General features: G+C 35.3%; 5 protein-coding genes and 1 non-coding gene across 16 annotated transcripts; 2 read left to right on the plus strand and 4 right to left on the minus strand.

Annotated features, from left to right (window-relative positions):
* Window positions 1-301: 301 nt before the first annotated feature.
* LOC122274694 lies at window positions 302-907 on the minus strand. The gene has a single exon (XM_043083711.1). It carries the CDS (start codon window positions 905-907, stop codon window positions 302-304), a length of 606 nt encoding a protein of 201 aa, XP_042939645.1.
* A 5,607-nt stretch (window positions 908-6,514) lies between these two features.
* Window positions 6,515-7,783, plus strand: LOC122274695. Its single transcript, XM_043083712.1, has 2 exons — window positions 6,515-6,603; window positions 7,585-7,783. The coding sequence occupies exons 1-2, from the start codon at window positions 6,515-6,517 to the stop codon at window positions 7,781-7,783; spliced, it is 288 nt and encodes a 95-aa protein (XP_042939646.1).
* A 2,840-nt stretch (window positions 7,784-10,623) lies between these two features.
* LOC122318129 (putative receptor protein kinase ZmPK1) lies at window positions 10,624-11,911 on the minus strand. The gene has a single exon (XM_043135298.1). It carries the CDS (start codon window positions 11,600-11,602, stop codon window positions 10,640-10,642), a length of 963 nt encoding a protein of 320 aa, XP_042991232.1. The 5' UTR covers window positions 11,603-11,911; the 3' UTR covers window positions 10,624-10,639.
* LOC122274696 (putative receptor protein kinase ZmPK1) lies at window positions 11,732-13,093 on the minus strand. Its single transcript, XM_043083713.1, has 2 exons — window positions 12,218-13,093; window positions 11,732-12,106 (listed from the first exon to the last, which is right to left on the minus strand). The coding sequence occupies exons 1-2, from the start codon at window positions 13,091-13,093 to the stop codon at window positions 11,732-11,734; spliced, it is 1,251 nt and encodes a 416-aa protein (XP_042939647.1).
* Window positions 13,094-36,759: 23,666 nt separating this feature from the next.
* On the plus strand, window positions 36,760-36,866 carry LOC122274801. The gene has a single exon (XR_006228345.1). It is a non-coding gene; the product is annotated as a small nucleolar RNA R71 (small nucleolar RNA).
* A 3,772-nt stretch (window positions 36,867-40,638) lies between these two features.
* On the minus strand, window positions 40,639-68,102 carry LOC122318833. Of its 11 annotated transcripts, XM_043136504.1 has the most exons (17): window positions 67,876-68,100; window positions 63,523-63,682; window positions 56,289-60,186; window positions 54,778-55,269; window positions 53,839-54,072; window positions 51,417-51,905; window positions 50,479-50,640; window positions 48,875-49,372; window positions 47,991-48,152; window positions 47,134-47,628; window positions 46,505-46,666; window positions 45,353-45,583; window positions 44,430-44,591; window positions 43,577-44,071; window positions 42,648-42,809; window positions 41,195-41,918; window positions 40,639-40,971 (listed from the first exon to the last, which is right to left on the minus strand). In XM_043136504.1, exons 3-16 carry the CDS (start codon window positions 59,865-59,867, stop codon window positions 41,313-41,315), a joined length of 7,929 nt encoding a protein of 2,642 aa, XP_042992438.1. In that variant the 5' UTR covers window positions 59,868-60,186; window positions 63,523-63,682; window positions 67,876-68,100; the 3' UTR covers window positions 40,639-40,971; window positions 41,195-41,312. The 11 variants fall into 11 exon arrangements, with proteins under 11 accessions (XP_042992438.1, XP_042992440.1, XP_042992439.1 ...); XM_043136506.1 differs by lacking the exon at window positions 46,505-46,666 and having other exon boundaries at window positions 45,353-45,516; window positions 47,298-47,628; window positions 67,876-68,101; XM_043136505.1 differs by lacking the exon at window positions 45,353-45,583 and having other exon boundaries at window positions 67,876-68,101.
* Window positions 68,103-72,089: the final 3,987 nt, after the last annotated feature.

A 72,089-nucleotide genomic window follows, 5' to 3' on the forward strand; every position in this document is an offset into this window, starting at 1 on the left:
CACCCAATGTTGATCAAAGCCAAGCTGTTTCAGAACAGACCTCAAAAAAGGCCTTTCTATCATGTCGTAGGCCTTACTCATATCGAGTTTAAGTGCCATAAATCCATCCCTTCCTTTAAGTCTGGCCTTCATTGTATGGAGAGACTCGCACGCCACTATGATGTTATCTGTTATTAGCCTATTAGGGACAAATGCTGTTTGTGTGGGGGATATTAAGGCTAGTGGGACTAGCTTTAACCTGTTGGTCATAGTTTTAGTAATGACTTTGTAGAAAACATTACACAAACTAATGGACCTGAAGTTAGTCATCTGCAAGGGGAGTTGTTTTCTTGGGAATTGAAGTAATAAATGTCTCATTCACTCCATTTGACCACTTGCCACCATTGAGAATTGAGAGTACTGCTCTGGTGACTCTTCTGTCCACCGTGGACCAATGATCCAGGAAGCACACAGCTGGGAATCCATCTGGGCCAGGGGATCCCAGTGGATTCATGCTAATCAAAGCCTTCTTCACTTCTGTTTTAGAGAAAGGTTGGGAGAGCATTGCCCTCATTTCTGTTGTGAGTTTACTGGGCAAGGCTGTGAGACACTCAGCTATGCCAATGGGGTTGAATGAGGTAAACAGATTCTGGAAGTATTGTTGGAACTCATGACTGATTTCCTGTTGACTTCTTAACTCCTGACCTACCTCATTGAAAATCTTAGAGATGGTATTTTGCTTTCTTCTTTGGCTGGCACATTTATGGAAGAAGGCAATGTTCCTATCCCCCTCCCTAAGCCAGTTTTTCTTAACTCTTTGTTGCCAATTAGAGTTTTCCTCTTCAAGCAGAATGTCCACTTCCATCTGAAGGTCTATGATTTCAGCAAGCAGATGTCCTTCATTTTGTTCTTTGAGACGGTATAACATGTCAAATTTTGACTATACGGATTCCCTGTTGCACTTGTGAAGATCTCTACACCATAGCTTCAGGCCTTCTTGATAGTTCCATAGTCCTGAAAGAGTATTCTGCAACCCTCTCTACACCATAGCTTGGACCTGTGGTATTTTCCCAGGTTCTATTGATCAAGGTCTCACAACTCTCTCTTTTGCTCCACTTTGCTTCGAATCTAAAGATTCTTCCTTTCCTTGTCATACCCAACTTGTGATGGGTGGAAATGAGAAGGGGCCTGTGGTCTGATGATGCTGCTGCTAAGTGATGAACTAAGTGGTCCTTGAACTTTGCTATCCAGGTGGAGTTTCCTAGCACCCTGTCAATCCTCTCTTTGGTGAACTGCCCATCCAATCTTTTATTTGCCCATGTGAATCTGTCCCCCTCATAACCAAGGTCATTAGATCACAAAAGTCTAAAGTCTTCCTGAAATCTAGGATCTATTTTTAGGGTCTTGATGCAGCTCCAAGTTTTTCATCTATGCTAGTAATCTCGTTGAAATCCCCAAAGCACAACCAAGGGACTTGTGGTGTAGGAGTTAAGGCTTTAAGAAGGTGCCATGTTTCATTCCCCTTTGCAGTGTTGGGGTGGCCATAGAACCCTATTAGTAGCCAAGGGTTCTCATCTCTAGGTAGTTTGACATAAGCTGATATGTGCCAAATAGTGCAAGTGTCCACTTACACATCCACAATGGAGTTCCACGAAAGGGCCAAACCACCACTTCTTCCCCTACTTTTTACGTTAAAACAGTTTTCAAAACCCAATTTCACACCAATTTTCTCCATTTTGTCATTAAAGCACTTGGTTTCAATGAGGAAAACTAGGTGTGGGATCTTGGACTTCACCAACAGGAGAAGTTCATGAATTGTTCGATCCCAATCCCTCGACAATTCCAGCTTATGCAATTCATTTGGCTGGGTGGGGTTGCTGAGTAGCCTCCACCTTAGGTACCTAAGTTGAGCTCCTTATAGGTATAAGCATAGTTTTCTGTTTCTTAGGCCATTTAGAACTAGACCTGGTTTCTATAACAAAAGCTGATCTTTTTGTCTTGGAAAGTTGGGTAGGGGCACTTGGGAGGTTGGTTATGTCTAAGAGAGTGAGGGACAGTTCCCAAGCTTTCCTTTTCCATTTGGTGCATACAGTGGTTGCAAATGGAGTGGCTCGAGAGTCACTAATGAGAAGTGCTGGTTGCGGGCTAGTTGACTTGTTTGGGAAAATAAACTTAATGGGAATGTTATTGTCAGTAAGCATGTCACTATTTGTCAAAGAAAAACACAAGACTTGTCTTATGTTGCTTACATGTGACATTAGGCCTGCTAAGAGAGGCGAGAACCCTTTTCTTGGTTTAGCATGGGTCCCGTGATTCTAGGGAACCTCGTACAGGCTCATTGGACAACAGTCCTGTTCCACTGGCACATTCCTGTCTTGGTTTCTCTGCCCTGCAAAGTGATGGACCATGATTGGCTCCGGGAAGACAGTTGTAGTATCTTGACTCGTGGCCTCATCCTTAGTTGCTGAGTGGGACTTCCCGGAATCACCCTTCTGGTCACCTGCTACCTCAAGTTGCTCTCGAAAGGAAGGTCCCTGTGATGACAATTCTGGTGAGCCTCCATATTTCTTCACAGAGGAAGAATGCGTAGTATAGATGACACACGTAGCCACTACCCATATTGGTCCTAAGACTGCGGAGTTAAGCTGAAGCTAGAGCACTTCCTATGAACGTGCTTCAGAAGTCCACATTTGAAACAAAATTTGGGAAGTCATTCATATTTAAAATAGGTCCAGTATTGTTTGCCACCAAGGTTGATCATCCTCCATCGTAACGAAGGCTTAGTGATGTTAACCTCCACCCTGGTCATCAACTTCAACTTTATTGACCTTTCCGATGGCTGCACCGATCTTTTCCCCTTGCAGTTCATTCATGCCTGCAAAAGGTAGGTTATGGGCTTGAACCCAAAAGGGTTCTGAGGTGAAGAGTACCTCATTGGGGGATAGTTCTCCTTCGAAGTTCTTGAGGCAAATGAGGTGGCAGTCGAAAGACCAAGGCCGCCACTGAAGCACCTTCCTCTTTTCTGAGAGGAGTTGAAACTCCATCAAGAACTTGTTCGTGCCAAGCTCTTTAAAAGTGATCTAGCCTTCTGAGTTCCACACCTTGGCCATGGTGGACTTGAAAGCTTTGTGTTTCGCATTCCCATCGTTCAAAATGAGAGCAAATAGGCAATGGCTGCGTCTGAGCTTAGTAGATAAGGCAGCTTCCTTTGGTAAAACCAGTTCTTGTTGTTCTTCCTCAATGAGCTTCAGAGCTTTGCCTCGTCCTACTTATACTATGATTGGAAGAGATCAATTATGGTCAATTTTTATTACATATATACTTAGTTAATTTAGTACAATTTTATGTGATTTTTTATATGAATCCAAAACAATATTCTATGTTGCATTTTTCATAGAATTTAAAGTCACAAACGTTTATACATGAACAACAGTACTATTGTGCGTATGAGAAAAGAATTCGCAATTAAGGGCATCCGAGATCTGCTAATACATACATAACCCAATTTCTTCCTTAATCTTTTCTACCATTGAAATATTAGATTCTAAAATTTCATTATCCTTAATGTGGTAGCTACAGCATAGCAAATTAGGCTACTTCCAAATGAAAAACCAGCTTACTGGTTGATGGAGATGTATATATGTGGCTAGGTCCTTCGAGATTGCATATATCTGCCCAGTTGCATGTCGAAAGTAAATGATATATACTTGACATCTCTAGAGAACATAGGGAACTTAAAATGTTAATATAGCACTGCAGATATGGAGCAGAAATATCAGCAACATCAAGTTTATTCAAATATTAGCCCAAGCTATTTCCCAAATCAACAGCTTTAGCCTATCAAAAAACTTGGCAACCCATATATATTTAATACTTTCCTATCTTTGAATTCAAGGGCCAGGTTGTTGATTTGGAGACAGTCCTGTTGATAAATGGAATAGGCTAACTTTATTGACAAGGTAAATTTTGAGGATGTTGCTGCGATTTTCTTCATTAAAGGTTTATGGTTTCATCCCAACAGCTTACACTCTAGTTATATACATGGCATCTTCAAACTATTAGAAACTTCTTGCCTGTACCTTAAGTGCTAAATTAATTTGATATATTATTGTACGGACCCTCTAGTTACAAAAGGCTTACACTTAGCGGTTAGATCTTAATTAAGAAGAATTAACAATGTTTTTTTCAATTTTAGCGTATGTAAATCGTAAGCGCTCACTTTGAAAAAATAGGTAAATCTAGGACCTATATTTAATGTTGAGTAATTCTATTAGGGGTGTGCATGTGACCCAAGCACCCACTAGACCCAATTAGGCTGACCCGAACCGACTTATATTTTATCAGATATTACTTGAGCGAGTCTCCAACCCGACTAAATAACGGGTTTATTAATTGGTGTCAACCTGTCCGAAATTCCTCAAACCCTAGCCAATAGCCGCCCACTCAGCCTTCTTTGCTCACTCGGCCTCAAGCCCTCTGGCGACCAGCTCCACGTCCTTCTGGCCAATATGGACACCAATGGCAATGGCACTGTCGAGTTCGACAAACTTGTCCAGGCCATCTTGCTCGATATGAACACCAAATTCACTATTTGGCAAATAACTAGCGCGTGACATCAGCAAGCATGAACAAAAGGAAGAAATTCACAAAAAGGAAAATGCAATGAAATAGAAAATGGTGGACAAAAAATTTTGGGTTTGCTATGCAGAGAAGAGAAGAGAAGAGAAGAGAAAAAGGGAAAAAGGGAAAATAGCCTTTATATACTGCATGCAGAGAATTCTTTCATTAAGTTTTTCCATCACCTCTTCCTACCCAAATCATCTTGCAACAACCACCATAAATTAAATTCCTTAGCAGTTGTCCACCATTAGTATAGCCACCCTCCTTTCCAAAATCAAAGCCGGATCTGAGCCCCAAAGCTGAGAGAGAAGACAAAAAGCAAAGCTTTTTTGCCGCCGTTAGACGCCTTCGTTTACATATCTGCTTCTCTTCCTTTAGCGTAGTGTTGTTCAAGCTAGGCGCCGCTGTTTACAGATCTGCTGCCGCCGCCACTGCTACTGGTGCTGGGCAGGTCGAGGCTTGGGGATGCCTCACATTTTCAGCTCGAGATCTTCTCCTCCTTTGATCCCAAGACAACTTCTCTCTCTTCCTCTCCCATTGTCTGTAAATCTTTGAATGATTTGAATCAACTTATGTTCCTGGAAGCATGGATAACGACTATGGTTTTAAAGTCGGGTCATACGGGTTCGACCCAGTTTGCTTTTGTTTGGGTTGAGTCGATTCATGTTGGCTCCTTGAATAAGATCCATCGGGGTCAAGTCGGGTTCAAAACTGGCTTTACAATGCTGGGTTGCAGGCCTAAATTCTATATACAGTCATACGAAGTGCAAGTTTCATACGCTTGTTTCAAAAAATGTGGAATGCACTATTAGAAAATAAATTTCTTTTACGAAGATCTAAATTTACCATTTTCTTAAAAAGAGTGGACCAACATATAATTGCAGACATCATCACATATTAACGTTGACACTAAATGTCCTTATCAATGTATGCCACATCAAAGACCAACTAACTCTGAACGTCAATGAGACTCACTACTGTTTGGGTGTTGAGCTCATTTAAGTCTATCTCAAACCAATCAATTATGTGACTCCTTAATTTTTCAACTTTTTACAAAAATTTAAAACATATTTTAACCTATTTCATTCATTCAAGCACATCTCAATAGACTCACAAAACTCACTATTATTCACAGATTAACTCATATCATCTAAAATCACCTTAAAATCCAATCGCAAGCTAAAAGGGCAAAGCGTGCTTTAAGAGTTGCAAGTCACGTCACTCTGTACAAAATATTTTTAAATTACTTACCTTATTGGGGTCTTGGTATTGTCTAATAAAAAAAAATCTATATTATTCTTTTTCCCCCACTGCGGTAAAAAATTATTTTTACACCTTTTTTGTTCCAATATTTTTTAATTCGAATTTTCCAAAAATATAAAATATTATCAAATATCCTAAGTTTATTCTTTCTCATATTTATTTTATTCAAAATCTTCTAATTAAATTGGAAAATTTATCATCAATATTTTCGGATATTTATAAGTAAAAAATTATTGATAATTGAAGAAGAGAGACTCTGGAACTGGGTAGCATGTAAAACTCATTTTTACACCATACAATACAAAACTACCACGTCATAAGTTTGTGAACAAAAATTTGTGTCTGCCTCACACAATCTTAGTCTTACCTCCCCTCCTATCCTACCAACCCCCCCAACCTTGCGTACTTTATAATTTTTTTCTCCCCTCTCTCTCTTGCTTTCTCTGCCCCTTCTCTCTCTCTCTCTCTCTCTCTCTCTCTCTCTCTCTCTCTCTCTCTCTCTCTCTCTCTCTCTCTCTCTCTCTCTCTCTCTCTCTCTCTCTCTCGCTCTCTCACAAGCCTCAGTCTCTCTCTCCTCGAGTAGATCCGCATGTATGCAAATGGAAGTGGATCCCACAACACGATGTTCTTGGTCACAGTCATGATGGCGACGATGACGTTTCGTGCTAGAGCTCGAGCCTTTAGGGCCTCCGTATCTAGCCCCGTTTACATCACCAAGAGCATATGTGGGTCTACCACACCTTACCATTCTATCTAGGGCTGTACAAAACAACTGCATACCCGACCCAGCTGAGTTTTCAAACTAACCCGACCCGAAAACTCCTACCGATCATATGTTAAAAACGGAACCGGAATTACCCGTAGCCGTTATGTTTTTGATCGGGCAATACCCCCGATACTTGTTTATTAACCGAAAGCGAGATAAGAGACGAGGTTCAGGTGGTCGACAACTAAGGCCAGACCGCGTTTGACGATGAACTCAGAGAGGGTCAGATATGGATCTCACGTCGCAACCTCTCCCATGCATGCCCATGCCCCTACGCAGAGAAATCAACCCAGCCCGCACACTGGGGCTCCTCGCCGCACAACACGTTTTTGCACCACCTCAGGAAAAGCAATCCACGGCAGCCCAGCCAACACCCGATGCCAAACACCATGGAAACCGCCTCCAATAGCCATATTCTGAGCCCCTGTTTTGCACTCACAAAAATAGAGCACTCCGCCAACGCCATGCATGAGAAACGAGCAATTCGGCCACCACCAAGAGAGGTAAGCTCTGACCTAAACCACCCCTATAGCGCCACCATTGGTACCCCAGAGGCCACTATACCAAGCGCCTCTCCAATCACGCGACTCAAGCAACGAAGGGCTAGACCCTAGCGCAGAAGCTTCCCGTGAGATTTCAGGCGTACCCAACCACCGGGAAGATTCACTCAACCACAAAGTCAACCTCAAGCGTGAGAAGGGTTTTAATTTTTTAAGAATTTGGTTTGGTTAATGGCGTTGGCGAGGTCCGAGGTATGAAAATATCTTAACAAAAACTCTAGAAACTGACTAGACTCGGGAGAAGGGTATGTAGCTGTAATGTGACTTCTGTCCTAAATAGTAATCATAAGTAAAAACGGGTCGGGTATAAATAACCGAGTTCCGAAAACTTTTTCGGGTCGGGTATCGGTTAATTCTTCAATCGGTTAAAACGGAATAAGTGTTGTCTCGGGTCAGGTCGGAAGGTTGGATTTCGAGTTGGATGAACAGCCCTAATTCTACCAGCGATCGGCACTCCTCTAGTCCTCTCGCCAGAATGTTGACTCTGTTGAGGAAGGATGATTTGGACATACCTTATTTGAGCCTCATGGAGTCTAATATGGAGCAACAGCAAAAGGTCTCTACCTCCTCATTGCCCATATATCTGGTCACTTGAAAAAGACCAATGTTGATGTTTACATTTTTTTTCGTTTGTTTTTCTGTGGAACCATATCCATATGTATCTCTTTTCTTTTAATCCATTTTATGTACTCTTCTTCAAAGTGGGTGTTAATGGGGATTACTTTTTATCTCTTCGAGCTTGTCCCCATTTGTCTTTGCGTGCTGAAAAGGGTGTTTGATCCATTCGAGGAAGGGTTGGATCCTCTGATTTGTGTTTACAGAGTAAGTACGCGGTGGGGGGAAAGGGAAGGGGAGGTAACATTGTGTGAGGCAGGCATGTAAATTTTTTTTCATGAACTTATGATGTGGCATTTTTGTATTGGACAGTGTAAAAAGGAGTTTTACACTCTACCCTGTTTGAAGTTTATCTCATTGAAAAATTTAAAAATTATTTATAATTGGAGGACAGCTTCGTATCAATGGAGGTAGAGCTTGTTCAAGTGGCTTAGGCACGGGGTAGAAATAGTTTCATTTCATCTTTTTTTTTTTCAAATATCACTGAAATATAAATATTTTTCAATTTGAAATCTTCAATTTTTTTCATCTAATTATTATTTAATCATTATAATTTTTTTCAAATTTCTATGTTGGAGGTATTTTTGTAGGGGACCTGAGGCCCACGGGGGCCAGCTCAAGCCCAACAACAGGCAGGTTCCCTGTATTTCAGATAACCCGAAGGGGTCTGACCCAAATTCGCAGGAGCCTCCCAGCGGCTCAGGAAGAACTTGTAACCCATATAAATTGGGTATAACTATCTGAGCCAAGATGGGAAGTTACAACGGAAGCCCGGGAATCCAAGTCGGAGGAAGGAGAATGAAGCATGCCACAAAAAAGGACTGGACTCAAGGCAACATCAAGAGATCATGCTACATTAAATGAGTTTACCAGATAATCATGCCGCATTAATGACTGAACTATGAGGGCCATGCGGTATTAAAGATGGTATGGCGGAGGGAGTTCTGGGAGGATTTCCCTTCCCCCCAACCTGCAGGGTATGGCTATCTGACCCTCTGGGTAGGGTATATAAGATCCCTGGACCTTCAGGTAAAAGGATCGGCTTACTCTCTAATCAAATCTTCCTGTTAAAAACTCTGCATTCACCCTCTTCTCTTACTCTTTAGTAAGCCATTACTGACTTAAGCGTCAGAGGCTACCTAAGCCGCCTCAGGCCACTCCTCCCGATCCTTTCTTTGTTGCTACAGGTCGTAAGCAAAAGACCTAAACTGCTAAGAGTCTGATCCAAAGATATACGAAACACGTTGTTAGCATTCTAAATAAAACATGAAAAAGAATTCAACTTTTGAGTTCTAAAACGAAAATTATATTCTAACAATATTTTAATTTTATAATATTTTTATTCAACTTTTTCTTTCTTATTTTACAAAACTCCATAAAAACATCTTAATTCAAATCATTTCACTACAATTCACAAACCATTTCACAATTACTATTTATAAACTATTTTATTACTATTTACAAATTTCTCATATCATTTCATTCCACCAAGCATCTCCTTAGAGCTTGTCCGTACGACTTGGGCATTGCGCATCAATGATTTTTACTGACTCCTCTACCATGCAACAATATCAAATTGTTCAATCACATAACAATGAAGAAATATGATGAGTTCAAGTAAAAATGTTTGGATGCGGAGTATAACCTATCGTATGAAAATATTTGAGGTAGGTTCATATCAAAACTTCGTCACTTTATGTGTAGTACTCAAAGTTAAAACTCAATGATGGACGACTTGTTTTATATTTAGAGGTATAATCGGTTTGGTTTGGTCTGATTTTGGACATATTTTAGAACCGAACCGGTATATACTAGTTTTAAAATCGGTACTTCTGGTTTTACCGTTTCGGTCCGATTCAGTCTAATTTTTTCTATGTTTTATATTGTATATATAATATAGTTATTATAGTATGTAATAATATATTAATAATATATAGTAGTATATGATAATATATATTATAATTATATTATAGACTATATAGTGATATATTATAATATATAGTACTGATATATATAAGATTTTAAAATTTAATATTATATTAATTAGTAATTTATCATATAATGCAAAATTATTTTATATAATTATGTATAATATAAAAAATATATTGTATAGAATATAAGAAATTAAAAAAACAAATATATATATATATATATATATATATATATATGAACCAATTCATTAGGGTGTTAGAAAAGTAAAACTGAAACTAGACCGATTTTAATTAATTTTAAGAAAAATAATACTAGTACTAGACCAAACCAAACTCAGTACCAGACTAAACCTAGCGATCCAGTATACCGTTTTTTTTTTTTCTTTCTTTTCAACCCTAGATATATGAGTACTGCAAGTTCGTGTTGATTCTGTCTAGGCAGTTTATATTTTAATACAAAATATTTATAAGACTTTTTTTTTTTTTAAACAAACAAAATATTGATAAGACTTGTCTTTCTAAGCAGGATGCATATATATATATATATATATATATATGTATGTATGTATGTATGTATGTATGTATATCTTAAAGAACGTGTTTTCCAACCAAATACCTTATCGGTTTCGAGTGAATTAGTATAGCACAAAAAGAGAAAAAAAAAAAAAAGAAAAAAAAAGATACCTAGAACCTACTCGACCTGCATAAAGGAAGATATTTCTATAACAAGATTTGCAAAAAAATATAAAATAAAAAAGTTCTTATTAATAAGTTACATTATTGGGGTCTCGTCGTCTCGTTTTTTTTTTTTTTTTAATAAAATAAAAAAAATAAAAAATAAAAAGCCTTATAAATTATTGTTCTTACGGTTAACTTAGATATCTATATATATATATATATATATATCAGTTGACCTCGTCGCAGCAAAGCATCTCTACAACCTGGGTCATGGTGGGCCTATCATCCTTATCTTCTGCAACGCATTGCCAAGCCACCTTGAGCAGAAGTTCCATCTTAGCCGAGTCATATCTGCCGCCCATGCTTGGATCTACAATCTCCTCAATATTCCACGACTCCCTTGAAGCTTCACCATCAGCATGCATCATGATCTTCTCCCTCACCAGCGAGTCCAATCTATTATACTCTTTCGCCCCTCCGCCACCAGGGCTATGCTGCGTACCTGTGGGGCTCTTTCCCGTAACCATTTCCAGCACCACAATCCCATAGCTATAGACATCAACTTTAGAGGTGATGGGACGATTATAAACCCATTCAGGAGCCATATAACCTCTAGTTCCTCTCATCTTTGAGAAGTTTGAATGATCACGCTCACCTCTATTCAGTAGTTTAGACAGACCAAAATCTGCTACCTTTGGTTGATAGTTGGAGTCCAAGAGTATGTTATGAGGCTTTACATCACAATGTAAAACCCACTCTAGGCACTCTTCATGCAAATAAGCTAGGCCTTTCGCTGTGCCCACTGCAATGTCAAATTTTTCCCAATCAAGTTCGTTAGAAGTAAGTTTATCTGCTAAGGATCCATGTTCCATGTTCTCGTACAACAGAAGCCTATGCTTTCCCTCTACGCAGTATCCCAACATATCTATCAAGTTCATGTGGTTAAGCCTCCCAATGGTATTTACTTCTGTTAGGAATTCGGCTTCTCCTTGGTTAGCTTCGTCGAGTCTTTCGATTGCTGCAACTCGCTTATCGGGCAGTATACCTTTGTATACTACACCACCCCCTCCTCGTCCAATCACTTCAACGAATCCCCGTGTGCCCTTTTTCAGCTCAGAAAACTTGAATCGCTTGAATCTAGACATCAGGAGGTATCCTTCTGCAACTGGGTCGGAATTCTTACTGCTCATGAACAAGGAAAATAACACCAGGAAAATGCAGGTTACCTCTAGGCCTCCCACTGCGGTAGTAAACCAAAGCAAAAGCTTCAGTGTCTTATTTTCATACGTTCCTCTAACTTGCCTGCTAAGTTCGGCTGTTCAATTCAACCTTGATTCGGCGGCATCAAGCGTCTTGTTATAGACGAAACCAGCTTTGGGTACTCTTAAATACAAGTCTCCCTCAAAATTTGGTGTAAGTTGTCCATTGTATAACTTATACTTGGGGTAACATAAATAGCCACCGTAATCTGCTTTAAATACAAATTGGAAACCTTTGCAACTACACGTCGTTAGGCATTCGTTTTCACAGTGTTGTAAGGTCACATTCGGCAGGAACTCTAAATCGTAGCCATAGAAATGAAAATGAGAAAGTTGGACAAAACTAGACAGCTTTCCATGACTCTGATTGCAAGGGATATTGAATTCTGCTTCACACCCAAAAGACCAATCAGGTGGATCTTTCATCTTGAATCCCTGCAAGCAAGAGCATCTCCTGCCGGAAGCATGATCATAACTACAAAAACTATTGGGCCCACATATGCCATGAATGGTGCATGGATCCGACACCGCTTAACATGTGACAACCCAATCCCACCCTTCATTCATTGCTTCCAGGCCGTATAATCGAAGGTTACCATCACGATCAATAGTTAATCTTCTGTGAGTTTTCACACCAAAATCTGTAGCTTGGATCACCAAATGATCAGACGACCAGAAATAGCCCGACTCGTTCAGTACTGCAGCTCTACTAGAGTTGTACATAGACCTTCCGGCTAGTCCAGGATCACTAAGCTCTGGATCAGGCCAGTAGAGACTGGATACAACAGGACCTTGGTATAACAGACGAAGGACATTATCGTTGTCAAAAAATAGCTTATAGTAGCCAGAAGAACAGTCTACTTCGCTTGATTTTGATACGAGGGTTGAAATCCTGGTTAGCGTTTGTTGTGGAAGAAGAGTATCTGTTGGTGAATCAAAGCTCTGCCAGATGACACCACTCTCAGAATGATTTAGAACAAGATTTCCGGTGTTTTGGAGCTGTAGTTGCAATTTCGAGGACTCTAAAGGGGTCGAGGCTGCTGTTCTGGTGGCCCAAACGGTTATACCGGCGGAGTTTGTTAGGCGAAGCTTGCCATCTTTCGAAAGCGAAAGCTGTGAACCTGTTCCATCAACCGGATCATCTCGGTTTGCCATCCAAACAACGGTCGGAGCTGAGGACCTTGTCAACCATATGGCAAAGCAGAAAGCGTTTTCACCGACCGGGAAAAATCCCGCAGAGAAATCACCATTGAGAGAAACCAGTTTGTCGCTTGGGTCCTCAACAGATAAAGATGAACCTCTGAGAACGTCAAATGTTTTTGGTGATGAAGATAGGAGAGGAGTTTGGATGAGCATAAGAAGAAGGAAGAAAATTGAGATATCCATGGTGAGAATGGAAATGTTTGCAGACGGCCCCGCCATTCGTTTTCCCAGCCCACTGGTTAATAAACTAAAATCACTTGTCAAATGAACGTCCATTGTTTTATTATTGTACGTCAGTGTTGATTTTTCGAACTCAAGATCGTTGATGTGTTCTTTTATAACGTCATTATTTAGACAATAACGAAGTCGATTGAAATCTTAATTCTTAATTTGTTTTATATACCAAACTTGATGGAAGATTTTCTGATTAATGGAGGTGTAACTCAGCGATGGACATCATGTCATCATGCATGTAGTCAAAGTACAGCTTAAAACCTCAATTATGGCCGCCTTGCTTGATGGTGCAAGCTTATGTTGACTCTCGCTTAGGGTTATTGATTAATGTTAATGTTATGGACAAGTACTTTTAAATGTATAATTATGGTGGAGGAGACGTCATTAGGGACCATAGGGGAAACTTAAAATGAGCCTTCTCTTCTTATTTTGAATACAGAACGAATATGTTATTACTGACCTTGACTAAATTATTTTCTTCACAAGATGCTAAATACAAAAATTCCTTATAATAAATAAAGTCATCTTGTATTAAAACATTAAAATCATACAACAGAGCATTGAAGCATTGATTAAAAGATTTTTGAACTTTGTACTGTAAAAACAATGACTTAAAATCTTTGTATATAATTTAAGCCTTTCATGTCTTGTCTCCCTGGCCAAGTCCTGTGTTACAGTTTTATCTTTATAAATATTCTTACATGTGATTGTTTAAAAACATAAAACAAACTAAAATGAGTAGACACAGTAAGAAACTCATCATAATGTAAACACACAATATAATTTTTTTATAAAATATTTCATGGGTGAGATCGAGTAAAATCATAATCATTTATACATATGCTTATGACATGCATGACTTGTCTTACTTATCTTGCTAGCCCATACATTTAACCTTGTATGCAAGGTTGTACACCGACCCCACATTCTGTAGCCACAAGAGGAGTCACTAATAGTATCCTAGCATACTATGGTGGACCACACTTAGATCTGTGGTTTGCACATCCACCTATAAAATTGAATTTGTACTATGCATCTAAATGAAAATTTTATTAATTGTTCTGGGCTTATCTTACACTTGATTTAATGAAAACTTACACATAAAATAAATGAGATGCATATATAATACATACATAACTATAATATGTGGAATGAAACATGATCATGAATTATGAAGAATAACGTGCTTACAAATTTCAAGACATGTATCGTACATAAATTTTGACTTCCAAACTAACTTTAATTGTAATATATATAACTAGCTAACGTGTGTTAATTCTAATTTATGATCAAATTACTTATCTTAGAGCATTGACATTGAATTAGTCATCTCAATTTTCAAAATTTGACTAATATATAACTTTTTTGCCTTTAGTTAATAACTCAAAACTTAAAGTCTACATTGAATTAGCCATCACATTCTCTACAAAAATAAAATATTATTATTTTTTATTATCTATATTTCTTTATTTATTTTTTATTTTTATTTTCATAATCTACAATAGCCTCCAACAATCATATTAATTTCCATCAATTGGATCCAACAATTTATAAAATTAGCATCTCTAGTTGATAGTTTTTGTAGATGTTAACAAAAACATTATTATGCACATTCACAATCCCATATGTAGTCAACTAGAGAAATAGTTTTTGATGCACACTCATTTTGTATGCATCCAAAAACCACATGATCACACCAAATAACCTCAGCATATAGACAAGCCTAGATAGTATACAAAAAAAAGAAAAGAAAAGGAATTCCACCAACATATAATGGCCCAAAAAGATCAACAGACTCCAATATATGCAATCCCAACAACAGCATATAGTTTTGACAAACATGTGGCAGTCTTAATAGAACAAGTGCAGTCCCTATAGCAGCATCCCAACTCTAATTTTTACTCTAGTATTTCCTAATCTAGTTTTTGCTACACACACCTACAGTAGCATGTAGTTGTTGACCACAGTCATAAACACCCATATTTAAAGCCCAAAATAACAAAAAACCACAAAATACCATAAAGAATAGTCGTCGACAGCAACTCGTTTGTGATACCGCACAGGTGGCTGGGCTACTCTATGGTGGTTCTCGATTTCGGTTGGGGTTGAGTCATTCTTGCTCGAGGGACAGTGAGGCCTAGTGATTTACACCTGAGAGGTGAGAGACAAAGGGTTGTAGGCATGGAGACGGGAAGGAACCCATCTATGGGGCTCAGTGTTGTCGTGACAGAGGGTCTTGTGAGAGAGATCAAGAACTGATGCATGGGATTAGAGGGAGAGGGAGAGGGGGACATGGGGCTTATTTTGTGGTGGTTGATGGCTGAGATGTGGAGACTAGGTACTGGTTTCATTGTGCAGTGGCCTAGGTCTTTATGGAGGCTGCCAGACTTCGCATACAGGAGGTTCATGGCGAACAAGCTTGTGCAACTACACATATGTGTGATGTATATATATGTAGTACTAAATACCCTAGGGCAGCGAAACAAAAACGGCATGCATGCTACGTGGTTATAGCAATTGGTAGCGGTTAGGAAATTTAATAGGAAGAGGACCCTAAAATTATAATCCGAGTGGAAAGAGGCATGTATGACTTAGGGTTATAGAGAAATGGGTAGTTGTGTCTTCACTGGAGGGGGCTAAGGTTGTAAGGAAGAAACTACTGTGAAGTGTGATCTTTATCTATATATATGCACAGAGCTAGAAACCTTAAGGAAAGAAAAGAAAGAAATCAACATGCATGCAGTTATGCGCAAGTCACGCAGTGTTTTTGGGCTTTAGCTCATGAGCTTTGAATTTTGGGTCCATTTCCAAAATGTTAGGGGTCCCACATCTTGGTTAGTGAATGGTCTTAACAAGGCTGGTTAGAGCAGTCCAAACAATCTCTTTGGTTTGTTCATATTTTCATGGGTCAAGTATTAAATAAATTATTGATGGGCCTAGTATTAGATAAATTTTCCATGTGCCTCATCTCAAATTCTAAAATAACCCAACTCGCCCTATAAGTTTTTGGGGCTAATTACCAAGCAAACATATTCCACTTGACCCATAAAATATTAAATGGCTTTAACCTAATTATCAAACCCAATAAAAATTCATATTTCATCATAATAAGATTTTGGGCCTATGGCCTATTAAAATTACCCAATAGATCTCAAATAGGCTTCCTATAAATATTGATCTAAAAGAAATTATAGTTCACTGGCTTGGGCCTGGATGTTACAAATGTGTTTAAATTGTTCCAAGTTTATAGTTTTTGGTTCCTTTGTTCCTTATAATTACGTTTTTATTTTAATTCTAGAATTTGATCTTGATTTTTTGTTTGTTTACTAGGATTTCCTAGGCTCCTTGAATGGGTTTCAATTGTTTCTTCCTAAATCATTATGTTCTTATAGTATTTTATTTCATCCACATTTTAAATTGTTGGAACGAAGAATTATTCTATTTTTTGCACCATCTCTCAAGCTATGAACATTATGGCTCTAATTTAAAGGTCCAGTTTGCCGTAGGGCTGAGTGGCAACTAAGCTCAACTCGGTATTCGAAAATCTAACTCCAAGTACGACATTGTTGGAGTTCAAATCAGAACTTCGACTCCGACTTAGACTTACATAGGCTCTAATTCAATTTCGACTCTAATCTATTGGATTGGAGTTGGAGCGAAGTTGGATATGGAGTTTCTTTTTCGCTTCATATTTAATCTATTTTTAAACAAAACTTTACATATAATTGATTACTTTTTTTGTGGGCTTTCAAGTTTCATGTTTACTAAAAACATTACAAAAAGAAAAGAAACAGATTTTAGATATGAAAAATATATATAACTACAAATATTTCATATGCTAAGCAAACTTGAAAACAAAACTAGGCTATCTTAATATGCTATTATTCATAATTTGATATTAGAGTCTCACACTTCCAAATCAATTAAAAACAATAAAGTGATTGTTCAACCATCTAGCCAAGGTCATAGCTAACACTCAAGGCCCTAAATAAATACTAAAAGGTAAGAGCAACCATGAGCCATCATAGTCCAATGACAATGTCCATCATCTAATCATTCATTGTTGAATAAATCATAAATAGGAAACACAACCAACCACTCAAATACAAGTAAAATATTTGATTAAAATCTAGTTACAATGTTATATACTACTATATTAGAATCTAAATAATAAATTAATAGTCTTACAATATATAGTTACACGACTCACTATTAGCAAGTCAAGTTTCATCTACCCTAATATATCTAATATATATGATAGTGATACATGATGTGTAATGTGCACATATAATTAATTATCGAAAAGCTATGCCCACAAAAAACTTTTCCCGAAACCCTTCACCAATTGACTTGGCTCCTGCAAGATGGATTTAAAAAAAAAAAAATAGCAAACTGAAAATTGAAAATCTCCCTCATCTCCACCTACAAACCCGAAAATCTCCCTCATCTCCTTGAAAATCTCAAGCACATCTACCTGAACCACACAACCCCTCATCTCCCTCATCTCCTTGAACCACAAAAACCCTCATCTCCCATAGAAGCACATGAACCCATCTCCTTGAACCATGAATCCTCACCCATGGCCTCCATCTCTCCAAGCCATCTCATCTCCCCCTCGACATCCTCTCAACATCTCATCCCCTGAACCACAAACCCTCGCGCTAACCCTGAGCCAGAATCCTATGCTTCCAAAGCCCATCTCCCTTCACCCCCCACCCTAAACACATGCTTGCCTCAATCCCTCTCCCCCTTCTAATTTTAAACCCCCCAAACACTCCATCTCCCTAAGCCTAAACCCTCAATCTCCCTGAGCCTGTTGCTTGCCTCCATCCCGATTGGGAGAACTCCATTTACAACAACAAAGTCTCTGTTGTTACTCAGTATGCTTCGCTGCTTGTCTCTAATTTTCACTTCTCTATTTTATGTTTTCTTGCATGATTTCTATTTAGCCCATCTAATTTTTACCATTATTGACGGGTTATAAATTGTAATTATTAATTTTTTAAGTTACCATTGTTGTAAATGTTTTCTGTAGTGATTTACGGTTATTGATTTAGCATTATTGTAATAATTAATATGCTTAATTTGAAAAAAAAAAATAAACGGTAGCTTGGGTTGGTACATTGTTTGAAACTCAGATAGAAAATGCAAGAACATGTGAAATCATATGTAGTAAGAACATGAGTTTTGCGATCATCCATTGAAAGTTTGAAACTCTTGGTTTAATTAATTATTTACGCAATTGGGAATTTAATTTGATATGTTTTTCCTTTTTAATCTACTCAAGCTAGGTGAGTTGACATATAGATTACATAATATATAGTAAGAGACAAACGGACGAGGTCGTGGATTCAAGATTCATTAAGCCTATTTGTTTAACTAATTATCAAGATCCATCTTTGAGAAAATAACAAAAGAAGTATAATGTGAGTGTGTGTGTGTGTGTGTGTGTGTGTGTGTGTGTGTTGGGGGGGGGGGGGGGGGGGGGGGGGGGGTATAGCTAGATATATTGGTCATATTCAAACAGCTTAAGTAGTTGGGTTTTATTATTCTAAAGTGGGAGTGGGTGAATCTAAAATTGTGGTGGGTAATCTGAAAGTGTGTATGTCTATTGTGGGTTTACTTCGTTTTCTCATATTAGTTTTTATATCAATTGCTTGATTTTGGTTTTGAGAGAGTAGTAAAAAATATTAGGGGTAATCAAATAGAATGTTATTATCGTCTGTGGATGCCCTTATTTATGATACGATGATAGGAATGTCGCTATGCTTTTATGAAGAAATATTAGAATACATGCTTACTTTATAGTATGTTATGGAGGTGATGTTGGGTTATAGTGTGATCTTGTTTGTTAATATGTGTTGGTAATTTCAGTTTGTGAATATGTACTGATCATTTTGTAGGCCGGGCATCGCGGAAAAACCGACATATTGCCAAAAGACAATCAACCGATTAAATGGAAATTTTTGTTGATGGAATTTATATGTACTGATCTGAGAGTATGGAACATAGGTTGAAAGTATTTTTATGTTTTGGGTAGTTCTGAGATGTGCTTGAATATTGACATGTAATGGCTTGGCATTTTTATGTTTTGGGCATTTCTTGTTGTAAATTTGTAAATATTTTGCTTTTGAGAATGAATGGACGGTTTCAGATTTTTATATATCTCCACATGGCAATTTCAGCTTCAGATTTTACAGGATACCTTGTAAACTTATTTTGGTAGTGAATTTGTAAATGTTTTGCTTTTGAGAATGAATGGATAGTTTCAGATTTTTGTATATCTTCACATGAAAATTCCAGCGCAGCTTCAATTTTTACAAGATACCTTTTAAACTCATTCTAGTTGTGAATTTGTAAATATTTTGCTTTTGATAAGGAATGGACAGTTTTAGATTTTTGTATATCTTCACTTGCTAATTTCAACTTCATTTTTTATGGGATACCTTGTAAATGCATTCCATCACAAAATTGTGCATAACAAGATATTGCACTAATTCCATTAATGCAAAAATGCATGATAGGAAATTGCACTAAGCCTATTGCAAGAAGTAGCTTTACAAGTTTGAATATTACATTACAATAACTTAATGGACCAAAACACCACCACATACTCCAATAATTTCCACCAAAATCGCACTCCAACAATTTTCACCAAAACATACTCCAATAATTGTGTCCAAATACAATCATTTCCACCAAAACATTCTTGCTAATCACCACCATTTACACTTATCTTGATAATCATCCTAATCTGAGAGATGCAATTGAGATGGTTGGACATAATGAAACAATGCTTAGTAAGAACGACAATAAAAGATTAGAAAACAACATCAGTGTTTCACGTCGACACTACCGGCAATGGAGGAGCAGTCGCTCCAATACCCAAATAATCTGTTGTGTATACTGGCCCGTGTGTATACTATAGTTATAAAAAAATGTTGCGTCAAACCAACAAAATGTAATATCATAATGTGTCCAAGAAGTAGTACAAACTTTATTTTTTATATTTCTGTGAAGGTTTACCTGTGAAGAGCAACAGGTGTTGCAATTCTCAAATAATTTGTGGTGTATACTTGTCTGTGTATACTAGATTTATATACAAAGCATGGAGAGAATGTGACTCCTTCTCCCTCTCTCTCTTGTGAAAACTCAAAGGCTCTAGATCTAATTTTCGTTGGAGGGAGAGCAGGCCTCAGCTTCCTCCTCCTCCTCCCTCTCCTTCACTCCTTCCTCCATTCACCCATCTTGTTTATCGAGGTTTCTTTTACTTAGTTTTATTTTGCTTTCTTCAAGACTAAAAAAGATAGATCTATAGGTTTCCGACAGATCTATAGGTTTTTCCGGCAACTCTCGAGAGACACGAACGGCACAAGTAGATTCACAGGTTGAAAATTATTTGGAGAAAAGTGGTGGTTTTGCAAAAATCACCACGTGTGGTTCTCACGGTCCGTCTATGTACATCTACTAGTGGTCCTCATGCGCCACCCCTTCCGGCAGCTCTTCTCTACACACGCATCAGATCACTGGACTCACCACCACCAAACCTGTCAAATCTAACATTTGTGGTTGAAAATAGACAAGTGCATTGCCTTCTTGGGATGTCACAGATTCCGAAATCTACCAGATTTGATCCAAACTGTAATACGTCCTTTTTTGCATATATCTTACTGCTTTCCTTTTTTGTTTCTTTATTGTTAATTAAAGTAAAAAAAGAGTTCGTCTCTCAGAGTTTGTCTGTAGAGGTTGAGTCATCTCTTTCTATGGAGGGTGAGGTTGAGTCTCTCTTTGGACAGATTGTTGTCTCTTGGACATTTGTTTATAGAGAGTATCAATAATAGTGAAGACCACCAAACCAATCACAAAAGAAAATACTATACCGGTGGAGACCCAAATACATTATTTTTGTTTATGATGTCATGTTTGATATGAGGACATCACAGAATGTATCCGGTCATCAATGTAAGTTTCTTTGATGAATGAATAATGACAATTTCCCTTAAAAAAAATTATATACACAAAACTTCATCACATGATATGTAGTACTCAAAGTTAAAACTCTATGATGGACAGCTTGTTTGATATATGCAAGGGTGTAATGGGTCTAGTTTTAGACATATCTTAGAATCGAACCTGTATATACTGATTTTGAGATATAAAGAACAGATTTCGCACCGGTTACACTCATAAACCTATACTTCAAGTTGTGCCAATTTCGGTCTCGCCTGGTCTAGTTTTTTCACTTTTTTTAAATAGTATATATAATATAATTATTATAGTATATAATAATATAGTGATATAGTATTAGTATAACTATTAATACAATAGACTATAATGATATAGGATTTTAAAATTTAATATTATATTAATTAGTAATTTATCATATAATACAAAGTTATTTTATATAATTATATATATTATATATCATATAAAAAAACCATATAAAAATAATTTATATAATATAATAAATTAAAATATATATATATATATGAACCGGTCTGGTTCGGTTCAGTGTTAGAAGAAGGAAAATCGGAATTTGATCGATTTTAATCAGTTTAAAAAATAAAAAATAAAACCGGTATCGAATCGAACCAAACTTGGTACTTAACCAAACCCACATGTCCAATTTATCGTTTTTTTTTTTTTCCATCCTTATATGGTTACTTCAAGTTCTCAATCTATGCATTGATTCTCATTTAGGCAGCTTATATTTTAATACAAAATATTGATGAGACTTATCTTTCTAAGCAAGCAACATATATAAATATATACAAAAATATTTTACAAGGTCTGTTTTAGAAACGTGTATGAAGGGTCCTTAATTTCCCCCGTGGAGGGCAAGCTGTAGGAGTGATTTTATTAGGAATAGTAGTGGGTTATGCTATAAAATTGTAATTCACGCAACAAACATATATATGAGACAAATACGTATGTATTATATACTAATATTAGAACATTTAGTATTAATAATACTCATCATTCTAATTCTTATCATCCTCTCATCATCCCATAATGTGGTTTAGATGATTAAAGATTATTTATTATATTTCACTTGTGAATATATCATCTAATACCAAATCATAGAATGATGATATGATGATGAAAAAATGGATGATAAATAGATTTGTTCTTAGAATATTGTATATATGCATGCAAGTCATTTTGGATTCTTATATCCCATAACGTCAGCCGCACAGACATGTTGTCAGCATGCCATGGCACACCTATGTCAGCACCACAAACATGCGGCAGGCATGCCATGGCCCCTACCATGACATGCCCAGGACAGCTCAGCAGGAATGCCATGGCCCCAACCATGACATGCCCTTGACACGCGACAACACCTAGCAGGCATGCCAAAGGCCCAGTCATGACATGCCCTTGACAACCCATGGCCTGGCCATTAGTACGCCAAGGCCATGGCAAGACATGCCTAAAATGCAGAGTAGCAGTAACGAGGCTAATGGAATGCCCCACCAGGCATGCCATCCAGCGCATGGCTCCAGGCCATGCCTTGTAGCACCAATGACTAGGCCACCTACCTGGGCCATGCAGGGCCATGCCATGACATCACCAGCGTATGCAGCGAGGTTAGTGGCGTGCCTCATTAGGCATGCCAGCCCTGTGCATGGCCCCTACCTATGCCCCACAATTATAGCACCTAGGCCCCTGCCTAGGCCGTGCCATCCCTGTGCATGGCACCTGCCTATGCCCAGCAGCACTAACGCCCTGGCCCATGCTTGGGCCATGACACACCAACAGGCACGCCACAGCAAGCCAACCCCCAGGCCACCTGCCTTGGCCATGCCAGCCATGTCAGGCAGCACCATTGGGTGGCCCAACGCCCAAGTCCATGCTTGGGCCATGTCAGCCACATGCACAGCCTACCCATGGCCCATGCCATGTGCTAGATTAGGCCACCAAGGGCCATTGCTGTGTGCCCCATGGGCCCCACGCCACTATCATTTATTTATTTATTTTTATTTTAGTCATTTCATTATTTAGGGAACCTATTAGGGTTTCCAACTATGTTAGTCTATAAATATGGCCCTTAGCATTTCATTTTACATTTTTTGGAAAATTCCCTAGAGGATGGATTATTTGTTATTGAGATCTCTTTCAGTGCTTGGCACTTGGGCTACTTAGATGCAATTCGTGAATCCCAATGAGAGGATCATCACCTTACAATTCGTGAATAGGTGGTTATTTATCTATCTTTTTCATCACCATGTAATTTGTGAATCGGTGATGAATAATTTATCAATCTTATGATTATTTTCCTTTTTCCATTCAATTACATATATTTGTTCTTGTTTATTTCCTAATTTGTTCATTTATATTTTCTTGCATATCAATCATATCCTAAGCATTATTCTTACTGTTCTTTGATTTCTCAAAATATCCATATATACCAAAAAGAGTCTTCATCTTTCCTTTGTTGAGTCATTTATTCTTTGTTCATATATATTTTCCTACTTGTTCATCTAATTTCCCATTGATCTTAAATTTTCTTGCATCTTCTCATATTCCAAACACAAATCAAGCCTAGCCCATTCCAATTCCATAATTCCTTAGTTCTTCATTCATATAACATCCTAGATCTACCATTCCCAAAAGATCTAGCAAAAATACCCATTACAACGTACTTTCCATATACTTTCCTACCTACCAAACACTTCATAAGCCTCCATAGATCCAAATCTCATCATAGATCTATTCCATAAAGCCATAAAACCCTAGATCTATCCTAGATCTATTGTCTCCAACAATTCTAGCCAAAAACCCTAATTCCCATAAGGATTTTCTTTATTTTAGCAAACTGTAACCCTAGCCTCCACCAATTCCTAAATCATTCCCTCAAACCCTAAAACACTTCATACACTTTTAGATCTCATCCTACACATCACAAACCCTAAGATTCTTTCCATTTTTTATCTAACCAAAACCCTAGACTACCCAAAAAAACTCTTCCAAAATTCGCAACCCTATTCATTCACCATTCAAACCCTAGCCTCACTTCATCATACCAACCTTAATCATCATCCAAATGTTGCCAACACCAAGGGTCATCTTCAAGCCGTCCTACAGTGCATCAAACACACAAATTCATCACTTAGATCACTCGGACTCATTATCATCATCAAATCTATCACTAAACACCATACCATCATTAACCTAGGAACCTTTCATTGCCAAGACCAAGCAAGACGATGAGGAACATTCGGTCATCACAATGCAAAGCGAGACCAAAAGATCATAATATTTAGGGACTTGATCGAGGTCCCTAACAGCCTCCCCCAAGTATGCCTGACTTTAGCACTTTTCAATATTAGGGTTGTTCAAAAAAGATGTAAGTCGAATCCTTCCGACCCGACCCAAAATAAATTACCTGACCAAAAAACCCATCGGATCGAAACTCGGAGCATTCTAAATCCTTCCTAAAATAATCGGTACGAAAACAGGTAATTATTTGATTTTCATTTCTTTTTTAATATTAACCAGTCTTCTGTTAATAAACAGTGTCATTTATTGAAACCCACTGCGTTGATTCGTCATTCATCTCACATTTCATAACATTAAGCATCTCGTAACATCCCTCTCTTCTCTCATTGACCCTCTCTTGCAGACTTGCTGCTCATGCAATTGGGGTTTCTATTGCTCTCTGACTCTCGAATCCGTTTGCATGGTTGGCACATCGACTCTCTCTATTTCAGGAACATGGAACATGGATTTTAGAAACGTGGTTGGCATATCGACTCTCTCTATTTATGAATCTTCAAGAACATGGATTTTAGGAAGAATATGAGTGTTGTGAAGAAGAAGAGAGGAATCTTGTTTCTTATTGGCTCAGGCGTGGTCTGCTAATTTGTTGGAGATTTGCTGAGAAGAGTATGGGATTTGGGTATTTACAGAAGTTTTCCAATTTTTCTTCACCTGGTCAAGCCATTTTTCTTTAGTAATGCCACTCGACTCAATTGGTGCTTCCATTTCTCTCTTTTTCAATTGCTATAGGATCCTTGAATGATAATATGCATTTTTTTTGCTACTTGTAGTGCTTGTCTTGGGGCTTGCAATGGCTTTATGTTGCTGCCCAAAAGTTCCTTGATGATATTCTACTACCTGGTTATTCTTGGAAGATTCTAGCATATGATGTTTTCTTTTTCAATGCTCTCTGTAAGTGCAGGGAAGAAACTAGTTAGTATAATTGGACAAGACAATGACGGTTTGGGTCAGAAATAAGCCGAACAATACGGTTCAAAAAAGCAATTGTTGCCAGTTCGAGTCGAAACAAAATCTCATAAACGGGAAAGGTTTCGGGCCGGGTCGAAAATATTGTTTTCAGTTCAGAAAGCATTGGGTGAATAGTCCTATATAATATTATGATCAGAGAAAGGGCCGGTGTCTTAGACTAGAAGATCCATAATAATTTACTAATCTTAACTTTGTGCAAAAGAATTCAGCTAGCGTTTGAATATGTCCAACTCTTGAAAAGAGACTTGCCATTCTCAGATATGAAGGAAAAAAAGGAGTCAATCAAGTCAGGTAAAACTAATATTTTTAGACACAACTAAAACTACATCACATTCACTCTCCTCATTATAAGTTTGGGGATAAATATAATATATATATATATATATCTAACTCATCCTACTTTATTTGTTTGAAAAGAGTCTTGTATTAATTTCATTGAATCAAAGTTTGGATACAAAGCAGAATAGAAGCAAAAGTTATGGTACAACCACTAATGCTAAGAGCTTCCTTGCTTAAGGCATGAGCAACTTCATTATTTACTCTAACAATATGCCTTGTTGACCATGAGGTAAATGAGTTGAGAGTGTCTCTAGTGTCTCCAATGAGTTGGCCTACATAAGCGAGGCCATCTGACTTTGAGGTGAGACCTAAGGCTACTAGTAAGGAGTCTCCTTGCAAAATGATGTCCCGATAGCCTGAGGACTTGCAAAAGATGGCTGCCAGAAGAGTTGCAAAAGCTTCTTCCATGAGTGGATTCGGAAATAAATCATGCTTCATTCTAAGGGTTGCTAGCACATGGCCCTCCCAATTTCTAATAATCACACCCACTCCCACCTTACATGAGGCCTTATCAATTGATGCATCCCAATTCAGCTTAACTTTGCATTGGGGGGGCTTCCCAGTGTGAGTTCTGATGTTGGCCAGTTAACTTAGGCGTCTTTTGTAAGTTGAGCAGTAGGAGATCTTCTACTAACTATAGGGATTGTTGGACCGCATTAGAGGGGTGTGTAAGGAGTCCCTTAAAGACCATCTCATTCATTCTCTTCCAAATGTACCATGAGGTGATGGAAAAAGTTAGCATCTCTTCTGGACCCAAGGACTCAGCAAAACTTTCAACCATCTCTACAAAGTGAGGGGAGTGCATGCTTACCTTTTGTAGTTTCCTGCTGCTCATTGCCCATACATCTCTTGCAGAAGGGCAATCCCATAGGACATGTTCAGTGGTCTCTGGAACCTATTGGCATATTGGACATGCTGGATCCTCTATCACCTTCCTCGTTGGCTTGGGTGGGTAAAGCATCGAGACAGGCTCTCCAAAGGAAGGTTTTTGTGGCATTGGGAATGTTTAAATTCTAGAGTTTGATCCATGGTTTGCCCCATTTTTTGGTAATCCAGTTCTGTGAGGAGATGGTAGGCTGACTTGGCACTAAAATTGCCTGATGAGGTGCATCTCCACTATAGCTTGTCAAGCTTAGGAAAAGGGATAAGTGGGATTTTCAAGATCAATTATGCTTCTCCCTTGGTGAACATAGAGGAAACCAAGTCCCTCTTATACTAGTGTGTAGTCTTGTCTATAAGGATCGAGACTTTTGAGTCCACTTGTAGAAATCTGATTGAGTCTTGAGGCTTGAAAGTGTTCTGCTTGGGAAGCCATTTATCCTTCCATATCTCATCTGTCTCGCCATCTCCAATCCTCCAAATCATCCCCTCCAAGAGCAGAGAGCTTGCAGCCAGGAAACTTTGCCACAGATATGAGGTATTCTAACCCAGTTTTGCAGTAAGGAAGGGCTTGTTAGGATAATACTTTTCCTTGAGCACTTGTGCAGCTAGTTAGTTAGGATTAGAGACTAATCTCCACCCTTGTTTAGCAAATAGGGCTAGGTTGAAATTGGAAAAATCCCTTAGGCCAAGACCACCCTAATTTTTAGCCCTTTTCATTTGGTTCCATTTCACCCAATGTATCTTGTGCTCCTAAGATTGCTGACCCCACTAGAAGTTCCTCACCATTTTTTTAAATTCATAAACTAGCTACCTGGGTAGCTTGAAAATGCCAAGGCTATAAGCTAGTATGGCCTGAATGACGGCTTTAATGAGTACTTCTTTACCTACTTGGGAGTGGAACTTCTTTTTCCAGTTTGAGATCTTTGCTTGCACCTTGTCTGGGATGCTCTTGGAAGAGTGAGCTCGAGATCTTCCAATTAAAGCAGGAAGGCCTAGTTATTTTTCATAGGAAGTGGTGCCCCTTATCCCTGCAATAGTGGTGATAATCTATTTGGTTTCCTCTCTGGTGTTGGTGCTGAAAAAGATTGAAGTTTTCTCCTTGTCAAGCAGGTAGTATAGGTTGCTTCATTCAATTGAATTGGCTTTGCAAAAGAGTATACTATCATCTACAAAGAATAGATGATTAATAGAGAGTTTATTCTTTCTAATGGGCAAACCAGTGATGATCTTAGACTACTCAGCTTTGTTGAGATGTAGCTCAGGACTTTGGTGCACAATATAAACAGGTAAGGGGATAGGAGTTCCCCTTGCCTGAGACCTCGTGTGGGTGGAAGCTGTCTTATGAGTCTCCATTAATGAGAATGGAGTAAGAGACTGTCTCTATACAACTCCTTATCAAATCCACCCAATGTTGATCAAAGCCAAGTTGTTTCATAAAAGACCTCAAAAAAGGCCATTCTCTCATGTCTTAGGCCTTGCTCATATCGAGTTTAAGTGCCATAAATCCATCCCTTCCTTTACATCTGGCCTTCATTATACAGAGATACTTGAAAGCCACTATGATGTTATCTGTTATTAGCCTGTCAGGGACAAATGCTGTTTGTGTGGGGGATATTAGGGATAGTAGGACTAACTTTAATCTGCTGGCCATAATTTAAGTAATGATTTTGTAGAAAACATTGCACAAACTAATGGACCTGAAGCTAGTCACCTGCAAGGGAGTGGTTTTCTTGGGAATTAAAGCAATAAATGTATCATTCACTCCATTTGACCACTTGCCACCATTGAGAATTGAGAGTACTATTCTAGTGACTCTTGTGCCCACCGTGGACCAATGATCATGGAAGAACACAGCTGGAAATCCATCTAGACCATGGGATCCCAGTGGATCCATGCTAATCAAAACCTCCTTCACTTCTGTTTCAGAGAAAGATTGGGAGAGCATTGCCCTCATTTCTATTTTGAGTTTACTAGGCAAGGCTGCGAGACACTCAGCTATGCCAATGGGGTTGGATGAGGTAAACAGATTCTGGAAGTATTGTTGGAACTCATGACTGATTTTCTATTGACATGTTAGCTCCTGACCTGCCTTATTGAAAATCTTGGAGATGGTATTTTGCTTTCTTCTTTTGCTGGCACATTTATGGAAGAAGGCAGTGTTCATATCCCCCTCCCAAAGCCAATTTTGTTTAGCTCTTTGTTGCCACTTAGAGTTTTCCTCTCAAAGCAGAATGTCCACTTCCCTCTAAAGGTCTATAATTTCAGCATGCAGTTGTCCTTCATTTTGTTCTTTGAGATGGTTTAGCATGTCAAATTTCGACTATAGGGATTCCCTGTTGCACTTGTGAAGATCTCTACACCATAGCTTCAGGCCTTCTTGACAGTTTGACTCACTCAAAAATGAGTAGCACTAATGCTATCCCAAGTGCAGGAGGATGTCGTGTAATAATTAGGAATAAATTCCTAGATCGTCTCCTCAGGGAAAGTTGCTTAAAATTAAACTCGTTAAAAAATTTGAAAAACTTCACAAAGAGAAATTAAAATGATGGTATATGCAATGGATGGAAAAGGGTACTAGTCATAGACTAGATTCATGTCTTTTGAATTTTTTGTTTGTTGGATTGGAATGTAAAGGACTAATAAATTAAACTCAGAAATTAATAAAACTAAATTAAGCATTAAACTAAATTAGAAAGTAATTGACAAAACATGAACGGAAAATTTAAAATGCCCAAAACCAAGAATCTAGAATTCATCTTTGTAATTAAATCACGAATTCTCAAAACAACACATAACAGTTGTAATTACTATTAAATGAAAACTTAAAGAAGTAAGAAAAATAAATAACACGAAATAAGTAAACAGAAACTCAAAAGTATTCTATAAACTTTAAACTGTAGTTAAATAAAATAGGGAACGAAAAGTCCAAACGAAAACGTCCTTTCACGATTCAATTGAAATTCGAAACAAAAAGGAACAATTTCTTATGTATCACTCTTGAAAATTAATATCTAAACCTTTAATAAAAACTCTATAACAATTCCTCTGCTCTTCACGTATGATATTTAGAAAAATCAAAAACAAAAACAAAAGCTTAAAATCAAACCTTTCTTTCAATAAATTAAGGTAACACAATTAATTAGAACTTCTAAAACAATTCTTTATGAAACAAAATAGCACACTTGATTAAAACTTCTAAAACAATTTCTTTTGTTACATGAAACAAACTAGTAATGAAACAAACTAGTAACTTAATGGAAATTAAGGTATTACACTTAATGAAATACAATTCTAGAACAAATATTAATACACTAAAAAAATTGCTAAAACAACAAAGCTTTGAAACTAAAAGGAGAAACAAAATTTCTTAAAACAAAAAGGAGCTAATTCTTTCAAGTATATAGCAGAAAATTGTGTGTGTTGAGTTGTGTTTTTCTAAGATTGAGTTGTCCTCCATGTTCTCTTTTAAGCTTCGGTGTGCACCTCATTTTATAGCTGAACATCTTGGCTAGTTCATCTCTCATTCAATTGGTTTCACACTTCAATTGGTTTCATACTTCAATCTTGCATTTCACACCTCAATTTCGGCCACTTGCATTCTTCTTTAATTATTTTGTGTCTTGCATTGCATTCCTCTTTTCTTATTTTATTCAATTGGTTTATTAATTCAAACCAAACAACCAAGTCCAACATGCCTAACTTCTTGCTAACTTATTGCCTAACTTGTTGCCTAACTTGTTGCCTAACTTCATGCAAATTCATACACGGTTTCTTCATTGCCTCTCCAGCCGACTTCTTCAATTTGTTTCTTCAATTTGTTATTTCAATTTCAGCACACAACAATTCATTCACCTACTGCTTTGACCGGTCCAAACTGATTCAATTCATTCCCCTTTCAATCATCTCTCTCCTGCACTCATTTTCGTCCAGCACAACTCCATTGATTTACACGGCTCCTTCCTTTGATTGAAAACTCAAGCACGGCTCCTTCTCTACAAGTCAAGCACAAAACTTCAGCACAATTCATTCCCCCTTAATCATGCACTGACTTTTCATATCATAAGCAGCCGACTCTTCCCTTTACAATCAACCAAAACAAATCCCAACCAATTAAATTTATTCCAGCTTTCAACCCTAGAAAAATCAGCACATCATGCACTTTAATTTCAGCACATGTTTCTCTATATTTTCTTCTCATTTCGGTGGACAAAGGCTGACTTTTTCAATGTTAAATTTGGTGGAGCAGCAGCCTTCTTCTTCCTTCATTTCGGTGGAGACAGCAACAGCCTTTGATTTCACTAATTCATCACATGTTCCTCATTTCGGTGGGCAGCAGCAGTTGGTGGACAGTAGCTGCCTTTTTCTTCCTTCATTTCATCACATGTTCCTCACCTTAATTTAGCTGCACCAACCGATGTAAGTTAAGCCAAACAAGTAGCCTTCCAACTAATGTATAATTTAGGTGGCTTGGAAATGAGTTGGTGGATTTGTGGGGTGATTGGTGTAGCCGTGTATGAGGTTAGATGGAATTGGGATTGTTTGAATGGTGGGAAAGCTCAAAACATAGTATGAACAAGGTATGAACATAATGAACCATGGTATGCATGAAAAATGGAGATGGAGATTAAAAGAAAAAAAAAAACACTCAACAACAAAATAACACAAATGCAAAATTAGCTTGAGCAACTTCCATTCAAAGATGGCAAGAAGTGTTTCTATCTTTTGAGGTTCATGAATTGAACCCAAAAGATGAAAAGATAGCTCAAGAAACTTTATGAAGAACAAGAAAAACAATGGTACAAATGCAAATGATAATGGAAAGCAAGAAAAATTATGAACTAGAATGCAAGTAATCAATAGTTGGTAGAATTCAAGCAGAAATTCATGCTTTTAATCAATTAAAATCACAACTTTGATTTATTCATTTTAACCATTTTTCCATTTAAAACCAATAATAATGTCATGATGAATTTAAAATACATTGGTTTTAAATAGCTAAAATGTGCAATATTTCAGCTCAATCACACCCCCCAACTAGCTTTTTGCTAATCCTTGAGCAAAATAGTGAAATTAATTGAGATGAATATTGCATAAAACTCGAAATTCAAACAAAAACAATCAAACATAATTCTGAATTCTCACAAAATAATTGATTCGTGACTACTCAACACCATGAGTTGTATCCACAAGGAAAGTCTCAGTAATTGTTCACATAGAATTGGGGCAAATGTCTTAGAACTCAGATATGTGTGTGTGGCTAAACCTCTGTATGTTCCTCACTAATAAACATGATTTATCATAGGATTTTTCAACCTTAAGATTAATCATTATTGATTCTAACTACCTCAAAGCCTAAGGGACTAGCAGTTTTCACGCCAACTCTGTTTAAAGGTTGATCATTCAACCCCCAAAGTTTTGGGTAACTGTTTCTAGTCCTTTATTTAGGAAAACTTACACAATCTTTTTCTTTTCTTTTCTTTTCTTTTCTTTCTTTCTTTTTTTTTTTTATTTATATAAGGCTCGGTAGTCCTGCAGTTTACTTCTCCTGTTTTAAATCAATGAACATTAATGAGGAACACTACAAGTGTAAGCATGTGAAAAATGTTCTTTCAAAACTTGCCCTTCATTCTATATAAATCATACTAATTCTCATTTTTGTAAATATCGCATCCCGGTGTTTCAAGTCACTCCTCAACAAAATATGAGGCATCATAAGTCATGTTCTATGCTTAAGGTTGAAAATAAATCTTCACAAAATAATTCCGCTCAACTATTCCACCAAGATACACAAATCTAACAAACATGCCAGAAGTGTGTGTTAATCGTTTATGTTTCAATGCACCTCACAAATTTTATTTATTTTTTTTTAACACATTTTTAACAGAATTTTAACACATTTTTAACAGAAAACCCTCCCCCCAACTAAATGTGACATTGTCCTCAATGTTCAGCAATTGAATATTCGATGATGTATGTTATACAGACATGAATTGGAGCAAGATAAACACTGTAGAACATATATTGAGATGAAAATGATTAAACAGAGAGGAAAAAATTCACCTGAGATATTCGAGCGTACACAAGGAGTAGATTTCTGTCAAAGTTAAAAACACAAAAAGCAAAAGAAAGAAAAACAAAACAAACAATGCAAAACAAGCAAGAAAGTAAAAGAAATTTTTTTTTTTCTTTTACATAAACTTGAGGTTTTTAGCCTCATGTTTGAGACGCTCATTCTCTTCATACAACATCATGTCATCCCTATCCATGGGAACTGGCAAGCGGAATGAAGAATCTAATAGAGATTTCAATTGTTTATTCTTCTGCCGAATGATTCCTTCCCTTATGTGAGACTCTTGAACAATTCGTTGAAGTACAACAATTTGTTCTTTAAGCCTTTCAACCTCATGGTTTTTGGCTTGTACCCGCTGGGAAAAAGCAACAATAGAGGATGAGTAGCGAGTCCCAAGACTCACCAAGTCGTAGATAGCATCGGAGTCTGACTTATTAGCCATACTATTATTCTCTTGTTGCAACATGGCACCAATGGTAGCTGCAGAAAGGACATGAGGTTGAGATGCAGAATACCTCATGGATGGATCTAGAGAAATGCTAGAAGAATGAGCCATTGACAAAAGAATAGAAGGCTTAAAACGAGAATGTTGAAAGAATGCAGATGAGTTATAGAGATGAGAAGAAAACTTGATGCGGATTGGATGAACTTCAGGACTGATTTTATAGAGATAGCATAAAGAACCAGACGAGCTATCATCCAAGTCAAAGAGTAATGTGATTTCGGTGAAAATGACATTTCTTAGAAACTCGGAGCCTTCAATCTCGTTTGTCAACAACATCAGGCGATTTTTTTCAAATCTCCAGCCACTCTTGTCAGGTCACGGACGGATCCAATCATTTTTTCAACTATCTACAGTGTCTACTAACGCACCGTTTTCTTCAGTCCACACCCCCCAACTAGTGAGAGACATAGTCCTCAATAAATCGAACGAAAGAAAACAAAGTGCACAGAACTAAGCAAGCAAAACAAACAATCAACATGAAATATAAAATCAAAGCAAACGAACAAATAAAAACAAAGCAAGTAAAGAAAACTGTAAAGAAGGAAAAACAACTTAAAACACTTCCCTGGGGTCTTGCACAAGCAAGATCTCATCATGTGGATCAAAGACCTTCAGAAATGACTTTAGACGTTGTCCGTTGACAGTGAAGCTATTACCATTCTTCAGATTGACAATGTCTACCGCGCCATGAGGATGAACGGTCTTTACAATATACGGCCCACTCCATCGGGATTTCAACTTTCCAGGAAAAATATGCAAGCGAGAGTTGTAAAGAAGAACTTCCTGGCCAAGTGTGAAATGCTTTGGATGAATTTTCTGATCATGCAGAATTTTCATGCGTTCCTTTGCCATTTGCGCGTTGTCATAAGCATTCCGACGAGCTTCATCCAATTCATTGATCTGCAATTTTCTCAGCCCTGAAGCTTTATCAAGTGACATGTTAACATGTTTTATGGCCCAAAGAGCTCGATGCTGAATGTCAACAGGTAAATGACAAGCTTTACCATAAACTAATCGATAGGGAGACATCCCTAGATTTGTTTTAAAAGCTGTCCTATAAGCCCACAGAGCATCAAGAAGCTTAATCGACCAATCTTTCCTACTAGGATTCACTGTTTTCTCCAGAATGATTTTTATTTCTCTGTTTGCCAATTCAGCTTGCCCATTAGTTTGAGGGTGATAAGGGGTAGAAACTCTATGTGTGATACCATATTTCTTCACAAGTGTAGAAAATGGTTTATTGTAAAAATGAGAACCCCCGTCACTAATGATAACCTTGGGCATGCCAAATCGAGCAAACAAAGATTGTAAAAATTTTAGTACAACATGATGGTCATTGGTTTTGCAAGCGATGGCCTCAACCCACTTTGAAACATAGACCACAGCCAATAAAATATATGTGTTTCCAAAGGAAACCGGAAAAGGTCCCATGAAGTCTATTCCCCAACAATCAAAGATTTCTAAAGTAAGAATGGGGGAAAGGGGCATCATGTTTCTTTTGCTAATGGCTCCCAACTTTTGACAAGACTCACATGCTTTACAAAAATTGTAAGCATCCTTAAACATGGAAGGCCAATAAAAACCGCTTTGCAAAATTTTTGCCACTGTTTTATTTGCTAAAAAATGACCACCACATGCACCCGTATGACAAAATCTCAATATTGAAGAAAACTCATCATTAGGAATGCATCTCCGAATCAATTGATCCGAACAATACTTGAAAAGATAAGGGTCATCAAAGTAGAAATGTTTTACCTCAGATAGAAACCGACGCTTATCTTGGGTTGACCATTCAGAAGGCATTCGCTCAGTAACCAGGTAATTGACTATATCAGCATACCAGGGAGCTCCATCAACCACAAACAGCTGCTCATCCGGGAAACTATCATCAAGAGGAAGGCTGACATTTGAAGAATGAGATGATGACAATCTAGAGAGGTGGTCAGCTACCACATTTTCAACTCCTTTTTTATCCTTTATGTTGATGTTGAACTCTTGAAGTAATAGAATCCAGCGAATCATGCGTGGTTTTGCATCTTTCTTGGCCAACAAATACTTAAGAGCAGAGTGGTCAGTGAAAATAGTAACAGAAGAACCAAGAATATAAGCCCGGAATTTATCAAGTGCAAAAACAACTGCAAGCAATTCTTTTTCAGTAGTGGTATAATTTTTCTAGGCATCATTCAAGGTTCTACTGGCATAATAAATCACAAATGGTCTGTTATCCACTCGCTGCCCCAAAACAGCTCCTAAGGCATAGTCACTAGCATCTGTCATAATCTCAAAGGGAAGGTCCCAATGCGGGGGTTGCACAATAGGGCAGTGGTAAGCGACTTTTTCAAGGTATCAAAAGCTTTTTGGCACTCATCACTCCAAACAAATTCAATATCATTTTGTAAAAGAGTGCACAAAGGTTTTGCGATGGAACTAAACCCTTGAATAAACCGCCTATAAAAGCCAGCATGACCAAGAAAAGAACGAATATCCCTAACTGTCCTAGGGATAGGAAGTTTAGATATTAATTCAATCTTTGCCTTGTCGACCTTTATACCCTCAGAAGAAACAATATGCCCTAATACAATGTCCTGAGTAACCATAAATTGGCATTTCTCCCAATTAAGTAAAAGATTTTTTTCCTCACATCTCTGGAGAATACGTGCCAAATTATGCAAACAACTCTCAAAGGATTTTCCAAAAACAGAGAAATCATCCATGAATATTTCTGCACAAGAACATATTCACAAGATTTGGCACTCCACGAGCTATTAGTAGTGATGAAGGGACTCACTTTTGCAACAAGTTGTTTGAGAATCTTCTTTCTAAATATGGTGTGAAGCACAAGATAGCACTTGCTTACCATCCTCAAACTAATGGTCAAGCTGAAATTTCAAATAGAGAGATCAAGAACATCCTTGAGAAGACGGTCAAAATCAATAGAAAGGATTGGGCGAAGAAGCTTGATGATGCTTTGTGGGCATACCGTACAGCCTTTAAAACACCTATCGGGATGTCTCCATACCGATTAGTGTTTGGAAAGGCATGTCATCTTCCTGTGGAGTTGGAGCATAGAGCTTATTGGGCTGTGAAAAAGTTTAACTTTGATTTGAAGGCAGCAGGTGAAAAGCGACTTCTTCAATTGAATGAGATGGAAGAGTTCCGGAATGATGCATATGAAAATGCAAAGATCTATAAAGAAAGGACGAAGAAGTGGCATGACAAACAGATTCTTAGGCTAGAGTTTGCACCAGGACAACAAGTTTTACTCTTCAATTCACGACTCAAACTCTTCCCAGGAAAGTTAAAATCAAGATGGACGTGTCCTTATACAATTCATGAGGTTTTCTCTTTTGGAGCAGTAGATTTGAAGGACAAGGCAGGGAATATTTTCAGAGTTAATGGTCAAAGATTGAAGCACTACTATGGAGAGCAAATGGAGAGGAACTATGCATTTATTCCTCTTGGAGATCCTAAGTGATGAGGATTGAAAAGTCTGGCCGTAGACTTTAAAACAAGCGCTTATGGGAGGCAACCCATAGATCTATCTTTCACTCTTTCATTTATTTTATTATCTTTATTTATTTAGTTTTAATAAACCAATCTGGCAATCCATGTTGTGGGCAACGTCGAACCAAGTCTTTATACCTCTCCCACGCTTCATAGAGTGACTCAAAATCATTTTGCTTGAACTGGCCAATCTCACTCCTGAGTTGGGCTGTTTTTGCAGGAGGAAAGAATTTAGCAAGAAACCTCTCAGCCATGTCCTGCCAACTAACGATGCTTCCCGGTTGTAGAGATTGTAGCCAACCTCTAGCCTTGTCCCTCAAAGAAAAAGGAAACAATCTCAGTCTAATGGTGTCTTCAGTAACACCATTGATCTTCACAGTGTCGCAGATCTCCAAGAACATTGCCAAATGAATATTGGGATCGTCCAGTGGCGATCCACTGAATTGAGCCTGTTGCACCATGCTAATCAAAGCTGGTTTGAGCTCAAAGTTGTTGGCATTAATTGGCTGGCGCATTATGCTCGAGTAATTTCCATTCACAACTCGCCGCACATAGTCCTTCAAGGTGCGTGGTAGTACCTCACGATCTTCTTCAGCCATGGCTAGTATCTTATTTCTTCTTAGTGATCTAAGAGTTCTTTCAATCTCCGGATTAACAGGAATAATATCACGAGATCTAGCACGGCGCATCCAATGTCAAAAACACACCTGTAGAAGATTGCATGACCAGAGTTAGTTTGGAAATAAGAGACACTCTATCTCCTTATCCACCTCACAATAACTGAGCTTTGGAATAGAGCAGTTTTTTAGTTTAATTGGCTCAATTTTGCCCAAGTTCCCCAGAGCAGTTTCTAAAGATAATAGTTACCTAACCATTTCCAAGTTTACATCAAGTAATGCTGAACCATCTAATCAGGATAATTGGAATAAACAAGACATTTCTGACTAGACAAGAAATTCTAACGTGATGCTAGACATTACTTGGATCAAATGCAATAGATCTCACCCATCCCAAGTGGCCACTGATGACCTACAGAAATGAAAATGCAAAATGTTAAAATGTAAAAGAAAAGATGCAGCAATTTAAAGTTTCTTCAGAATGTTAAAATTCAATTCCATTTCCAATGCTCCCTAACTGCATATTTGAAGAAAAATATATGATGACAAGTATGAAAGTGCATCTAAGCATAATGCATTTGCATTTCAACAATAGACTGCATGTGTGCCAAGATACAGAAATACTTGTTTCCCAAATTAAGGCTCTTTGCTTATCCCCAACAAAATATGCTAAAACCGTTGTTTGTTTTTTCTTAAATCATAATCATAAATCCCTTTGAAGCGGTTGGTTGTCAAATTAACCATTCTTTGTTTATCCCCATCATAAATAAAATAAAGAAGCTAAAACCTTTCAGATGACCCTGAAGCAAAAACAACTGCAGTGCTTTTGCTGGGTAGACCAATATCATTCCTGAAAAAAAAAAAAAAAAAAAAACATGAAAGATCAACACTAGTTCAACACAATGACAAATGTTTCCTAAAAAAGAAGGTTCAAGAAGAAAAGAATAGTAGCTATAGCTGTGGAGAAAACTGATTGAATCAACTTACACAACCAAATTGGTTGAATTCAATTAGGATATCAGTGATATTTGGTTTTATTTAGAGGATCTTTAGTTTTATTTACAGATTTTCACACGATTACCAAATAATAGTGAAATAAAGAAACTCGTGATTCCGATTTCCAATTTTCAAAATTAATATGGAAAAAGACAAAAAATTTGATGCAGGGTTATTTAGCATGAATAAAGAGCTGGAAAATTTTAAAACCTCGGAAGATTCATCATGCAACCTGGGAAGTACCTTTTATTTCTTCAATCCTTTTTACTTTTGCATTACAATGAGGACATTGTTTAATTTAAGTTTGGGGGTGTAAACTCCTATAATCATTTGATCCTCTTGTTTTCTAAGTCTTGGGTTGTTGATGGGTGGGTTGTTTGATTCTCTTACCAAGCATGCATTGAAGTAAGATTGAATTCTCTATGACTCTGAAATTTGTGATTGAAGAAGGTTTTGAGAAAAATTTTCAAAAATTTCTTTTATGTCAAGTGAAGTTTTGTGGGTACTTCGGTTTAAATCTTTGACCTTGAACACAATTGAGCACATAGTCGTTTTTCTCTTATTCCATTTTGCTTATGAAGAGAAGAAGTTGAATTAATTGAAAGAGGGAGGTTCGATTTCTCTAGAATCTGTTGATGGGTCCTTGAGGCGAAATCCTAGTTGAGACCAAATATTAGAGAAATGATCTAGGCATTTCTTTGGCATAACCAAAAAGCTTTCCCAGCCGTCCTAAATGTCATGCCATCATTACATGGTGTGTTTCCATAGTCAACCCCCTTGAGCCTTCATAAGCTTTTATTTATTCTTTGAACTACATAAACCATGCCCGCTCTAAGCCTGAAAAACAATGAATCTACCTTTGATCATTTGAGAAAATACTTTGGTGGAGAGTTACATTTAAAAGAGAAAATTTGTTTCATGATGAACCGTATTATGTTGGCTCTGTTTGATCAAATACGAGCTCAGCTCCTAACAAATTATTGATGTTATAGAAACTTTAGTGCCCAATTATGGTATGGTTAATGGCTATATTATTGGGCACAAGATGGGTAAAATGTGTGTTTTCTTTTGCAGGCCTTGCTGTCAGCAGCAAGCATACTTACATGTTTTCTGCTGGTGATGACAAACTAGTTAAACGTGGGGACCTTGAGCAGAGCAAGTTTAGAACCTCCATGAAATAAAAAACTTCAAAAACTCCAGTGACACGATTTTCTACTGTAATGGGATCCTTATGGCTACTCAGTCTTATCTACCTATCTAATCCAAACAATATTTCCATGATTTTCTTTATTTATCAGAATGGTTGTGCGTCCATAGTAAAAAGCAGATCATGAGTGTGTTCCAAAATGGTATTAAGGCATTCTGGCTTTTGTTTATAGGTAACAATTAGTGGAGCCATACTATATGTTTCTGCTCACTTAGCATGTAATTTGTCACATAGAGGTCTCAAAACGGTTCAACCCCCTTAGCCTTCATAAGCTTTTATTTATTCTTTGAACTACATAAACCATGCCCGCTCTAAGCCTGAAAAACAATGAATCTACCTTTGATCATTTGAGAAAATACTTTGGTGGAGAGTTACATTTAAAAGAGAAAATTTGTTTCATGATAAACCGTATTATGTTGGCTCTGTTTGAGACCTCTATGTATTTGTTTGAAACGATTTATGTGCAAATATATTTTTTGTCACATAAATTGTATTTGCACTTTAGATGTCTCAATGATATAAGTGTCTCAATGTCTCTAGCATGACTTGAACACTTATATTTTGGTAAATATAAGTGTTTATGATGCAGCTGTATATAAGTGTCTCAATGTCTCTAGCATGACTGGAACACTTATATTTTGGTAAATATAAGTGTTTATGATGCAGTATTTGGTTAACGTGGTTGTTTCTGCTCACTTAGCATGTAATGAGATTAGATGAAAATTTGTGAATCATAATGAAATAATTCATAAAAAAAAACATTAGTAAAATAGTTTCAGTTAAAATATTATATTAAATTTTGAAAAATGAGAAGAAAAAAAGTTGAATAAAATATTATAATATTAAAAAATTGTTTTGATATCATTTTTTTATATTATTTTTGTTTTGAAATTTGAACCAATTGTATGATTTTTTTTGTTTGTTTGGAAGTTTAAGAAAATTATAATTATTAGATAATAATTAAATAAAAATATTGAAAACTTTAAAATAAAAAGTATTTTGTATTTCAGTAATATTTGGAAAGTAAGTAAATAATAGGAAGTTTTGAGATACAATATATCTCATTTCCCAAACATGACCTTAAGTAGTTTGTAAAAGAAATAGACTTACCTGTAAAAACCAAAATGGTGAAAAGCACAGTACTAATATAAAAAGTGATAATCAAAATAATTCAAGTTTATTTGTTGGCAACATCGGAGTTGTTAACAACAGTACTTCATGAGGAGTTATATCAAATCAATACAATGTCAAACTTTTGTTTTTTGGCATTCTCTCGTACATATAGGAGAGATTTGAAAAAAAAGAAGACATAATAAAACAAGCAAACCATAATTAAACATTAATGGGAATGAAGGGTCCTCTACCCCCACTGACTTCATCAAAAGAAAGAACATCACCATTGAATCCACAAATTCTGCATTGAAAAGCTACATTAATCCAGCTGCTGCATGCATATTAAGGATGATCTTCATCTCCTTCCGAATTCTCAACCTTCCCATTGACAGAAAACAACATATTTATAAAGATAAAAGTTTTAAATATCAAATTATCATAAACGAAGCTTTTCATTAAAAAAAATAAAGAAATATCAAAGCCATCCTGCCGTTCACTTGGCTTTCAAATATCAAATTATGATACTCGATTGTTATTCAAAGATTAAAATAAAATAAAATAAAAAAAAACTCATGATTTTGTAAGTTGGGAATATACTTACCCTTTCTCTAAATAACAATCGAGTATCATATTGATTTGACTCCTCCCAAAGACAACGTGTGGTGGTATTAAGGTCATCCTCCCAATACAAATTCCGCTTCGAAATCCAACTGCAATCATCATATACTGCTGTTAGCTTTGGTGTACTTAAGACTCCGTGACTGAAAAGTGGGTTGTTGAATCCAAGTATGGAGTTGGTTCTCTTGACTACTACTGCTGCTTGCAAAATTTGAAGCCCAAATCATTTTGTTCACTTGTTCACCACATTCCTCCAGGAATAATGTTTTCAATGAAGGCCATGATTTCAAATTAGTATGCACCCCTTCGAAAATCCACTTGAGTTTTGGCAATCCATAGAGTGACAATTCAGTTAGTATGGGGAACTCAATATATCTGGCTATTCCGTCTTCTCTCGCTACACTTTCTTCCGTACCTGAACTTGGAGCTATTAAAACTAGTGGTTCTTTACCATTTTGCCCCTCCATATTTCCAAATATAGTTTCTAATGAATCACAGCACCATATACGTAGACTAGTCAGACTTTGCATCAATGTTGTTGTTGTTGTATGCAACTTAGATTGAAAGACGTGCAACAACTTGTCACAACTAAGAATGTCCAATTCTTGAATATTGGGAAAAGAAGTCGCGGTGACTTGATCCTGCCATATAATTTCCAACTTACACATCCACCGAATGTGCAACTTCTTCAAGCTCGGAAACGAGAGCTATAAAATAAATTAGAACAGCAACAGTGGTTATAACCCATACCCCATCCAACATAACAGAAACTATAAGAAATATATTTCAGCTCGAGTAGAATTAAATATATTTGATGTATTTGTAAAAGTGAGCATCGATATGTCTGCATGCAGTTTGATCATCCTAATAATACATCATCTAATTTAATGAAAGAAATATCATATTGTAAAAAACAAATATAATAAGATAAAAACAATTTCCAGTCTTAAATATGGTTTCATATGTTTTGTTTGTTGGTAATACTTCAACACCTTTATTTCATGTTTCCAGCAACGAGCCTCTAATTCGTGGGTTTAAAACTTTTAAAATTGAGACCTAAACAGAAACTTTTTCTTATAAAAATATGAATTTAAGTTATTTCAAATTTCAATTAATGCATTAAAAAATCATATAAGTAATTTATTATGTAGAGATTATAATTTTGTTAATAAATCAGTTCTAATACTTAAAATTCTTTCTGTTTTCGTTATTTAATGATTAATACTGTAATTAAATCTATATTTTAGAAAGACTAATTAATTAATTTTATCAACTTTATAAGGAGAGAGATCAAAATGATTTCACAATACAACCTCAGTAGAGGGATGCAATTATAATTTGGGGGCATAGAGTGTATATATATATTTCGACTATGTATATTGGGGGCATAGAGTGTATATATATATTTCGACTATGTATATAGAGTGTATACGTACGGTCGACGCAAAGTGTGTGGTTGCTCCACTTTCTTCTGTCCCTGATGCTGGGGATATTAAAACTTGTGGTTCTTTACCATTTTGCCCCTCCAGCATTCCAAATATAATTTCTAACGAACCCATGTTCAAAAATTCCAGTGTCTCCAAGCTGGGGAATGAGTGCTGTAAAATTCATGGGATAAAGAGTAATTAGTTAAGACATAATATCCCGTATTAACCGAACGTCATAACAGAATCAGCTATAACCAATTAAAAAAAAAAGCTATAACCAATTAAGGAAGAACGTACTGATCTTTTTGGTTTATACATTAATTGAAGTTATATAGTGTGGAACGACTAAGCATTAATATATAAAATCTATTAATTTAAGTGCGCAAGTCATGGAATTCAAGCTATATCTGAATGCATGCAGTTTTCATCAATTTAATTCCCCCACTTAAAAGTAGTAAAGCAAAATTTGACCATTTTTAATATATATATATTAATCTTTTAGAATGTTGAATGTATATATAACTGCATGTATTATTCTATTATTGATTATGGTGGAAAGAGTCGCATTTTTGGCACTGTAATTTTGATGAACTTGCGATGACTATTTTGACGGAAAAAGATTCGAATCTATTTTTGTAACAAAAAATTAAAACACCGGTACCACTTTGGAAAAGTCCAAACAATGGGACTTTAACATGCACTTTTATAAATGCATTAAAAAACATATATACGAGTGTTTTTGTCATTTAATTTATACAGAATAATCAAATAAATTTAAGTATTCTTTAATAATGATTAATATTGTAATTAAATTTATAGTTCCTAAAGATTAATTAATTAAATTTATGAAATTAAGGAGGGATCAAAATGATTTTATAATATTGGGATGTATATGAGGAAATCTTAAGAGAGCTAGTATATTTAATTTCTTTAATTACCTCATTCACCAAGAAAAGGGGTTGTTTAATATTGGACATTTCGAACTGCCTTTGATCTTTAACTGTTTTTTCAAAGCTCACAACTTCTGAAGCAAATATCTCCACTTTGTCGCATCCATCAATTGTCATCTCTTTCAGCATCGGCCATTTTGTAACATACACTCCTTGGCAAAACCACTTGAGTCTCGATAAATCGCTAAACTTCAACTGGGTTACTTGAGGGAACACCAAAGTCCTAATTGCTTCTCCTCCTCCTCCTCCTCTTTCAACTGCAACAATTTCCTCCACCCCACAATTCTCAATCTCAAGTACTTGCAATTGCTCGAGACATCTGATGATCGAGATTGGAAATAAACTTTTCAGACTCTCACATCTCACAGCTTGTATTACTTCCAGATTTTGAAAATTGAAAACTGTTTTGGAATATTCACTCCATACGTGCTTTAATTTGTGTAGATCCTTCATGCGCAGTGTTTGCAAGCTAGGGAAGGCAACCTGTAAGATTAAGTTATTTGTATCAATTAAAGACTCCAAATATATATTTCTTTGTGTCAAATTTGAAAATATGAAAAATTAAAATGGGAAAAGGGGGTAAAATAGCACAAATTGGTCCCTTCGAAAATACCATTCACCATGCTATATAACAGTTGACAAAATATGCCAAATTTCAAATTTATAGAATGCGTTTTTTTTTTTTTTTCCCAAAATCTTTTTAAAAAAGTCCCATCATTTTTTGTCAAATCTAACTTTTATCACCCAAGACTATAGTACTATCTTCAGCCACAACCTCAAATGTGACAATTTGTGAATGTATACTATATATATATTTCAACTATGTAGAGTGTATACGTACTGTTGATGCAAAATTTGTGATTGCTCCACTTTCTTCTGTCCCTGACTCTGGGGATATTAAAACTTGTGGTTCTTTACCATTTTGCCCCTCCAGCTTTCCAAATATAATTTCTAACGAATCCATGTCCCAAAATTCCAGTGTCTCCAAGCTGGGGAATGAGTGCTGTAAAATTCATGGGATAAAGAGTAATTAGTTAAGACATAATATCCCGTATTAACCCAACAGAAAAAAGGCTATAACCAATAAAGGAATAACTTAGTGATCTTTTGTTATATATATATATCTATATAGCTTAACATTAATTGAAGTTATATATTGTGGAACAACTAAGCATTAATATATAAAATCTATTAATTTAAGTGCGCAAGTCATGGAATTCAAGCTATATCTGAATGCATGCAGTTTTCATCTTAGTGACAACACATCAATTTAATTCCCCCACTTAAAAGTAGTAAAGCAAAATTTGACCATTTTACAATTATATTTTTAATATATATATTAATCTTTTAGAATGTTGAATGTATATATAACTGCATGTATTATTCTATTATTGATTATGGTGGAAAGAGTGGCATTTTTGGCATGACTATTTTGATGGAAAAATATTCGAATCTATTTTTTTAACAAAAAATTAAAACACCGGTACCACTTTGAAAAAGTCCAAACAATGGGACTTTAACATGCACTTTTATAAATGCATTAAAAAACATATATACGAGTGTTTTTGTCATTTAATTTATACAGAATAATCAAATAAATTTAAGTATTCTTTAATAATGATTAATATTGTAATTAAATTTATAGTTCCTAAAGATTAATTAATTAAATTTATGAAATTAAGGAGGGATCAGAATGATTTTATAATATTGGGATGTATATGAGGAAATCTTAAGAGAGCCAGTAAATTTAATTTCTTTAATTACCTCATTCATCAAGAAAAGGGGTTGTTTAATATTGGACATTTCGAACTGCCTCTGATCTTTAACTGTTTTTTCAAAGCTCACAACTTCTGAAGCAAAAATCTCAATTTTCTCGCATCTTTCAATTTTCATCTTTTTCAGCATCGGCCATTTTGTAACATACACTCCTTGGCAAAACGACTTGAGTCTCGGTAAATCGCTGAACTTCAACTGGGTTACTTGAGGGAACACGATCTATAAAATTCTCATCAGAGCTCCCAAGGATACAAAGTCATTATATCATGCAATTGTAAATACTCAATTTGAAATGCTATAACAGTTAACAAAAATATGCCAAATTTCATATTTACGTGCACAATAGGCTTTTTTTATTTGAAAATTTTTTTCGAATCTAACATTTATGACTCAAGACTATGGTGCTTCAGCTACAACCTCAATAGAGGAATGCAATTTATATAGTTTAGGGGCATGGGATGCCAATTGGTTCACAAGCCACTAGCGTTGGGAATGTTTATGATTTATAGTACAATATATCTGCTAAAAATACATCATCTAATTTAATGAAAGAATACCATATTGTAATAGACAAATATAATAAGATAAAAACAATTTCCAGTCTTAAATATGAGGTTTCATATGTTTTGTTTGTTGGTAATACTTCAACACCTTTATTTAATGTTTCCAGCAACAAGCCTCTAATTCGTGGGTTTAAAACTTTTAAAATTGAGACCTAAACAGAAACTTTTTCTTATAAAAATTTGAATTTAAGTTATTTCAAATTTTAATTAATGCATTAAAAAATCATATAAGTAATTTATTCTGTAGAGATTATAATTTTGTTAATAAATCAGTTGTAATACTTATAATTCTTTCTGTTTTCGTTATTTAATTATTTCTTTATCAACCTGATATACAGGATGATGAGATTTGAGTATTTATTTTAATAATGATTAATACTGTAATTAAATCTATATTTTCGAAAGACTAATTAATTAATTTTATCAACTTTATAAGGAGAGAGATCAAAATGATTTCACAATACAATCTCAGTAGAGGGATGCAATTATAATTTGGGGGCATGCAGGGGAGGCCGTTGGGAGTGTTTATGATTGATACTATAAATATTTCGACTATGTATATAGAGTGTATACGTACGGTTGACACAAAGTGTGTGGTTGCTCCACTTTCTTCTGTCCCTGACGCTGGGGATATTAAAACTTGTGGTTCTTTACCATTTTGCCCCTCCAGCTTTACAAATATAATTTCTAACGAATCCATGTCCCAAAATTCCAGTGTCTCCAAGCTGGGGAATGAGTGCTGTAAAATTCATGGGATAAAGAGTAATTAGTTAAGACATAATATCCCGTATTAACCCAACTAAAAAAAGGCTATAACCAATAAAGGAATAACTTAGTGATCTTTTGTTATATATATATATCTATATAGCTTAACATTAATTGAAGTTATATATTGTGGAACAACTTTCAAAAAGTCCAAACAATGGGACCACTTTGAAAAAGTCCAAACAATGGGACTTTAACATGCACTTTTATAAATGCATTAAAAAACATATATACGAGTGTTTTTGTCATTTAATTTATACAGAATAATCAAATAAATTTAAGTATTCTTTAATAATGATTAATATTGTAATTAAATTTATAGTTCCTAAAGATTAATTAATTAAATTTATGAAATTAAGGAGGGATCAAAATGATTTTATAATATTGGGATGTATATGAGGAAATCTTAAGAGAGCTAGTATATTTAATTTCTTTAATTACCTCATTCACCAAGAAAAGGGGTTGTTTAATATTGGACATTTCGAACTGCCTTTGATCTTTAACTGTTTTTTCAAAGCTCACAACTTCTGAAGCAAATATCTCCACTTTGTCGCATCCATCAATTGTCATCTCTTTCAGCATCGGCCATTTTGTAACATACACTCCTTGGCAAAACCACTTGAGTCTCGATAAATCGCTAAACTTCAACTGGGTTACTTGAGGGAACACCAAAGTCCTAATTGCTTCTCCTCCTCCTCCTCCTCTTTCAACTGCAACAATTTCCTCCACCCCACAATTCTCAATCTCAAGTACTTGCAATTGCTCGAGACATCTGATGATCGAGATTGGAAATAAACTTTTCAGACTCTCACATCTCACAGCTTGTATTACTTCCAGATTTTGAAAATTGAAAACTGTTTTGGAATATTCACTCCATACGTGCTTTAATTTGTGTAGATCCTTCATGCGCAGTGTTTGCAAGCTAGGGAAGGCAACCTGTAAGATTAAGTTATTTGTATCAATTAAAGACTCCAAATATATATTTCTTTGTGTCAAATTTGAAAATATGAAAAATTAAAATGGGAAAAGGGGGTAAAATAGCACAAATTGGTCCCTTCGAAAATACCATTCACCATGCTATATAACAGTTGACAAAATATGCCAAATTTCAAATTTATAGAATGCGTTTTTTTTTTTTTTCCCAAAATCTTTTTAGAAAAGTCCCATCATTTTTTGTCAAATCTAACTTTTATGACCCAAGACTATGGTACTATCTTCAGCCATAACCTCAAATGTGACAATTTGTGAATGTATACTATACTATATATATATTTCAACTATGTAGAGTGTATACGTACTGTTGATGCAAAATTCGTGATTGCTCCACTTTCTTCTGTCCTTGACTCTGGGGATATTAAAACTTGTGGTTCTATACCATTTTGCCCCTCCAGCTTTCCAAATATAATTTCTAATGAATCCATGTTCGAAATTTCCAGTGTCTCCAAGCTGGGGAATGAGTGCTGTAAAATTCATGAGATAAAGAGTAGTTAGTTAAGACATGATATCCCGAATTCCAACGTCAGAACAGAACCAGCTATAACCAACTAAAAAAAATAGAAGCTATAACCAATTAAGGAATAACGTACTGATCTTTTGGTTTATATATATGTATATATGGCTTAACATTAATTGAAGTTATATAATGTGGAACAACTAAGCATTAATATATAAAATCTAATAATTAAAGTTCGCAAGTCATGGAATTCAAGCTATATCTGACTGCATGTAGTTTTTAATATATATATATATTTTAATCTTTTAGAATGTTGAATTTATATATAAACTGCATGTATTATTCTATTATTGATTATGGTGGAAAGAGTGGCATTTTTGGCATGACCATTTTGACGGAAAAAGATTCGAATCTATCTTTTTCTTTTAAAAAAATTAAAACACGGCCGGTACCACTTTGAAAAATTCCAAACAATAGGACTTTAACATGCACTTTTATAAATGCATTAAAAAACATATATACGAATGTTTTTGTCATTTAATTTATACAGAATAATCAAATAAATTTAAATATTCTTTAATAATGATTAATATTGTAATTAAATTTATAGTTCCTAAATATTAATTAATTAAATTTATGAAATTAAGGAGGGATCAAAATGATTTTATAATATTGGGATGTATATGAGGAAATCTTAAGAGAGCCAGTAAATTTAATTTCTTTAATTACCTCATTCACCAAGAAAATGGGTTGTTTAATATTGGACATTTCGAACTGCCTCTGATCTTTAACTGTTTTTTCAAAGCTCACAACTTCTGAAGCAAATATCTCCACTTTGTCGCATCCATCAATTGTCATCTCTTTCAGCATCGGCCATTTTGAAACATACACTCCTTTGCAAAACCACTTGAGTCTCCCTAAATAGCTAAACTTCAACTGGGTTACTTGAGGGAACACCAATGTCCTAATTGCTACTGCTTCTCCTCCTCTTTCAACTACAACAATTTCCTCCACCCCACAATCCTCAATCTCAAGTAATTGCAATTGCTTGAGACAATTGATGACCGAGATTGGAAATAAACTTTTCAAACTCTTACATCTCCAAGCATTTATGTTTTGCAGATTTTGAAAATTGAAAACTGTTTTGGGTTCTTGGTCATAGCTCCATACGTGCTTTAATTTGGGTAGATCCTTCATACACAATGTTTGCAAGCTAGGGAAGGAAACCTGTCGGATTATGTTCTTTGTATCAATTAAAGACGCCAAAGATATATTTCTATGCTTCAAATTTGAAAATATGAAAATTAAACTAGAGAAAGAGTATAAAATAGCACAAATTTGGGAATAATGGTCCACTCAAAAATCAATATAATCCATCTATAAAATTCTCATCAGAGCTCCCAAGGATACAAAGTCATTATATCATGCCATTGTAAATACTCAATTTGAAATGCTATAACAGTTAACAAAAATATGCCAAATTTCATATTTACGTACACAATAGGCTTTTTTATTTGAAAATTGTTTTAGAAAAGTCCCACCATATTTTTTCGAATCTAACATTTATGACTCAAGACTATGGTGCTTCAGCTACAACCTCAATAGAGGAATGCAATTTATATAGTTTAGGGGCAGGGGATGCCAATTGGTTCACAAGCCACTAGCGTTGGGAATGTTTATGATTTATAGTACAATATATCTGCTAAAAATACATCATCTAATTTAATGAAAGAATACCATATTGTAATAGACAAATATAATAAGATAAAAACAATTTCCAGTCTTAAATATGAGGTTTCATATGTTTTGTTTGTTGGTAATACTTCAACACCTTTATTTAATGTTTCCAGCAACGAGCCTCTAATTCGTGGGTTTAAAACTTTTAAAATTGAGACCTAAACAGAAACTTTTTCTTATAAAAATTTGAATTTAAGTTATTTCAAATTTTAATTAATGCATTAAAAAATCATATAAGTAATTTATTCTGTAGAGATTATAATTTTGTTAATAAATCAGTTGTAATACTTATAATTCTTTCTGTTTTGGTTATTTAATTATTTCTTTATCAACCTGATATACAGGATGATGAGATTTGAGTATTTATTTTAATAATGATTAATACTGTAATTAAATCTATATTTTCGAAAGACTAATTAATTAATTTTATCAACTTTATAAGGAGAGAGATCAAAATGATTTCACAATACAACCTCAGTAGAGGGATGCAATTATAATTTGGGGGCATAGAGTGTATATATATATTTCGACTATGTATATTGGGGGCATAGAGTGTATATATATATTTCGACTATGTATATAGAGTGTATACGTACGGTCGACGCAAAGTGTGTGGTTGCTCCACTTTCTTCTGTCCCTGATGCTGGGGATATTAAAACTTGTGGTTCTTTACCATTTTGCCCCTCCAGCTTTCCAAATATAATTTCTAACGAACCCATGTACAAAAATTCCAGTGTCTCCAAGCTGGGGAATGAGTGCTGTAAAATTCATGGGATAAAGAGTAATTAGTTAAGACATGATATCCCATATTAACCGAACGTCATAACAGAATCAGCTATAACCAATTAAAAAAAAAAAGGTATAACCAATTATGGAAGAACGTACTGATGTTTTTGGTTTATACATTAATTGAAGTTATATAGTGTGGAACGACTAAGCATTAATATATAAAACCTATTAATTTAAGTGCGCAAGTCATGGAATTCAAGCTATATCTGAATGCATGCAGTTTTCATCAATTTAATTCCCCCACTTAAAAGTAGTAAAGCAAAATTTGACCATTTTTAATATATATATATGTATATATTAATCTTTTAGAATGTTGAATGTATATATAACTGCATGTATTATTCTATTATTGATTATGGTGGAAAGAGTCGCATTTTTGGCACTGTAATTTTGATGAACTTGCGATGACTATTTTGACGGAAAAAGATTCGAATCTATTTTTTTAACAAAAAATTAAAACACCGGTACCACTTTGAAAAAGTCCAAACAATGGGACTTTAACATGCACTTTTATAAATGCATTAAAAAACATATATACGAGTGTTTTTGTCATTTAATTTATAAAGAATAATCAATTAAATTTAAGTATTCTTTAATAATGATTAATATTGTAATTAAATTTATAGTTCCTAAAGATTAATTAATTAAATTTATGAAATTAAGGAGGGATCAAAATGATTTTATAATATTGGGATATATATGAGGAAATCTTAAGAGAGCCAGTAAATTTAATTTCTTTAATTACCTCATTCACCAAGAAAAGGGGTTGTTTAATATTGGACATCTCGAACTGCCTCTGATCTTTAACTGTTTTTTCAAAGCTCACAACTTCTGAAGCAAATATCTCCACTTTTTCGCATCTTACAATTTTCATCTTTTTCAGCATCGGCCATTTTGTAACATACACTCCTTGGCAAAACCACTTGAGTCTCGGTAAATCGCTAAACTTCAACTGGGTTACTTGAGGGAACACCAAAGTCCTAATTGCTTCTCCTCCTCCTCCTTCAACTGCAACAATTTCCTCCACCCCACAATTCTCAATCTCAAGTACTTGCAATTGCTCGAGACATCTGATGATCGAGATTGGAAATAAACTTTTCAGACTCTCACATCTGCAAGCATTTATGTTTTGCAGACTTTGAAAATTGAAAACTGTTTTGGAATATTCACTCCATATGTGCTTTATCTTGCGTAGATACTTCATATGCAGTGTTTGCAAGCTAGGAAAGGAAACCTGTCGGATAATATTCTTTGTATCAATTAAAGACTCCAAATATAAATTTATCTGCTTCAAATTTGAAAATATGAAAAATTAAAATGGGAAAAGGGGGTAAAATAGCACAAATTGGTCCCTTCGAAAATACCATTCACCATGCTATATAACAGTTGACAAAAATATGCCAAATTTCAGATTTATAGAATGCGTGTTTTTTTTTTACAAAATCTTTTTAGAAAAGTCCCATCATTTTTTTTCAAATCTAACTTTTATGACCCAAGACTATGGTACTATCTTCAGCCACAACCTCAAATGTGACAATTTGTGAATGTATACTATATATATATTTCAACTATGTAGAGTGTAAATCCGTGTCTCACATAGAGCAAAAACTAAGGCCGTATAGAGAGAGAAGCTCCTCCATCTCTCTAGAAAAACTAAGGCTGAGTTTCGTCTGAGAGAGGTGGGAGCCTAGGCTCCCCCTCCCTCCATCTCTCTGTTTCCCTCTTAGTTTAAGGTCCTTTTTCCCGTTCCCTTTTTTCTGTTTGTGTGTTTTTATGTTTACAAGAAAGTATTAGTTTGGAGGTGGCAGCCATCCTCCCGATCAAGGAGCCCGAAGCCATCCTTCCTTTTATATCTCGCAGTGGGCGTAGTGATACTTGCAAGGTGGTGAAGGAGGGCCTCGACGTCGTTCTTAGTCGTGGTCATGGTATGGGCAAAGCTAACCATTCGGGGATGCTTTTAATAAGAGCGGTTCTGTCTTGTTTAGCTGAGTTTTTGCTCTGTTTGAAGGACCATCACAAGGCCTGGGTCCGTGTCCTTACCCATATCATTTCACCCGGTTTGGGCAGAGAGTCCTTCTCGGTGGGAAATGGAGTTTTCGGATATGTATGGCCGGCGTCCCAGACCATGTGGTGTTGGTCTTCTGAGGGGATGGCAGCGAGGGTTCACGGTGTGGCTCGATTAGTTTGCTGTTCGGGAGATGATGTTTGCTTACTGTTTTGGGGTGCTTCTCCACGGGGTATATATACTCTGTTTTAACCATGGAAAACAGGGGTTTTTCTGGGGGATGCATGCCGAGCGGTATGGAGGGGATAAAGCATCTTTGGGGTGGAATCTGGCCGAAGTTCACGGTGGATTTTTTGGGGATGATGGTCGGAGCTTTTTTGAATCAAAGTCAGGCAGTTTTGTTGTTTTCTTCTTTTATTTTTTGTATTAAATCTGGTTAGTCTAGTTGGTTTTTGTGTGTGTATGGAATAAAGCTCTCGGTGGCTCTGCGCATGGGGTCTGAACGAAGAGGAGGTTGTTTGGCCTCTGGGCTTCGATGCATAAACGAAATTGAATATGTGCATGTGCATGTGAGAGGAGACAGCGACGGGGCTGGTTTTTTCCTGAGCATGGGCAGCAACGGGCATGGGCACGGAAACGAGCATATGCAACAGATGACTGTTCTGTTAGTGGAGAGCACGTCGCAATTAGTGGGTTAGAGTAGCACAGAGTATACGGTGCAGTTAGTGGGATTGGGTAGTGATGTACTATGCTACTTTGTTTTACTTTTCAGTTACGGTTGTTAGTGGGTTTTATTAGGGTAATGAAAATAAATTGAAATAGATTATTCCCTTTCCTCTTTTGGAGGAATAGGGTAGTGAGTCCCTTTCCTCTTTTGGAGTAGGGTAGTGAGTCTTTTCCCTCTTTTGGAGGGTGGGAGTGGTGTGGATTGGTGTCTCATAGACAAGTCGAGATGGACATCTCTATTTATACAGAGTCTCGCATCTCAAAAGGGCTGTCATCAAAGTTTCTAAAGTTTTTTTAGACAGTGTCTGACACTTATTGTGTGCGGGGGGGGTTTAAAACAGATGAGTAACTGGGTTGGTACCCGGACTTATTGGTCACAGCTGTAACTTTCTTCATTCAGGAATTGAATTGAAGTCTATGTAGAGTGTATACGTACTGTTGATGCAAAATTTGTTATTGCTCCACTTTCTTCTGTTCTTGACCCTGGGGATATTAAAACTTGTGGCTCTTTACCATTTTGTCCATCCAGCTTTCCAAATATAATTTCTAAAGAACTGCAGAATTGTATTCGTAGATCAGTTAGACTTCGCATTAATATTGCCGTTGGAAAGACATGAAACAACTCTTGACAATCAGAAATCCACAGTGTCTCCAAGCTAGGGAATGAGTCCTGTAAAATTCATGGGATAAAGAGTAGTTAGTTAAGACATGATATCCCGTATTAATCCAAGTCATAACAGAACCAACATACTGATCTTATGGTTTATATATAAATATATGTATGGCTTAACATTAATTGAAGTTATATATTGTGGAACAACTAAGCATTAATATATAAAATCTATTAATTAAAATTCGCAAGTCATGGAATTCAAGCTATATATGAATGCATGTAGTTTTTAATATATATATATATATATATATATATATTAATCTTTTACAATGTTGAATTTATATATAAACTGCATGTATTATTCTATTATTGATTATGGTGGAAAGAGTGGCATTTTTGGCACTGTAATTTTGATGAACTTATCTTGACGGAAAAAGATTCGAATCTATCTTTTTCTTTTAAAAAAATTAAAACACGGCCGGTACCACTTTGAAAAAATCCGAACAATAGGACTTTAACATGCACTTTTATAAATGCATTAAAAAACATATATATGAATGTTTTTGTCATTTAATTTATACAGAATAATCAAATAAATTTAAATATTCTTTAATAATGATTAATATTGTAATTAAATTTATAGTTCCTAAAGATTAATTAATTAAATTTATGAACTTAAGGAGGGATCAAAATGACTTTATAATATTGGGATGTATACGAGAAAATCTTAAGAGAGCCAATAAATTTAATTTCTTTAATTACCTCATCCACCGAGAAAAGGGGTTGTTTAATATTGGACATCTCAAACTGCCTTTGATCTTTAACTGTTTTTTCAAAACTCACAACTTCTGAAGCAAATATCTCCACTTTCTCGCATCTTTCAATTTTCATCTCTTTCAGCATTGGCCATTTTGAAACATGCACTCCTTTGTAAAACCACTTGAGTTTCAGTAAATTTCTAAACTTCAACTTAGTTACTTGAGGGAACATCAAAGTCCTAATTGCTACTGCTTCTCCTCCTCTTTCAAATGCAACAATTTCCTCCCCCCCACAATCCTCAATCTCAATAATTGCTACTGCTTCTCCTCCTCTTTCAAATGCAACAATTTCCTCCACCCCACAATCCTCAATCTCAAGTACTTGCAATTGCTCGAGACCTGAGAAAACTGTTTTGGGTTCTTGTCCACAGCTCCATACGTACTTTATTTTGGGTAGACCCCACATACACAGTGTTTGCAAGCTTGGAAAGGAAACCTGTCGGATTATATTCTTTGTATCAATTAAAGATGTAAATATGTAGTTTTATGCATTGATTTTGAATATATGTAAATTAAATCGGAGATAGAAAATAAAATAGCACAAACTTGGAAACAATGATCCCTTAAAAAATCAATGTAGTCCATCTATAAAATTCTCAATAGAGCTCCCAAGGATACAAAGTCATCATATCATACCATTAATCGTAAATACTCATTTGTCATGCCATAATAGTTAACAAAAATATGACAAATGAGTATTTACAATTAATGTGTTCTTGTTTCTTATTTAAGATGATTTGTAAAAGCATTCAAATAGAGTTATTATTAAAGTTTTCATATTCTTATTTTTATTCTTTTAGTTTATTTGCATTTATATTTTCTTAGTGTTTTTACTATATATATTTTTTAATCATTTAGAATGCTGAATGTATATATAAACATGTATTATTCTATTATTCATCATGGTGTGGCAAACTATTGCTACATCGTGGACAGGGGGGCAATTTTGGCACTATAATTTTGGTGAGCTTGCGACGACTGATTTTGACAGAAAGAGATTAGAATCTTTTTAAAATCTTTTTAAAACACCAGTACCACTTTGAAAAAGTCCAAACAAACATGCATTAAAAACCATGTAAGTAATTTATTATAATTTATTTTGAAAAGATTATAATTTTGTTAATCAATCAGTTGTAGTATTTATCACTTTCTATTTTTGTTGTGGTTTGTTTGAGGGGTGAAATGAAATAAAAATTTTATGAATATTAGTAAGATAGTTTGTGAATTACTGTGAGATCGTTTGAATTCGGTATTTTTTAGATTTTGAAAATGAGAGAGAGTTATATAAAAAAATATTATAAAATTTATTCTTAAAGTATAGTTTTATAAAATTATTATTATAAATTCTTATACTTATGATTGATAATGCGGTGTGCTTGACACATGATTTATATGGACTTGTGCAATGTGTGGATCTGAATACTTTTCCAGTAATTACATACTCGTGTAATGTACCTGATCATGATGTAGAAGTGGCAACTGAAGATCATGGTTGCCCTCTGAATTGGTTTCTCTACAATCAGCCATTAATGAATCTTTTGTGCTTAGGAAGCCCACGAGCTTTGGAAGATCATTTAGCACCAAGGTTTGAAGTCGACCGAACACCATCATATCTCCATGATCTTCTATTCCGTCTTCTTCTTCTTTCACGAATATTGCACCCATGTTGTTGCAGCTTGTTATGTTCAATTCTTCAAGTAGTGAAAGGCCTCTGACTATAGATGATGAGAAGATAAATCTTAATTTATCACAGTTAACCACTTTTAAAACTTTCAAGTTTTTGAAGGATGACAACAGAAGTTTGCCCCGACAAATTTCTTCCAAGCTGAACATATCTTTCAAAACAAATGTCTCCAGGATAGGAAAGGCAACAGCTGGTGTCCTCAACTCAAGGATACGCTTAATATCCCCATTGATTTGGATATGGAGATGCTTCAGTTTTTGAAAATTCTCTCTATTTAATTCATATAAGACACTCTTAGTACAGTTCGAGCTGTCTAAATGAAGATATTCTGTCCTTTTCAGTAGCATTTTGATCTCAAAGTCCAATTGGAAGCTCATATTCTTGAATTTTAACGCTCTTGAGATTGCCTCTACCGTAAATAATGTGTCCCATGGCTTGATATCTCCAATGCATATCTTGTATCTCTCAAACTTTTCAGTAAACAAATCTTTCGGTATATAGTTGGCATCCGAAATATCCATCTCTAAAGTGGTCAAGTGCGACAATTTCTTTAGCTCTGCAAGGCTAGCATTTTGTCCTTCATTTCTGGGTCCTTCAACCTCCCATTGGACTTTGATTCCTTGCATATACAACTCTTCTAAGTTGACCAAGCTTGACAAGACATTAGGAGGAATCACCTTAAGTCTAACACAATAAGTCAAATCCAATAACCGCAAACTAGTCAACAACCTTATTTCACTTGGCAAATTTGAAATGGAAGAACGAGCAAGACTAAGAATTACTAAAGTGTTGAGTTCTCCAATCACATGAATATCCATCAGCTCACATTCATGTAGACACAATGTTTGTAGCTTTGTAAGTGGCCAAAGAGATGAAAGTCGTATCTTTGTTAAACTCAGAACTTCGAGCTTGTCCATCCCTTGGAAGATAATGTCTTCGAGCATGTTCATCCCTTGGAAGATAATGTCTTCGATTGGCCATTTCAAATATGAATTCAAATATGAATCTTTACACTGAACATGAAAGTATCTTAATTTAGGACATTCTACTTTATTGGGATATTTATGGATATGATGTGCACCATGAATAGAGAGCACCTCGCATGTTTTTAGTGCATCCCCAAATGCCCATGTTGTTTGCCCACCATTGCCTCTCATGACAAACATATTACGATCATTTGACGCAATCATTGTAGCGACATGACGAACAACATCATGCATGTAAAATTCCTTGGAGCTATGTGGACTTTGTATTAGCAAACAAGAATCTTGGAGTTTCAAAACTAATCCTTTTAGTCTGTTGCTTGCATCTTCCATCGTATAAGCGCCAGGGAATAAACGCAAACCAAAACCATATCTCAACAAGTCCTGATAGGAGATGACATAACCTTGTTGAGCACAAAGCAAAAAGAGGGATTTGATCTCTTCACCAACAAGATGTTTATAACTCAACTTTATACAAGAATATACAGGTAACCATATTTCTGTGTCATGTTCTGGAGGGGGCCTTCTTAGTTGCACCAGGGCATCCTTCCAGATACTCAAATCCTTATGATCCTTTAATGCCTTAGAAACTGTTACAAGTGCAATCGGAAGACCCGCACACTCTTTAGCTACCTTAATTGCTTCGTTCTGCAAACGAGGATCATCTTTGAAAGAAACACCTGCCATCTTTTCAAATAAGGTCCATGCTTCTTCTACCCCTAAAATGTCGAGTTTGAAGTTCTTTTCGGTGTCCATACGAGAAGCTAGTACCCGTTGATCTCTGGATGTCAGTAGTAGTTTGCATCCTCCAGAAGGAATTCCTATTTCTTTCAAATCAAGTTCCATCCATATATCATCCAAGATTACGAGTATCTCATTGCCATTTTTTAACCTCTTCTCTAGACGATCTGCTCTTTTGCTTTTTGTTTCATTTGAATCGAACTGTAAATTTAGCATGCTTGCAATTTCTCCTTGAATTCGACATAGGTTGGGGCTGTTTGTCACTTCTGCCAGAGCCACCTCATCGAATAACCTTTTTTCCTTGACTTGCCTGCAAATTTCTTTCATCAATGTACTCTTTCCAACTCCAGCCAACCCCGACACGCCGATCCTGTTGAAACTACCATCTCTCAATGCCTCCATAATTCTCTTTATAACTGACATCCTCGAACCCAAGATCATGTAATCCTTGCTTTGCTTAGGTACCATGTTTTGCAAAGTAGGAGGTTTCGAAACTTTTTCAAAGTTTCCATTGTTACGAAGTTTGGCAAAAAGTTGGACAATATTTTCCACGATCTTCTTTGCTTCCCGACTTAATTCATGTCGTTGTTGCAAGTTTAGGCCAGCCGCATTAGAGCTCCTCGTACGTGCTTCTTCTTCGCTTTCACGAAGTATCTTGGTGGCCGATTCTGTAATACGATCTACATCTGTCAACCACTTGCTAACATCAGAATAAATTTCCTCACCATTTCTTAAAGCAGCAACAACTGAGGGTCGCACCCTTTCTCGAGCATGTTGCAGCTCCTCTTCCTGATTCTTCAGATTCTCTATGTTGCTTCTGTAGTCCATTTCTTCTGAAGGAAGAGTAGGAATCGAAACTTTTTCAAAGTTTCCATTGTTATGAAGTCTGGTAAAAAGTTGGGCAATATTTTCCACAATCTTCTTTGCTTCCCGACTTAATTGATGTCGTTGCTGCAAGTTTAGGCCAGCCGCATTAGAGCTCCTCGTACTTGCTTCTTCTTCGCTTTCACGAAGTATCTTGGTGGCCAATACTGTAATACGATCTACATCTGTCAACCACTTGCTAACATCAGAATAAATTTCCTCACCATTTCTTGAAGCAGCAACAACCGAGAGTTGCACCCTTTCTCGCGCATGTTGCAGCTCCTCTTCCTGATTCTTCAGGTTCTCTATGTTGCCTTTGTAGACCATTTCTTCTGAAGGAAGAGTAGGATTCGAAACTTTTCCAAACTTTCCATTGGCAAAAAGTTGGGCAATACTTTCCACGATCTTCTTTGCTTCCCGACTTAATCGATGCCGTTGTTTCAAGTTTAGGCAAGCTGCATTAGAGCTCCTCGTACCTGCTTCTTCTTCGCTTTCACGAAGTCTCCTGGTGGCCAATTCTGTAATACGATCTACATCTGTCAACCACGTGCTAACAACAGGATAAATTTCCTCTTCGTTTCTTACAGCAACATCAACTGAGTGTTGCACCATGTCTTTAGCCTCCCGCAAATGCTCTGCCTGAGTCTTCAGATTCTCTATGTTGCTGTTGAAGTGAAATGAATAGCATAGCCACCGACCAACAGGTGCAACAGTGTATTCTGCTATTTTTGCAACAACTGAAATAACGATATTCTCCGCCATTTTTGTTCTAGTGGTTTTTTTTTTTTTGGATTTTTGTGCAAGTAGAAAAGCAACCAAATAACTATTGTATCAATAAGAGATAAGAAAAACAAAGATGGAGGTAAGAGAGAATAGGAAAATGAAGATAGATTGGACTTTGGGAGTGAGAGTACTTCAGAGGCAAAATGAGTCCAACAAACAGCCTAAAGAGGGGCCAAGGCTTTCATTCCACAAGATGATGAGTTAATATTAATAGCAAGCAATACACCTTCCGGAAGAACATAGAAATTATGTGGTCACCCAAAGTCGGTGATAGATCCTCCAAGCAGTATGTTGTGTGCTGAGCATTCAAATTTGTGTACACATTAGGAGATAGTAAGATTATAAAAGCCATCATTACAATAAATTTTGAAAACCAAATTGGAAATATGACTGACAGAAAATGGTGGAAAAAGCAAACCTTTACAACCAATAAATAAAATGAGATAGAGAAAGGGGGAAAAAAGGCTCAAAAAGAAGCCCGAAAGACAAGAAATGATAACGACCCTCCAAATTAAGGTCGACCCTCCAAATTAAGGTTTTTTTGACAGCAAAACTATTTCAATCTCATTTAATTGTTATAGTTTTTTATATTTTTATATAAAATATAATACACAATTTTATTTTTTTAAATTTTAAAATAAAAATAATATTAACAAATAAAATTTTATTCAAATTTCATCTCATTTCACTATCCAAATTGAACCAATTTTTTTTGTTTTTTTTGTCAATCGTTATAAATTTGAAGAGATTTGTTTGGTTGGCGTCATGTAAATGGGTACAATTTGGTTTCTCATTCTATTTATTTGTGATCTGAAACTAAAGAACTTCTTATGTGTCTTCATCTCTTCATTTATTTTTATGTTATTTTTTTAAAATTTGTTGGAGTGTAGAGGAAGTTGTGAACGTGATTGTTGAAGGATTAGTGGATTTTCAGGGAGGATTTCAACATTTCGTACAAGTGTGGTGAGTGTGGTCATTCAGTGGTGTTCTGAGATAACACCTGGAAGGTCACAAAAAGGGCATTGGTACTGGCTCGGGGGGTAAGAAAACTGGTACACTATATATGACTACGGGTTTAATTAACACTATTGCTACTACTGTTGCAGAGAGCACAGCAGATTTGTGGCATTGCAGGCTTGGCCATAGGAGTCGTGTATAAAAGAACTTCTGTCTAGAGGCAAGCTACCAGAACTGAAGTCAGTTGATCTCAGTATGTGTGAGAGTTGTGTTATGGGGAAACAAAAGAAGGTCAGCTTCTTGAAAAATGGCAAAACGCCTAAGATAGGAAGATTGGATCTTGTGCACACAAATGTGTGGGGTCCTTCCCTAGTGGCATCTCTTGGAGGTTTTCGCTACTATGTCACGTTCATTGATGACCGTTTATTTTTTTAAGCATAAATCTGACGTAATTAATATTTTCAAAATTTGGAAAGCAATGGTTGACACAGAGACAGACTTGAAACTGAAATGGTTAAGGTCTGATAATGGTGGTGAGTATGTCGATGGTGGGTTCAAGGAGTATTGTGCAACTCTGAGTATCAGAATGGAGAAGACCAATCCTGGGACACCACAGCAAAATGGAGTTGCTGAGCGTATGAACAGAACCATTAATGAGCATGCTAGAAGCATGAGGTTGCACGCTAGACTACCACCCACTTTCTGGGCAGATGCAATCAGCACTGCCGTTTACTTGATAATTAGAGGGTCATCAGTTCCACTGGATTGTGGATTGCCTGTGGAGGTTTGGAGCGATAAAGAGGTCAAACTTTCTCACCTTAAAACTTTTGGTTGTCTTTCTTATGTGCTTATTGATTCTAATACTCGGAGTAAACTTGAGGCTAAGTCAATGAAATGTTATTTCATTGGCTATGGAGACAAGGCATTTGGCTATCGTTTCTGGGATGATCAGGGTCGGGGAATCATAAGAGCAGGAATGTGATTTTCAATGAGAAAATTATGTACAAGGATAACTCTAGTACAGCTCTTGTAGTAGCTCCTTAGGAGTCCGAGTTTGTAAGATTGGATGACCTGCCAGAGGTCACAGTGCAGTGTAGAGATGTGAGTGACGGGGAGAGTGGGTCCAATGCACCCACTCTTATTTTTCCGCAAGCAGTTTCAGAACCGTCTACTCCTACAGTTGCAGTTCGCAGGTCAGTTAGGACATGTCCTCCATAGCGTTTCTCACCTACTTTAAATTACATTTTGTTGACAGATGGTGGAGGACCGCTGAGTTACGAAAAAACCTTGCAAAATGAAAATTCTAGCAAGTAGGAGCTGGCATAAAAGATGAGATAGATTCCCTGTTAGGGAATCAGACATATGAGTTGACAGAACTTCTATCAGGTAAGAAGGCATTACACAACAAGTGGCTGTACAGGGTGAAAACTAAGCATGATGGCAGTAAGAGGTACAAGGTCAGACTTGTTGTTAAAGGCTTTCAGCAGAAGCAAGATATTGATTACTCTGAAGATCACAACCATCAGGATGATACTGGATGATACTGGTTATGGTTGCTACTGAAAATCTATTTTTTGAGCAGTTAGATGTGAAGATAGTTTTTTTTCATGGAGACCTTGAAGAAGATATCTACATGCACTAGACTAGCCTGAGGGGATTGTGGTACAGGGAAAGGAAGGTTCAGTTTGCAGATTGAAGAAGAGTTTGCATTGCCTGAAGCAACCTCCTATACAGTGGTACAAGAAATTTGTTAACTTTATGCACAATGCAGGGTACATTAGGTGTCAGGCAGATCACTGTTGCTATGTCAGGCATTTTGACAATTCGTATATTATTCTGTTGTTGTATGTGAATGACATGCTTATTGCAGGGAATAGTATTGATGAGATCAATAATTTGAAGAAACAGATGTCAGAACACTTTGCAATGAAGGATTTGGGAGCTGACATCTGAAACGTTCTGACATCTGTGGGAAGAGTACTGAAACGTTTCATTTTATAGATCAATCGCGTTCCTCAAATTTGGATTTCATTTGTATCCGCAGACAAAGCCAAGACCTTTTCTCCTCTTTTGTTTTATCTTGGCCATGGCCGTTTCTTTCAAGTCCCCAGCTTCTTTGAATTGAAGAAGAGACCCAGTCTTTTATCCGCTCTCATAGATTAGCAGTCTCGAGTACAAGATTCACTCCAATGGCTGCCGATAGCACTAACTAAACCGTTGGGCTCTATGAGACTTTCACAAGATTGAGAAAACAAGGTAAGGTAAGCAAGATTTCACTTTCTGAATCGCTTATTTATATTTCAACTTTGATTCTCATATTTTCCCACGGATTATTATCTGTTTCAATTGGGTTTCGGGTAGTTTTTTTTATCTGTTTTTTCTGAGTTAGTGTTTTGGGTGTTTTGACAGTTACACCATGATTTTACTTTCTTCCACTGAAGGACTTCACCAACAGCACACAGAGCATCAAAAGCTAGCGTAGAAAAGATCGATGTTTGGTTTTGTTTGTTAACATACTGACTACTCCTTCCACTGAAGCAAAATAATTAATGCGCTTTTGCAAAATAATTAATGCGCATTATAAAAGCATGTGCGTGGGTATTGAGCGAGAACAACACAGTATGGGTAGCGGCCGACATTGATATTGAAAAGCTGTTAACTTGCAAAGTAGAGTTACCTGGTTCGAAGCTGAAAAGTGGGTAGCGGCCGAGCTCAGTGACTCCGTCCAAAACGCCGATCTGAGAGAGAGGAAGAGAACTGGCAGACGGTGATTCTCAAATCTGAGAGAGAGGAAGAGATCTAAGAACAATGGGTTCGGCCGTCCAATATATCTTCCCCTTTATTTCGTTCCACCGGCCAGAGTATTCAATTGGAGTGGTAATCAGGTGACAAGTGACAAGGAATGAGACACCAAAAAAAATCAGAAGCCTCAAAAGATAAATAATTGAAACTTCATAAATGCTCCATTTATTTTGTAAAAGAAAAATAATAATTGAATGTACGTTCTGGCATCAACACGACAAACTGAGTAGGTGGTCGATTAATTCAAATTAATACTCTGCGTAGCCCACGAAATGAAACTCTCATCTTCTACACAAACTCTAGAATAAATTCTAAAAGAATATATCGTGTGCAGATCTAAAACTTATCGTGTGCAGGTCGGCCTCCTCATTTGTCTCTTTGTGTGAAAAAAATATTAATTAATACGTTATTTACATGCAACCCATTTTGACAAATTGAACAAAAATATTAAATTATTTAATCGTGTGGTCCAATATTTAAAGGTGGTAGGTGTCTTTCTGTATCCTCGTGAGGTTCAAAAATTTAATTAAATAAAAGAGAAAGATGTGCTAGTTCTCAATCGCCTTAACTTTATACAGCGTCAGCAGAGTCAAAAATATGACTGACTCATCATAATAGAGAAAAGAGTAAATACTTACGATCAATAATAATAATAATAATAATAATAAGAGACCAGAAAAAGTTAGAACAAAGCAGGGCAAATGAGAAATGATATTTATAAGGACCCGATCAAACTAATTGCATTTTTATTTGACTTTTCACTCTGACAATCCGTACGAGGGTGTCCATAGTTTTTTTTTTTTAATTTTTTTAAACATAGTTATGGGTGGGTTATTTGACAAATGTCCCACCTTGTACAAATATTTACATTGAAATTTATAAACTTCAGTTGAAATTAGTTAAAATAAATCTTCTTTCTTATTTTAAGTGTCCATTGCTTTCCATTTAATATTGCTGATTTGGACATATTTGAAGTTTTTGTTTTAAATAGGAAAAGGTTTTCCTCTAAATACGTGGGTTGGGAAAAGCTTCTTAAAACAAATATAGACAAATTGTCAGATATCTTGTCATCATATAAGAATTAACATGTCCTTTTTTTTTAAATTATTAAGGGGCAGGTACATGTTAATTTTAGCTTTGATTATTAAAATATATATAAACTAATTAAGTGCTTAATAGACTTTTGTAATTTTTAAATTAAAATGGATCAAACAAAATATGATATTCGATCATAGATACAAGACTAGTAAATTTATTTAAAAATTATATCTGAGTAAAGAAAAGAAATTTAAAACAAGAATGAAAACCAATCGAGAAATCTAATTGTAATAATCTACCTGCACGTTTGATATTATGGTGAGAAATATAGTTTATTGTAATAAGCTTTAGTATTAAAAATTTATTTGTTATTTAGAAATAATATATTTAAAACACTATAAAATATATTATATTTCTTTAAAATTAAATTTAAAAAAGTACTTTGACCCTCAGTGCAAAGTAAATCAAAGATGACAATAATCCTATACATAAAAAGGGGATCCATAATATTGGAAGAAAAAGCAGGTACATAGCCGGCCGAAGTAAAATAAAATAGTTTACTCTTAATTAATGTAGTATATCTGTATATTTATTATTTATATATTTAAGTGTAAAATTCTTTATTGTAGATACAATAGAAGTTTCATCTTCAGTTTGATTTGGCAAAATCTCGATCTTTATGTGCGAGAGTATTACATTTTGTTTTAATTTTTTTTATTACTTTTTGAAATTTTTTGTGTTTCATTTCTATTAAAATTAAATAAAATTTTTTATTTATCATTTTTACACTATTTGTAAAAATAAAAAAAATAAAAAAATTATGTATAACATGTAATATAATGATGATGAATAAGAATTATGTATAATATGTAATATAAAATGTTAGATACGTTTAGAATTTGAACTGGACTAAAATCAACTTAATTTACTCTAATTTTAAACTAAGACAAACATCCAAATATCATATTATAAAAGTATTATACTCACCTCAACTCAAAAAGCTCTTTACAATTAAGATCTACAATTTTTTTCAACTCAATACCTTCATGACTCTTTTTAACTTTTCATAAATATATTTAAATTTATCATAAATATATTTCATAAAATTTACTCTATTATTTTAATTTTTTATTATTATTTATAAATAATTTAATTTACCTCTCCTCAATTTAAGATCTAAACAGGAAGATATTCTTAAAAAGAAAATACTACTTATGCCCTCAATGTAATCTGCATGGCATCCCTGTCGGTCGAATGAATAATAGAGCGCGGCAGAAGTTGGAAATACGACTGGCTTACAATGGAAGAAAAAGTAAACCGTACAACGGCCGATCGAAAACAAGTAAGACATAGTGAATAAGAAAAAAACAAAAGCTGAAAAAGAAGCATTATGATAGCGTTATTTATTTTCATAAAAAATTTTATCTTATTTTATTTAATAATTATAATTTTTTAAAATTTTTATATAAAATAAAATAAATAATTTAAGTTTTTAAATTATAAAATAAAAATAATATTAAAAAATATATTTTAAAAATCAAAACCGTTTTTGATTAGTTTTTGACTGTCAATCCGTATGTGGGCGTCCAGCATTCTACATTATAACAGATGATGATAGTTAAATGATGAAGCCGCCAAACTGAAAAATCGCGTTTTTGATTTTAGCGAGAGATGAGAATTTTAATTTTAAGTTAAATGTCATAAAGGCAGGGATAGAGAAGGAAATATGCCATAAAAGTGGGGGCTAAAAGGAAAAAAATTGCTCCAAGAAAGAAGTACCAAGAAAATAAAATGGGAAGACGCCATAAACCCAGGGGCCAAAAAGAAAATAATAATAATAATAATAATAATAATAATAATATATGAAAAATGCTACTCTTACCAATATTTAAATTCAACCATAAATTCAATGGATTTAAAACGATTGGCTAATTAATTGTGATGGTACTATTAAAGTAATGATGCACTTACCATTATTGTATTTATTTTTTTATCATTTTTTTTAAATATCTTTTTGACATTCTTAGTCATTAAAAGAAATTTAAAAAATATATAATATTAGTGATAGTCACTTGCCTAATTATTAAGTACAAAAAAAATTTTAAAAAAAATTAAAAAATTAAAATAAAATGGTAAAACAGTGATAAAATGGGAATAAGGCTATCATTATCCTATATAAATCTTGAGATAGATCAAGAAGCAAGCACATACGTACCTCACTTTATGTCCTCCTCCATCCCGCATCAAGACTGCAAATTACGCAAAGAAGGTCACGGAATCAAAATATCGATCGGCATTTAGAAGTAAAACATGATCAAGACTGGCTAAGTTGAGCATATGACTGACTCTTTATGGTGGAAAGAGTACTGAAATGCTTCGTTTTATAGATCAATCGCGTTCCTCAAATTTGTATTTCATTTGTATCCGTACACAAAGCGAAAACCTTTTTTTCTCTTTTGTTTTATTTTGGCCATGGCCGTTTATTTCAAGTCCCCAGCTTCTTTCAATTCAAGAAGAGCCGTGACACCCAGTCTTTTATCCCGCTCTCCCTCTCATTGATTAGCAGTCTCAAGTACAAGATTCACAACAATGGCTGCCGTTAGCACTAACCAAACCGTTGGGCTCTTTAAGACTTTCACAAGATTGAGAAAACAAGGCACGGTAAGCAGCAAGAATTTCACTCTGATTCTCTTATTTATATTTCAATTTTCATTCTCATTTTTTTCCACGGGTTATTATCTATTTCAATTGGGTTTCTGGTAGTTTTTTTCATATCTGTTTTTTCCGAGTTAGTGGTTTGGGTGTTTTGACAGCGGACTACTGGTATATCGCCTTCTTGCTGTGCATCATTTTATCCTTGTTTTCTTGTCATTTTAGTACATGCCATTGTTGATCTTGGTCGGTGTGGGAATGGAGCACGATTTAATGATTTTCTAATACACCACGATTTTACTCTCTTCCACTGAAGGACTTCACCAACCGCACACAGAGCATCAAAAGCTAACCAAGTAAGTAGAAAAGATCGATGTTTGGTTTTGTTTGTTAACATACTGACTACTCCTTCCACTGAAGCAAAATGATTAATGCGCACAATAAAAGCATGAGCGTGGGTACGGCGCGAGAACAACACAGCATGGGTAGCGGCCGACGAGTGATATTGAAAAGCTGTTAACTTGCAAAGTAGTGTTACCTGGTTCGAAGCGGCCGAGCTCAGTGACTCTGTCCAAAACGCCGATCTGAGAGAGAGGAAGAGAACTGGCAGACGGTGATTCTCAAACCTGAGAGAGAGGAAGAGATCTAAGAGCGAAGGGTTCGGACGTCAAAGATTTTGGACGAAGGGTTCTGCCGTCTGAGAGAGAGGAAGAGAAGAGAGAGGTAAAGGACGTGCTTGGTTCTGGGATGCGTTTTCTTCGTCTTCCTCCGTGTTTTATAGTCTTTTGAATATAATATGCCACATCAGCGCCGTGTACCGGGCCTCCACATGCTACGTCTATAGTAGCAGAATTGATAAAATAATAACTTTATTTAAAAATTTTTACATGGAAACTTACGAAAAATTCTATAAAAGAATCACCAAATTACCAGTGCCATTCACATTGGGACTTACGAAATTTAGCTAAAATTTGCTAAAATAATCTTCTTTCTTAATTTTAATTATCCAATTTTGAGAAATACCTTGCTTCCTATTTTTTATTCTCTTCCTATTCTATTTAAATATTTCGAGAAAATTAGGGAATCTTTCATAAATTATATGAATAATAGTTGGACATTCTACCTACTATTAGGAATGAAAATTTGAAGCGAAAAATTGAAAAATGGGGCTAGACCAAACCTTACCGGTTGGTCCACTTTTGAATCAATCAGGTCTGAGACTAGTTCTTACATTTTAAAAATGGGCTAAACCTGATCCAGTTTTAGTTCTTACCTTTTCAAAATTGGACCTGATTGGTTTATAAAATATATATAAAATATTAATTTGTAATATTATATAAAATAATATATATAATTTTTATATATAATTATATATAAAATTATTTTATATTGTAATTTTTAACATAAAAATTTAATTTTAAATATATATAATTTTTATATATAATTACATTGGTGTTCGATTAAATCAAAAAATGGGACTAAATCGGACTAAAATTGGTAAAACCAGAAGTATTATTTTAGGAGGGTAATCGGTCTAGGATTAGTTCTTGAAAATATAAAACTAGTATATATAAGTTCTGTTCCAAAATTTGTATAAAATCGGACTTTTTAATTGATGATTGATTTGATCAGGCTACCCTTTTGTTGCCGCAATGCTTTTCATGATCTGCGACGACTTCATCACCTACATAAGAATATGAATAATAATTTTATTTATTATTTCTATACACATTATATATCACATTTCTTTTAATTTTTTTATAAGAAATTTATGGTGTATAGATGATAAATAGAACAATTCAATTAATTTAACAAAAATATAAAATAAACAAAAAATTTAAAATATACAATATAAAATAACGTGTAACATCTTGTTGAACCCAAGATTTCAAGTTTTGTGTAATTATATATTTACACGTAGATTTTGATGATAACAAATGAATTCAAAGAATAAAGAAGTCTCAAGCTCAAGTTGTCTACACAATGGAGTCAAACACATCAAGGAAACAAGCATGAGTAAGAAGGGAACAAGTTCACATTAAAATTATAGAGTGATGTTGTAAATCTCTTCAAAATTCGAAATTAGGATTAATGCTCAAAATTAATATTTTATCATAAAGCATTAAAATACATTTTCCACATGTGCATGAATATTTTTGAAAATTAAATTTGAAAATTTTGAAAGATGATTGATTGTCATCTTTTGCATGTGCATGCCTTGATTAAAGGGTTGAACTTTGAAAATATTAAAGATGATTGATTGTCATCTTTTGCATGTGCATGCCTTGATTAAAGGGTTGAACTTTGAAAATATTAAAGATGATTGATTGTCATCTTTCACATGTGCATGTTTTATTTGAATATTTTTAAAAGTGATTGATGCTTTTTTAGACTTATACAAAAAGTAAAAGATTAGGTTTGAATTTTTTGAAAATGAAAGTGTGCTCATTTTGTCATATGCCAAAAGTAAAAGATTAGGTTTGATTTTTTTGAAAAAGTTAATGATGTTGTCTTTGACAATTGAAAAAGAATAACCTTTTATTTGAATTCTTTGAAAAAGTGAATGATGTTGTCTTTGACAATTGAAAAAGAAAAACCTTTTATTTGAATTTTTTGAAAAAGTGAATGATGTTGTCTTTGACATGTGAATCTTTTTAAATTTGAATATGAAGTCTCATATGCCTATAAATAGATCATTTGAGAGCTTCACATTCACAACACCAAGAGCATACAACATTCATTCAAAGCTTTCATTCTCTCTTCTCTAAGCATTGAGCCTTAATCCTTGTTCATTTTGAGATATATAGTTTGCGCTGTATTGTTCTTATTTCACTCATTGAGGAGTGTTTTCTGATAACCTACCCACTATCAGCTCTTGTATCAGAAAAAGGGTGTGTATAACCCTTGTGTGTGTAGAAAGTATTCTACACGGGGAATAGTTGAATCACCACGTGTAAGGTGATTGCAAGTGTAGAGGGTGTTCTACACGGATCCTTTGTAGCGGTGTTGTTCAAAGGTGTAATAGATTTCTATCTCCACCTGAAAGACATTGAATAGTGAATTTGGGAATCCTCAAGGGGTAGCTTGAGACGAGAACGTAGGCAGTGGGGCCGAACCTCGTTAATATACTGAGTTTGCTTCTCTCTTACCCTTACTCGTTATATTTATTATTATTTCATATTTTGTTTATATTTTATATTATATATTTGATTTATAATTGTTATTTTGTTTAATACAACTCAATTCACCCTCCTCTTGTGTTAGTCATCTGGACAACCCATCTCAATAATAATAATAATAATAAAATGTTGGAAGAATCTCCCTTCCATAATGAACGGAGCTTTATAAATAAGTGTTAGCTTTTGCATGACAGATGAGAAATGATATTAAGGGATGCACCAAACTAAGTGCAGTTTGATTTGACATAGGAAGATGTTGGGAGCCCGCAGGAAGCTCTGGGTTACCACTTTTTTTTTTTAATAATTAAGTATTTTTTTTAATAATGTTATGATTTTTGTAAAAATATATTTAATAAAGAAAAAACACGCACATACAAAATCAACTGGTGATAGCTCTTAGGAGCTACTAGCAGTGGCTGTAGAGTCACTTTGACAAATACAAAATCACTTTCACATTGGGATTTATGAACTTTAGCTAAAATAATCTTCTTTCTTATTTCAATTGTTTAAATTTTGCAAAATACATTCCATTCTATTCAATACTCTCCTCCTTTTTAATGAGGTTAGGATTGCTTATCTGGACTAATTAGAAATTTTTGTTTTAAATAAGATAAGGTTTTCCTCTAAATTGGGGTGAAAAAATCTATTTAAATTAAGAGTAATGATACACATAAAATATATTTTTACAACATATTTCATAATAATGTAGTAAGATAAGAGTATTTTTGTATAATGATGTTATTATCATAAGATGTTTTTATAAAAATACCTCTCATTTTAAATATAGTTGTTTAAAGAATTGAGAAAAACTTGTCTTGCACCTTTTGAGATGTAAGAAATACATGTTTATTTATTTATTTTTAATGTAGATGCACATGTTTATTTTAGCTTTAATTATTAACAAAATGTTTTGTCACGTGATTAATAGGCTTTTGTCATTTCCAAAAATTGGTCAAAGAAAATCCTCTTAGTTTGGGAAAAAATATTATTCTTTAAAAAATGTTGCATTAGGTCGAGTTAAGCCAAAATTTTTTGCATGTGTGAAAACTTAAGAACAAATTACAATTTGGATCAATTTCAATAGACTTTAGAATCTATAATGACACATGAAAATAATACATTTGTCTCTTTTTAACCATAAAAGTTAGATATAAAAGATCTTATAGTGGCGATTCCAATGATCTAATGTGTGTGACGAGAAAAATTACCGAAAAAGATAACACATGAGGACCACGCATAATTATGAGAGGTGCATGAGGACAATTAGATATTTATTTTTTCTATAATAAATATGTAGTGTGTAAATGATAAATAAAATAATTTAATTAATTTAATAAGAATAAAATAAAATAAAAAAATAAAATAAAAATATTTTAATATATAAAATCTATAGTGTGAGATGATGTGTAGTATTTCTCTATTAGATATTATAAATTATAAAGAGAATATCAAATTTATAATTTTTTTTATAATCTTATATTAAAATAGAAGACGACTGACCGATCGATGTGATCGTGCAGGAAAAAGGAAAGCAAAAGCTGAAAAAGATGTACCATCAGTCATGACAGATGAT

This window comes from Carya illinoinensis, chromosome 8, assembly GCF_018687715.1.
Source record: "Carya illinoinensis cultivar Pawnee chromosome 8, C.illinoinensisPawnee_v1, whole genome shotgun sequence".
Classification (NCBI taxonomy): Eukaryota; Viridiplantae; Streptophyta; class Magnoliopsida; order Fagales; family Juglandaceae; genus Carya; species Carya illinoinensis.

What these genes read in the sequence shown, in the direction of transcription:
- LOC122274694 (XM_043083711.1), bottom strand. Translation starts at nt 907, where the DNA reads ATGTTATACCGTCTCAAAGAACAAAATGAAGGACATCTGCTTGCTGAA.
- LOC122274695 (XM_043083712.1), top strand. Translation starts at nt 6,515, where the DNA reads ATGACGTTTCGTGCTAGAGCTCGAGCCTTTAGGGCCTCCGTATCTAGC. An exon ending in ATATGTGGGTCTACCACACC is followed by an intron (nt 6,604 to 7,584) that starts TTACCATTCTAT and finishes GTCTCGGGTCAG; the next exon opens with GTCGGAAGGTTGGATTTCGA.
- LOC122318129 (XM_043135298.1), bottom strand. Translation starts at nt 11,602, where the DNA reads ATGAGCAGTAAGAATTCCGACCCAGTTGCAGAAGGATACCTCCTGATG.
- LOC122274696 (XM_043083713.1), bottom strand. Translation starts at nt 13,093, where the DNA reads ATGGCGGGGCCGTCTGCAAACATTTCCATTCTCACCATGGATATCTCA. An exon ending in TGAATGAAGGGTGGGATTGG is followed by an intron (nt 12,107 to 12,217) that starts GTTGTCACATGT and finishes TCTTGCTTGCAG; the next exon opens with GGATTCAAGATGAAAGATCC.
- LOC122318833 (XM_043136504.1), bottom strand. Translation starts at nt 59,867, where the DNA reads ATGGCGGAGAATATCGTTATTTCAGTTGTTGCAAAAATAGCAGAATAC. An exon ending in CCACACACTTTGCGTCGACC is followed by an intron (nt 49,373 to 50,478) that starts GTACGTATACAC and finishes ATAATCCGACAG; the next exon opens with GTTTCCTTCCCTAGCTTGCA. An exon ending in TCACGAATTTTGCATCAACA is followed by an intron (nt 47,629 to 47,990) that starts GTACGTATACAC and finishes TTAATCTTACAG; the next exon opens with GTTGCCTTCCCTAGCTTGCA.